General features: G+C 42.6%; 2 protein-coding genes across 3 annotated transcripts in view; one reads left to right on the forward strand and one right to left on the reverse strand.

Annotated features, from left to right (window-relative positions):
* The first annotated feature begins 956 nt into the window (after window positions 1-956).
* Window positions 957-31,689, forward strand: LOC120021221 (scavenger receptor class B member 1-like). Of its 2 annotated transcripts, XM_038964887.1 has the most exons (13): window positions 957-1,358; window positions 6,580-6,740; window positions 8,779-8,920; window positions 9,056-9,259; window positions 10,737-10,832; window positions 11,613-11,728; window positions 12,008-12,174; window positions 14,763-14,881; window positions 26,185-26,258; window positions 26,471-26,522; window positions 26,885-27,031; window positions 29,932-30,031; window positions 30,163-31,689. In XM_038964887.1, the coding sequence occupies exons 1-12, from the start codon at window positions 1,245-1,247 to the stop codon at window positions 30,022-30,024; spliced, it is 1,485 nt and encodes a 494-aa protein (XP_038820815.1). In that variant the 5' UTR covers window positions 957-1,244; the 3' UTR covers window positions 30,025-30,031; window positions 30,163-31,689. The 2 variants fall into 2 exon arrangements, with proteins under 2 accessions (XP_038820815.1, XP_038820814.1); XM_038964886.1 differs by having other exon boundaries at window positions 29,932-31,689.
* A 25,287-nt stretch (window positions 31,690-56,976) lies between these two features.
* LOC120021856 (substance-P receptor-like) overlaps window positions 56,977-72,089 on the reverse strand; it is a 22,606-nt gene continuing 7,493 nt past the window's right edge. Inside the window, exons 3-7 of the mRNA XM_038965702.1 lie at window positions 69,237-69,440; window positions 58,551-58,701; window positions 57,495-57,700; window positions 57,275-57,377; window positions 56,977-57,186 (exon numbers count right to left, since the gene is read on the reverse strand). Coding sequence (XP_038821630.1) covers window positions 56,977-57,186; window positions 57,275-57,377; window positions 57,495-57,700; window positions 58,551-58,701; window positions 69,237-69,440 — 874 coding nt within the window. The remainder of the gene's footprint in view (window positions 57,187-57,274; window positions 57,378-57,494; window positions 57,701-58,550; window positions 58,702-69,236; window positions 69,441-72,089) is intronic.

Here is a 72,089-nt window from a genome sequence, read left to right on the forward strand (position 1 = left end):
CACTACAACATCTACTAAACTGTGTAGACTATTTGACCATTTATTGAGATTGATTGATGTACTGCATTATTGAGGGAGCTACCACATAAGCATTTCACTGCAACTTTTATACTTGCTGTACACTGCGTATGTGACGAATAAAAAGTCATTCAAATTCTGATTTGACATGCGCTGTACGCCACGTGGCGCATGTCTGTTTTCTGCTTTCCCACCACGCACCCCAGCCTCCACCTGTTTGGGCTCGGCTTTTGTTTTCGGTCAGGGGGATTGGTATAGCATATCTTGTTCACTGCCTGTAATTATTATTGTCTTACATGATGTATGCTCTGGCAGTGAGTTGCCCTGGAGTAGCAGAGCTTAATGCCAAGCCTAATGTACAGCAATCTTCTAATACATAAATGGTTAACGCATACGTGGTGTTTTCTGTCTAAACTAAAGGCTTCCCTTTTACTATTCCTTTGAAGGGCTGGAGGGTTCAAAAACTCATCTGAAACTGTCATGTGTATGTCAGTAAGTCAGCCTTGAGTGTACAGATTTGCTGTCTTCCACGGGGCTCTTTCGGTCCAGGAGCGTTTCACCACAATTTACACATGGCATTATTCTTTTCTGTCCGTTGTTTGTCTGTCTGCCTCATAATTCACAACTGCAACACAAAAGGTGACTGGTCAATATGTTGTGCTCCATCTTCCTTTTCCCACCTGGGGCCTCGTTTTTAAAATGTGTTTAGTTTTTAAATGTTAGTGGATGATCAGTTCTTAAAATGTGAGGAAACGCTATTCATACAATATTCATATACATGAATAATGTGTATATCACACTTTCTTAGATTTTGCACGAAACGTTATGACTTATAAATGAAATGCGTCTCTGTTAACGCAAATAAACTACTGCCCCCACCAGCCTCAGCGTGTAGGAAGGCGTGGCTTGTACAATATAAACACTGCTGTTCCGCTCATGATCGCTTACACTCGATTTCAAGACAAGCCTTATTCATGTACCTGTTTTTGGACTTTAAGATCATATTCTCGAGAGTGGCAAGGTCCTTCAACACTTGAGGTGTTGTTGTGAGTTGGTTGACAGTCCGTAATCTTCTTGCCTTGTCTAGATCTGCAACGAACAAGGCAGCGCTCCGAACAAAAGCCAGTGAATTTGACATTGCAGATAGCGTACATGCGTTGTTTTTATCTATACATTTCAGTAGGCCTACAGTTTTATTGGTGAACAGTTAAACTGTGTTCATAACAATGAATAAATCTAAATTAGCAATCGGACTTTTTGTCGCAGGTACGCTCACTGCAGTGTTTGGGTTAGTTATTCTATTCGTTGGACCAATCATCATTGACGACCAAATTGTGAAGGTAAGTGATTGAGATTAAAGCTATATAATGTAGCTTTTTCCTATAGTTTTATACTTCTGTTGTAGGCCAACGTCTAATGGAAAAGGCATCGTTTTATCCTGGTTAGTCATGACTAACGTCTAGCGAAGAATGAACCTGATTTATTACTGGTATTTCTTTTTTATTTTCTACTTGACTTTTTTATTTGTTTTATATTGATATTGATTACTGCATTGTTGGGAAAGCGCAAACAAACGAGGCATTTTACTGTAGGGCTTAACTATGCTTAATACCAACCACGTGGTTACAGTCTGAGATTAATGCCATACATTTGTTTGGAACATTAACTAGTTCTTAACAAGCCAGAACGTACTCCGCTGTTTGCGGTCGATACTTCTGTGGATGTGACTTACAAAAAAAAAAAAAATCAAATCGTTCCTTGTTTTGCTAAATATAAGGAATTTGAAATAGACTTAAAAATAAATTATTTGAGCAATTATTTTTTTACTTTGAGACTTGGGTACAATTATTTGGTTTTATATTTACTTAAGTAACTCGCTAATCTTTAATTTTACTCAAGAATGACAATTGGCTACTTTTTACACCACTGTGTAGACTAAACACCTGCAAGACTTCGCTTGGTGTCGATGACTGTATACCTATATCAGGGTTCCCCAACTGGCTGTGATTTTTGACACCCCCAAGTTCTCTGAGCGATATAATACTTTGATTTCATTTCTGGAAATTACATGAGCAAAAGTATGTGGACGCCTGCTCCTCAAACATCTCATTCTAATATCATGGGCATTAATGTGAAGTTGGTCTCCCCTTTGCTGCTATAACAGCCTCTGCTCTTCTGGGAAGGCTTTCCACTAGATGTTGGAACATTGCTGCGAGGACTTGCTTCCATTCAGCCACGAGCTTTAGTGAGGCCGGGCACTGATGTTGGCCGATTAGGCCTGGCTCACAGTCTGCGTTCCAATTTATTCCAAAGGATAATTGATGGGGTTGAGGGCAGGGCTCTGTGCAGGCCAGTCAAGTTCTTCCACACCGATCTCAACAAACAATTTCTGTATGGACCTCGCTTTGTGCACAGAATCGTAAGAATGTAATTGTGTGCTGTAGCGTTAAGAGTTCCCTTACTGGAACTAAGTGGCCTACCCTGACCCCTGAAAATAACCCTGCCCATTATTCCTCCTTCACTAAACTTTACAGTTGGCAGTGGCATCGTTCTCCTGGCATCTGCCAAACCCAGACTCGTCCATTGGACTGCCAGATGGTGAAGCGTGATTCATCACTTCAGAGAACGCGTTTCCACTTCTCCGGAGTCCAATGGCGGTGTCTTTACACCACTGCAGCTGACGCTTGGCATTGCTCATGGTAATCTTAGGATTGTGTGCGGCTGCACGGCCAACTAACACTGCACTGCTCCCAACTAACAGTTCTTGTGTTGAGGCTGTTTCGAGGAAGTTTAACTCGGTAGTGAGTGTTTCAACCGTGGACAGATGATTTTTACACCCTACAGCACTCGGCGGGCCCGATCTGTGAGCTTGTGTGGCCTTACCACTTCCTGGCTGAACTGTTGTTGCACCGAGACGTTTCCACGTCACAGTAACGGCTCTTACAGTTGACCGGGGCAGCTCTAGCAGGGCAGAAATTTGACGAACTGACTTGTTGGGAAGCTGGCATCCTATGACGGTATCACGTTGAAAGTCATTGAGCTCTTCGGTAAGGCCATTCTACTGCCAATGTTTGTCTCTGGAGATTGCATGGCGGTGTGCTCTATTTTATACACCTGTCGGTCACGAGTGTGACTGAAATAGCCAAATTCTCGTGTGTGACTTTCCTATAGATAATTTGTCCAAAAATTCTACCCACAAAAGGACGAAATCAGTGAATGGGTGGTTTACTCTAGATGGTACAGCCACAGTCAAGAAAGGTTCAGTATAGTAATCTAAACTCTTTATTTGATATGTTCTTTATAGATTGGTTTTGCCCCACAACTTCCTTCAAATGTTAAGCTAGTTCTTTCTTGATCATGTACCTTTTTTATGCAGTGTAATGCATCATTTTCAGCTTTAAGTTCCTGGTTCTTAAAACTAAAATATAGAAGTGTGACCTCTTAAATGATTGATATGAACGTGCATATTTGAACCAGCGATACTGTCAGATGGCATGAAAAATAGAGGTCTTTGGCCACGCAGACCAGTGGTGGGTTTGCCGTGGAAATAAGGATGCATAAGCAGAAAATAACCCCCATATCTACTGTAAAATATGGTGGTGGATCTGATATGGGGCTATTTTGCTTTCACTGGTGACGTGAATATATTAATGTGATGACTGCTATTCATTGAATAATTATCTACTCAACTTAAATTGGGTAATTAAACTATCATGTAACTCATTAGGAATCTGGGGCACCGTGGGAAGAGTTTGTTTAATGAGTTACCGTTTCCCAAATTAACTCAAGAATATCATGAGTCAATAATTAATAATTTCCTCATATCAGTCTCGCATAATCTGCACAAAACCGAGTCTCACTGATCATTCTGTACCACACATTGATTTGATTATTTAATTACTAACAAGCTAAATTATAACATACACATTCACACATCCGGTATTGATTAGAAACTTAATACGATGACAACAGTCCCTAGTGGATCAACACAATATGACACGTGTTACACAAGATGGAGATTTAAAGAGAAGCAACACTTGGATACGTTTGTAAACTACGCTTAGTGTATGCCTAATACCTAGCCCTGAACTGCCACTCTTTTGGGTAAGAAGTGTAATGTATGTATTTACATGTTGAAGGTCTTTGTTGGGCCAAGGACTTTGCGGGCCGAGTTACGCCTCGTGAGGCCTTGTTCTTCGGCTGTTCTCGGGTGTAAACTGTGTAGACAACCGATGATTTGTCTTCAACCTCGTGTTGCGTTTTGTGGTCGTGACTAATCGTAGACCCCTGCTGCAGCACGTGGTCATCCTAGTCTGTTAATTCTTAACTCCAATGCTTTATACCCTCGGGTAGAAAGGTCCGTTTCCGTCTTGCTGACACGCTCTCTGGGTACCCTGGGGCGTAGCTAGTTATGAGGCATGGTATCACAATTTACTATGATCTCGTTAGATAACTAAAATCAGTCTTATTGTCACAAACGCTCTCTTTCATCTGGATATTTTCTACACAATGTAAAGTATGTAAACCTGATACTCATTATAAAAACAAGTTAGTGTTTTTGTCATATCTTTAACTTTTAATGACATCACAAAATAGACATTCATTTTCCACATTCCACCTCTTATCATTACCAGCATTTGGAGGATGATAGAGATATCTCTATCTGTCCTCGTGTCCATTGTTTAATGTTAGTTTTGGGCTGTAAACTCTTCATAAGGCACACAGACTTTCCAATCTCTCCAACTAGAGCAGAAAGGAATCGTCTGCTGCCTTACAATTTCCGATGGGGGTGAGGTGTCGACAACAAAAAAATACCTCAATCCCTCTCCCCCCTCTGCGGGAGTTCTGTAGAGCTGATACACTGTAACCTGATCCTTTGGATCCTCCCAGGAGTCATGACACTGGTCTTGGAGCCCTTGGTAAGGTCAACGGCATCATTAAACCAGTACCAGGACGTTTTAGCCAAAAACCTGGTATCCTCTGCCAGGAGGCTGAGACTTGGTTGCAATCGGATCTAGTAGCAAGACCACAGCCCCAAGCACACACCAACAAAACCCACAAATAAATGGTTCTGACCACACAGATCAACATTTTGAGATGGCCATCAGTCTCTGATTTGAGTTGAAACCCATTAGAAACCTGTGATTTGAATTGAAGCGGGCAGTCCATAATCGCAGACAAAGGAAATCGAGGATCTGGGAAGATTATATATGGACGAATAAGGAATAAGCAAACAAATGTAAGGTTTGAAATTGTTTTAGTCAAATATTATATCCGTTCGGGCTTCTTGCGGCCAATTTCGATTCTACAAATCATTTGTAATTATGTACCAGCCCCCTGACTATCCGCTCAAGAAAATAAATTGTCACTAGCTCCCACAAGATTATATACCCCACCTATTTCTACAATTTATTTTCTTAAATCTAATTTCAAACCTAACCCTAACCACTCTGCCTAAGCTTAACAGAAATATAAATGCTAAAATTTCAAAGATTTTACAGTTCATAGAAGGAAATTAGTCAATTGAAACAAAGAAAGTAGTGTATGGATTTCACGTAACTGGGTAGGGGTGCAGCCATGGGTGGGCCTGGGAGTGCAATCCAAATACGTTTTGCCCCTTAAAGGGCTTTATTAAGAAAGTACTCATCAGTTTCATCAGCTGTCCGGTGGCTGGTCTCAGACAATCCCGCGCGTGAAGAATGTGGATGTCCTGGACTGGCATAGTTACATGTGGTCTGCGGTTGTGAGGCCGGTTGGACTTCCTGTCAAATTCTCTAAAATTATGTTGGAGGCGGGTTATGGTAGAAACATGAACATTCAAAATTCTCTGGCCACAGCTCTGGTGGACATTCCTGCAGTCAGCATGCCAATTGAATGCTCCCTCAACTTGAGAAATCTGTAGCATTGTGTTGTGACAAATGGTGGCCTTTTATTGTCCCCAGCACAAGGTGCACCTGTGTAATGATCATGCTTCTTGATATGTCAGGTGGATGGATTATCTTGGCAAATGCTCACTAACAGGAATGGAAACAAATTTCTGCACAACATTTTAGAGAAATAAGATATGGATATTGTGGATATGGAACATTTCTGGGAATTTGTTTCAGCTCATGAAACATGGCCCTTTACATGTTGCGTTTTTATAATTTAGTTCAGTATATTTTCAATGCACTTTATGCCCTATTACCTAAATGTATTGTTGTACAGCCAGCAGGGAGCATGTTTAACTTCACATAGTGTATAGGCCTACGGTACGTCTTGCTCTCCCAAGATGTTGCTCCTGTTTTTAAGGATGATTCTGCCATAACCAATTCCCACTTGGGGTTAATGTCACTTTATACTGCTACCACTATCCTTTATTGCCAACACTGGTTCCAAAAGCTGGTTGGCGTGAAGTACTGGCAGCCACACAGTTATGGGTTTGGTTCTCCTGTAGATCAGGAACACAGGATATGAGTGTCAACTGCCAGTGATCCCATCCTGCAGAGAGGAACAAGCTGTCATACTGAACACCTTGTATATGTTATGTATAATAATATGCTTTTATCATTAATCTCTCAGAACTTAATAATAGACCCTAAGAATGAGATGTCCTACACCATGTGGAAGGACGTCCCTGTCCCGTTCTTCATGTCTGTCTACTTCTTCAACATCCTCAACCCCACCGAAGTCCTTGCGGGAGAGAAACCCATGGTGGAGCAGAGAGGACCATACGTATACAGGTAGGCTTTCACACCTGACCGGATTCGTAAAGCTTAATAAAGAGCAGTGATACTAGCAGGAGTAGTGTGCGGATGTCTTTTCTCGTCTTATTCAACTGTTACCATGCACCTGCAACAAAGTGCTCAGATTTGCGAGTGCTTTTTGTTTCCCCATTGTCAATTCGTGTGACCCAAAGTTTGGGGAATGCTGCTCTAACCCTTAACTAACATGTTACCTAGCCTTAACCCTTAGCTAGCATGTAACAATTTAACACTCAAACTTAACCTTCACCCCTGAAGAACTCATTTTTGACCCACATTTTAATTGCGTCGACGATCAGTGGAAATCAAGTGCCACACAAACATGAAGATGGTGTGCTCAGGGGGATGTTCATGCAGGAACCAATGGGATGCTCGAGGAGGAGGGGGTGATGCCCTAATGCAGTAACGCCCCGACGTGTGTGATTGTCCTGCAATATTGTACGTTTGTGCCATCAGTTCTTCCCAAACAAGTTTTCTGCTCTGATCCACCAAAAGCCTCTGCGATATACAGTGCATTTGGACAACCAAGACTGTTCCTAGAGCTGGCCGCCCGGCCAAAATGAGCAATTGGGGGAGAAGGGCCTTGGTCAGGGAGGTGACCAAGAATCCGATGGTCACTCTGACAGAGCTCCAGAGTTCCTCTGTGGAGATGGTTGTCCTTCTGAAAGGTTATCCCATCTCTATAGCACTCCACCAATCAGGCCTTTATGGTAGTGGTCAGATGAAGCCACTCAGTAAAAGGCACATGACAGCCCGCTTAGAGTTTGCCAAAAGGCACCTAAAGACTCTCAGACCATGAGAAACAAGAGTCTCTGGTATGATGAAACCAAGATTGAACTCTTGAATGCCAAGAATGCCAAGTGTCAAGTCTGGAGGAAACATGGCACCATCCCTATGGTGACACATGGTGGTGGCAGCATCCTGTGGTGATGTTTTTCAGGGGCAGGGACTGGGAGACTAGTCAGGATTGAGGGAAGATGAATGGAGAAAAGTACAGGCAGATCCTTGATGAAAATCTGCTCAGGACCTCTGACTGGGGCGACGGTTCACCTTCCAACAGAAAATGACCCTAAGCACACAGCCAAGACAACGCAGGAGTGGCTTCGGAACCGGTCTTTGAATGTCCTTGAGTGGCCCAGCCAGAGCCAGGACTTGAACCCGTTCTAACATCTCTGGAGAGACCTGAAAATAACTGTGCAGCGACGCTCCCCATCCAACCTGGCAGAACCTGAGAGGAGCAAAGAATGGGAGAAATTCCCCAAATTGAACCCCTTTCCTTTTGGATCTTGCCTGTTTCACCCTGTAATGTATCCAATTTATCTATCCAGTCTCTGTTCTAGGGTTGCACAATCAATTGAATTCGCATCGAAATTGCAATACTGATGTGCAATATTCATATTGTAAGATCCGTATTGCATGCAATATTTTGAAATGCTCATGTAACCAACTTTTTGATAGTTCATTTTTTTCTGCTCTTGCGGCTGCTTTTCACACACGTTAAGCCCCGCCCCATCACTCAAGCTAAGTTTCCATGCGCTTCGGTTAGGTCAAATGCAGTCAGCCGATTGTTCCAAACAAGAACGATGCTGCTTTCTACTTACAAAAAATCGGCATGGCAAAATTTGGTTAAAAATAAATCACAATTACATTTTGCATATATCGTGCATCCCTACTCTGTTCTCGAACTGACCGTCCTTCTCTCATTACCTTACCTCCCTTTCTCTTTATCCTTGAATAACTTCTGAGAATTTCTACCCTGTTTTAATCTCAGTAAGCGATTTTAGGAAGCCAGTGTCAGTGGAATGCCCTTTTGTGATTTAATAAGAGAACTGACATGCCCTACCCCTGCAAGTTAACTCTCGATCCCCTTTCTCTGCTTCTTTTCTTAATCAGCTATTCAATCAGATCTCCAGTCATCTTAACTATTACGTCTATAATCCCTCTAATGTTGTAAAGTGTCTCCATTTGCATCGGTCAGTTGGGAGGTTGACCTGAGTTTTGTGGTTGTGTGTTTCAGGAAGCGTCTTCAGAAGCAGAACATCACGTTCCATCCCAACGACACAGTGTCGTATCTTGAATACAGGAGCTACTTCTTTGAGCCCAGCATGTCAGTGGGCAACGAGTCGGATGTGGTCACCATCCCCAACATGCTGGTGTTGGTAAGACAGCACTGCTGCACACACACACACACACACAATATGAACTTGACTCCTATCTCTTTTCCCCCCCTCATCTCTCCCCCACTTCATCCCGTTTCTCCCCACCCTCTTTTCCCTCTCCCCTCTGTCTTCCAGGGTGCGGCGGTGATGATGGAGAACATGCCATTCGCAGTGCGTCTGTTGCTCAGCACCACCTTTAAGGGCTTTGAGGAGGGACCCTTCCTAAACAAGTCTGTAGGGGAGCTGATGTGGGGCTACGACAGCAAGCTGGTGGACTTCCTCAATAAATGGTTCCCTGGGATGCTGCCCTCCACTGGCAAGTTTGGCCTCTTCTCTGAGGTGAGCGGGTGGAGGAGATGAGCGCACAATGACCAGAAGTCTACAGGTAAAGTAGCATATGCTAGTGTACCTTTAGACTTCGACATTGTGCTAACGTTAGTTGGCATTGGCTTGCGACACCACCTCGTTCTTCCTTCACACTGCACACGGAGACATACAAATGCTATTCACAAGTTCATCTCTACTCTGAGTAAGTAGAAAAACAATTGCTAGGATCTCAGTATCCCTTTAATGCTTGATCTAATTTAATCGAGGCCTCAGTCAGGCTTTGAAATGATGTAGTGCATGGGCAGTTTCCCTATTATGTAATTCACAGGCAGACCTTAAAGCACTATTTATACCCTGTCAGAAATGTCCAGTTGATCAAGTGTTAGATAGGTAAATTAGGCTAACCAGCTAAATCTTGTAAATTAGCCTAACCAGCTAAATCTTGTAGTTATCCTAGCCAAATGATGTGCCCAGTGGCCTCACACCCCAGGAGGGTAGTTTGGTGTTGGAACGTGGACGGACACTACATGACCACTTCCACACTCCATCCCCAAGGGACAGTTTGAACAGTTTGGGGTTGCATGGGTAGTGAGCAATGACTATGTATGAATGGACAAAGCCATCGATCACTTGGCACCTTTCATTCCTACGTGAAGACTTAACCGGCTTTATTTGGCTTCAATGCGCTGTTAAGATGCTGTTTTCACGGAGACCTAATATGTGCAGTTTGAGTTACTCCTGGAAGTGACTTTGCAGGCTAGCTCAGTGCTGCCCCCTCCATTGAGTAACTCAAGTTCAAGGCTTCAATTGGCATAAAAATAATCCTTTAACTTCTTCTGTGGGGGGGGGGGATCTTTTTAATGTATATAGAAAATAATCTGTTCAAGAACCTTATCTGGTGTATTAGAAGCAATTATTGGTACAATGATTGTCTTCAAAAACGTTTTTATTTAGATTGGCCACGAAGATTGTCATTTTTTCCATTCACTCTAATGGGGGATCCTGTTTTCTGTTAACCATGCCTGCAGTACTGAGGTCAGCCTTAAACCTCTGTGGCTTTTTTACATTTTTGAAAACATTTTAACCTTTATTTAACTAGGCAAGTCAGTTAAGAACAAATTCTTGTTTATATTGACGGACGACGCTCGGCCGATTGTGCGCCATCCTATGGGACTCCCAATCACGGCCGGTTGTGATACAGCCTGGAATCGAACCAGGGTGTCTATAGTGACACCTCTAGCACTGAGATGCAGTGTCTTAGGCCGTTGCATCACTCGGGAGCTTCAATGAGAGGGGGCAGTCGTTCGCCACTGTTACTACGCTGGTAAATGACTATCCATCCGGACTTGTGCCACATAGGAAGTGTGTGTTTGTGACCGGACCTTCTCAAATAATATAGAAGTACCTCTTATCTACAGCCTGTTTAAGTTGGCTGTTTGGTTAAATATCAGTCACTAAAAAAACGCATATTTCTGTGTTCTCCCATCAGTTCAACAACTCCAACACTGGTCTGTTCACCGTCCACACGGGGAAGGATGACATCCGGCTGATTCACAAAGTGAACTCATGGAACGGCTTGACCAAGGTGAGATGTTTGGCGTTTAGGGATCACACAGCCATGACATTTCACCTTTACATTTTGGTTTGAGAGGGGCAATTAGAAGCACAGGTGAGGGGAAACAAATCTGGGCCCTTTGTTTTCATGGAGTCCTTTTACTATGGGGAAAGGGGGATACCTAGTCCGTTGTACAACCTGAATGAATTCAACTGAAATGGGTCCTCCGCATTCAACCCAACCTCTCTGAATCAGGGCGCCGATGACGTGACATCCACGTCTTCGGAGCCCTGGGAACAGTGGGTTAAATGCTTTGCTCAGGGGCAGAATGACAGATTTTTACCTTGTCTGCTCGGGGGTTCGATCCAGCAACCTTTCTGTTACTGGCCCAACGCTCCTACCCACCATGCTATCTGCCGCTACTGTTACGGAGTGGACTTTTTCACTTGGTTCCCACACCCCCTCAATGGTCATGGTGTGCCCCCAATGATAATTCCCCCCCCCCCCACCGCCTCAACAGGCTTCACTCTGCCTCCACCCCAGTGGGCATTATTTATTCATCACTGCCACAGTGGTTATGTGTTTATAGTGCTATTTCTATGGGTTTTATGACCATTTTCATTATTTTATTTCACTGGATCCTGCAATCACACTGACAACCCTGTACATGTGACTATTAAACTCTCTGAATCTGACTATCTCAGCTAAATAAATGAATATAAATATATAAAGTTTGACTTTAGTCAAATCCTGAATGTATTTTTAGAAAGAGCTCAATGTGTAACGGATGTTAACCTTCTGTCTCTCTAGTTGATATATTGGAAGACTCCCCAGTGTAACATGCTCAACGGTACAGCAGGACAAATGTGGCCTCCCTTCATGACCAAGGAGTCCACACTGCCGTTCTACAGTCCTGACGCCTGCAGGTACACACGCTTTCAAACACTCACGTAGCATAGTGGTTAGAGCGTTGGGCCAGTAACCGAAAGGTTGCTGGATTGAATCCCCGAGCTGACAAGGTAAATCTGTCGTTCTGCCCCTGAGCAAGGCAGTTAACCCACTGTTCCCAGGGCTCCGAAGACGTGGATGACGATTACGGCAGCCCCCCGCGCACCTCTGATTCAGAAGGGTTGGGTGAAATGTGGAAGACACATTTCAGTTGAATGTGTTGTGACTAGGTAGTCTCACGCACTCTCTCTCTATAGGTCTTTGGAGCTGGTGTACCAGCGGGAGGGGATAATGAAAGGGATTCCCCTCTATCGCTTTGTGGCTCCTAAGACTATGTTCGCTAATGGCTCCGACTACGCTCCCAATGAGGGCTTCTGTCCCTGCAGACAATCTGGCCTCCTCAACGTCAGCAGCTGCAGATCCAGTGAGTGCAGACACAGATGCATTACACTCCTCTACCTATTTCTTTGGACAGTGGAGCTAAAACTTGTAGTTTGGCTCTGGACTCCAGCATTTTGAATTTGAGATCAAATGTTTCATATTAGGTGACAGTACAGACAGAATGTCACTTATTATTTGAGGGTATTTTCATACATACATTTTACTGTATTAGAAATGAAAGCACTATGTATCAATTCCCATTTTGAGGAAGTGTCAGGAGAATTATGTTCTCAATGTTCATAAACCCAATTAAACTACTCGGTCTGAAACCCAGAATTTGTAAGATACTGGTTGAATGAAACAGACGGAGGCCCCAGCTATGATAGTCAAAATATTTATTCACGAGAGCGCTGGTCCGTTGTACAAAACTATTCATTTTATACTGGCTCCTTACGCACTTACATTCACACACAAACAGTAGATATCATACGCACATACATACACACGAACAGTAGGTATCCTACGCACATACTGTATCAATACCCAGTCGATAAAGATTAGGGACCATGAGAAGCACTCTGTCCTCCCTCAAGATTAGGGAGTACTCACTGCCCTCTCCCAATCTCTCTGAGGCCCCTAGCAAGGTCGGCCCCGAATTTTGCTCAGACAGTCTGTGTTTAAGATACTATAAAGATTCATTGTACAGATGTATTGTTTTACCCTAATTCTGACTAAAACTACACCATTAATTATACTTTTACTGACTAAAACTACACACATTAATAATAATTTTATGATTCTAATCAATTTCATACAATTATATGGTTTCAGGGTGGAATATTCTAATCATTCATTTAAACATAAATTCCATTCACGGGGGGGCGCCAACTAGGTGTTAACCCTCCAACTCTCAAGACACCTGGAGTACTGGGCCAGCCACTCTTAAATATCACATGGGCCAGCGCTGATGAAACACCTTCCACTAACTAAGTTCAAAGTTATGATTCAACCTCTTGTCTCAGTTCAAAAGTTTGGGGTCACATAGAAATGTCCTTGTTTTTGAAAGATAAGCAAAAAAAAAATCCACTTTTAAAATAACATCAAATTGATCAGAAATAGTGTAGACATTTTTAATGTTGTAAATGACTATTGTAGCTGGGAACGGCTGATTTTTAATGGAATATCTACATAGGCGTACAGAGGCCCATCAGCAACCATCACTCCTGTGTTCCAATGGCATGTTGTGTTAGCTAATCCAAGTTTATCATTTTAAAAGGCTAATTAATCATTAGAAACCCATTTGTAATTATGTTAGCACAGCTGAAAACTGTTGTGCTAATTAAAGAAGCAATAAAACTAGCCTTTAGACTGCGTATCTGGAGCATCAGCATTTGCGGGTTCGATTACAGAAACAAAGAACTTTCTTCTGCAACTCGTCAGTCTATTCTTGTTCTGAGAAATTAAGGCTATTCCATGCGAGAAATTGCCAAGAAACTGAAGATATCTTACAATGCTGTGTACTACTCCCTTCACAGAACAGCACAAATTGGCTCTAACCAGAATAGAAAGAAGTGGCAGGCCCCGGTGCACAACTGAGCAAGAGGACAAGTAAATTATAGTGTCTAGTTTGAGAAACAGACGCCTCAAGTCCTCAACTGGCAGCTTCATTAAATAGTACCCGCAAAACAACGTCAACAGTGAAGAGGCGACTCCGGGATGCTGGCCTTCTAGGCAGAGTTGCAAAGAAAAGCCATATCTCAGTCTGGCCAATAAAAATAAAAGATTTAAGATGGGCAAAAGAACACACACTGGACAGAGGAATATTAGAAAAAACGTGTTATGGACAGACAAATTTGAGGTGTTCAGATCACAAAGAACATCTGTGAGACGCAGAAAAAATAAAGATGCTGGAGGAGTGCTTGACGGCATCTGTCAAGCATGGTGGAGGCAATGTGATGGTCTGGGGGTGCTTCGGTGGTGGTAAAGTGGGAGATATGTACAGGGTGAAAGTGAACTTGAAGGTTTTCACTCCATACCATACCCTGTGGACAGTGCTTAATTGGAGCCAATTTCTTCCTAGAAAAGGAGAATGAGCCAAAGCACAGGTCCAAAATATGGAATAACTATTTAGGGAAGAAGCAGTCAGCTGGTATTCTGTCTATAATGGAGTGGCCAGCGTTGTCATCGGATCTCAACCCTATTAAGCTGTTGTGGGAACAGCTTGACCGTGTGGTACGTAAGTGCCCATCCAACTTGTGGGAGGTGCTTCAGAAACCATGGGGCGAAATCTCTTCAGAATATCTCAACAAATTGACAACTAGAATGCCAAGGGTCTGCAAGGCTGTAATTGCTGCAAATTATGGATTCTTTGACGAAAGCAAAGTTTGAAGGTCACAATTATTTAAATAAAAAATAATTATTTATAACCTTGTCAACGTCTTGACTATTTCCTATTCATTTTGCAACTCAATTCATGTATGTTTTCATAGAAATTCTTGTTTTCCAAGTGACCCCAAACTTTTGAACGGTAGTGTACTTGTTACAAAGGAAATGTATGATGGTGAATGACAATGGTGGTATTGATGATGTTAATACAAGTAAAGGTGACGTTGTCTTAATATTGTGTTCTAGATGCCCCAGTGTTCATTTCCCAACCCCACTTCTACAATGCTGACCCTGTGCTGCTGGACTACGTACAGGGACTTCAGCCTACTGAGGACGAACACGGACTATTCATAGACATCCACCCTGTGAGTAACGCATACACGCTGTCCTGAAGTGGAACACTTATAAACTCTGCAAATAAAAGAAATGTCCCTGTTTCAGGACCCTGTCTTTCAAAGATAATTCGTAAAAATCCAAATAACTTCACAGATCTTCATTGTAAAGGGTTTAAACACTGTTTCCCATGCTTGTTCAATGAACCATAAACAATTAATGAACATGCACCTGTGGAACGGTCATTAAGACACTAACCGCTTACAGACGGTAGGCAATTAAGGTCACAGTTATGAACTTAGGGCACTAAAGAGGCCTTTCTACTGACTGTGGGGAAAAACACCAAAAGAAAAATGCCCAGGGTCCCTGCTCATCTGCGTGAACATGCCTTAGGCATGCTGCAAGGAGGCATGAGGACTGCAGATGTGGCCAGGGCAATACATTGCAATGTCCGTACTATGAGACACCTAATACGGCGCTACAGGGAGAAGGGACGGAGAGCTGATCGTCCGCAGGATCGGTACATCCGAACGTCACACCTGCGGGACAGGTACAGGATGGCAACAACTGCCTGAGTTACACCAGGAACGCACAATCCCTCCATCAGTGCTCAGACTGTCCTCAATAGGCTGAGAGAGGCTGGACTGAGGGCATGTAGGCCTGTTGTAAGGCAGGTCCTCCCCAGACATCACCGGCAACAATGTCACCCATGGGCACAAACCCACCGTCGCTGGATCAGACAAGACTGGCAAAAAGTGCTCTTCACTGACGAGTTGCGGTTTTGTCTCACCAGGGGTGATGGTCGGTTTAACGTCGCAGGAATGGGCGTTACACCGAGGCCTGTACTCTGGAGTGGGATCGAGGTGGAGGGTTCGTCATGGTCTGCGGCGGTGTGTCACAGCATCATCGGACTGAGCTTGTTGTTGCAGGAGATCTCAATGCTGTGCGTTACAGCTCCTCCCTAATGTGGTTCACTTCCTGCAGGCTTATCCTGACATGACCCTCCAGCATGACAATGTGGGGTAGAGTGGGGTAACATCTCACAGCAAGAACTGGCAAATCTGGTGCAGTCCATGAGGAGGAGATGTGCTGCTGTACTTCTGGTGTGGCCACCAGCTCTAACTTTTGATTTTGACCCCCCCTGTGTTCAGGGACACATTATTACATTTCTGTTAGTCACATGTCTGTGGAACTTGTTCAGTTTCTCAGTTGTTGAATCTTATGTTACATGTGAGTAACATGTAAAGTTTGCTGAAAATAACCACGGTTGACAGTGAGAGGACGTTTCTTTTTTTGCTGAGTTTAGCACGAGGAAGTTGTGTCCATTGACTGTGGACTCATCCCCTTTGTTCTAATAGGTCTTCGATAAGATGAGATCAGATTAGTGGACGGCGACGCACACAACAAACACACACACACACCTTTATGATCTATTAGGGTCAAAGACCAGTGGGTTTCTGATGGGCTGTCATCCAGAGACAAGACAGCTCCAATGTGGCTCTCCAGTTTCGCAGTCAATCAATTAACCCTTGAACTATACCCTGAGTTTTATTTAGATGAAGAATGTCACTTCTCTGACATGCATTGACTTCCAGTTAGATTTGCGCCGATGGTTTTTAGCCTCACTGGTCTGTATCGGGTGCGTAAGTGTTTCAATACCGTGGTAGGTGGTCTTTGACACAGTCGCCGCTTGGTGTCAAAAAGGTCAAATGAAATGGTGACTTGATTTACGACGCTCCATATATCTGACGGGGTGCGCCACATTGTCTGACAGCCTGAAGCATCTGTGCCAAGTTCTCCCCCATTTATAGACGTGTGTGCTTTTAATGGTGCAAATTGGGCCCATTCACATTCACATTAATGTTATAAACATATAACTCTGGCAGTAAAAGCGAGGCCATTTCCCCTTATCTAAATTGATTGTGTAAACACCTCTGATCTCATAGCCGTAGCGAACGTACACCGTACAGCCTGTCCTTGAGGCAATCACCTGACGCATACAGAGAAGGCTTGGCCATAGCAATTTCTTAGCATTGTCATCTAATTTTAGATAACTTTTATTGTCCCCTGGCTGAGGGTGAAAAACTTGTTGGACATTCATTCTCGTATTTACAAAAGTAATAGTGTGTTTGTGACTCCTATGAGTTCAGAGGCAGGACTCATTCATAGAAAAACGTTCATATCCACTCAATGTTTGATGCAAACGTCGTGATCTTCAACTGTAATCACAGAAAGCTTGATTTTTAAAATACACTTGTGGGACAGCCAACGAGAGCAGATATCATCCAATTCTTTTTTTGTCCAGCTCCTGTGCCAAGTTGGATATGGTGTACAGTCTGTACTATACTCTATTCATAGTACATTTGTCATTTAGCAGACGCTCTTATCCAGAGCGACATACAGGAGCAAAGGGTTAGGAAGTGCATTGCTGAAGAGCACATTGACAGATTTAGAAATATATATATTTTTTTACCTCGTCAACTCACGATGCCTTGCTGTAGAACGTTGACCACAGCATGAGTTGTTCTGTCGGACTGAAGGCCATTAGTGACCGTGGTTGCTGGGGGTCCTTAATTATATACAGGGATTTTCTGTGGCAGCGGTTAGTGTAAATGTCCTCTATAGATTGCACCAAAGAAACATAGAGCTGCCATCTTAACAATCCTGGGGGTGGGGGTCATGTATGTGGTTTAGGTTGCCTGCCATGCAGTAATCCATCCAGTCCGTGGTGAAACTATAAAAGTTCCCAAGTCTCAAAGTGAACTTCTCTGGAACAGACATTAGCAGCTAAATATCTAAAACGTGTGCATGGTAATGTCTGGCACAACAGTGACCTTTTTTTTAGCGATAGCCAAATTGGAATTGCAGCATTTCTGTGTATTACTGTACTAGGAAATGGGTCTTATGATGGTGTCATGATTGCTCCTATAAATAGATTAAGAACAACAGCAGAGTTTGAGCCAGTCACCTTTTTGGGTCCAGGGCTAATGCATATGCGGTGTGCTACCAACTGTGCCAATTAGGGCCAGATCTCTTGGTAGTTTACTTGCATACAAGGAGCCGTCCATTATCTAAGTGAAGACATTACGGTTTGTAACTGCTGCTGTAACGATTGGCAGTGGGATCAGACGTGGACTGTTGAGCAATGCATAGTTCCAGGAGGGAGAGGATATGGAGAGAGGAAAGCTCCCCGATGTGGGATTGACCATCTGGGGTTGGATTGCAGCTTGACACCTGGTGGTCCCATCCACAGCCCCGGGCCACAACTCTCATAGAACTCCTTCCCAGCCAGAACTGTGTATGTCAAATGTTATTTGTCACATGCTTCATAAATAAAAGGTGTTGACTAAAAGTGAAATGTTTACTTATGGGCCCTTCAGAACAATGCAGAGATTATATTTTAGAAATCACACACTGACTAACGATAACTTGGTTATATAAACCGGGTGCCAAGTCGATGTGCAGGGGTACGAGGTAATTGTAACAACATACAGGAACTCAAGTCCTTTTGTTCACTTGACCTAGAATGCCTCACAATCAAATGCCGGCCGTATTATCTCCCAAGAGAATTCTCTTCGGTTATTGTCACAGCCGTGTATATCCCCCCTCAAGCCAACACCACGACGTCCCTCAAGTAACTTCACTGGGCTTTATGAAAACTGGAAACCATATATCCTGAAGCTACATTTAATGTAGCTGGTGATTTTAACAAAGCAAATTTGAGGAAAACGCTGCCGAAGTTCTATTGACTGTAGCACTCGCGCTGGAAAAACACTGGACCATTGTTATGCTAACTTCCACGATGCATACAAGGCCCTCCCCCCGCCCTCCTTTTGGCAAATCTGACCACGGCTCCATTTTGCTCCTTCCTTCCTATAGGCAGAAACTCAAACAGGAAGTACCTATGCTAAGGTCTATTCAACGCTGGTGTGACCAATCGGAAACCACGCTTCAAGATTGTTTTGATCACGTGGACTGGGATATGTTCCGGGTAGCCTCGGAGAATAACATCGACGAATACGCTGATTCGGTGACTGAGTTTATCAGGAAGTGTATAGGAGATGTTGTACCCACTATTAAAACCTACCCTAACCAGAAACCGTGGATAGATGGCAGCATTCACAAAACTGAAAGCGCGAACCACTGCATTTAACCATGGCAAGGCGACTGGGAATATGGCCGAATACAGAGTAGTCATTCCCTCCAAGGCAATCAAACATGCAAAATGTCAGTATAGAGACAAAGTGGAGTCGCAATTCAAGCGGCTCAGACAAGATACAACGTTGTGTACTACATACTTGAGATTTTCTGCTTCTTGGCAATTTCTCGCATGGAATAGCCTTCATTTCTCAGAACAAGAATAGACTGACGAGTTTCAGAAGGAAGGTCTTTGTTTCTGGCCATTTTGAGCCTGTAATCGAACCCATAAATGCTGATGCTCCAGATACTCAACTAGTCTAGAGAAGGCCAGGTTTTATTTTTTTTATTGCCTCTTTAATCAGCACAACAGTTCAACTGTGCTAACATAATTGCAAAAGCTGATAAATTAGCATTTTAAAATGAAAAACTTGGATTAGCTAGCACAACGTGCCATTGGAACACAGGAGTGATGGTTGCTGATAATGGGTCTCTGTAGGCCTATGTAGATATTCCATTAAAAATCAGCCATTTCCAGCTACAACAGTCACAACATTAACAATGTCTACACTGCGTTTCTGATCAATTTGATGTTATTTTAATGGACAATTTTTTTTGCTTTCCTTTCATAAACAAGGACATTTCTTAGTGACCCCCAACTTTTGAATGGTACTGTATTCATATAGTGTAGGTAGGGATAAAGTAACTAGGCAACATGATAGACAATAGACAGTAACAGCAGTGTGAGTGAAGAGTTGGTGCAAAAAGGGCCAATTCATATAGTCCGGGTAGCTATTGGTTAACTATGTAACTGTCTTATGGCTTGGGGGTAGAAGGTGGGTGGATCGGGCGGTTGTGTGTTACTGTAAGGTCTGTCACGATCTAAACTCGGGTTTAGATAATGACAGATCAATGACCTCCAGTCTGTTTTCAGTCATCTATTGATTTATCTGTTAATGTTCACATGTGTAACATTGCATATGAATGTAACCTATAGATATACTGATGTTAGTTAGTGGACTCAGTCGATACATTTGATTTAGTGGTCTGTTTTATGGCTATAGGCAGTAAAATTTGAATATGACAATGGTGGGGAGATTGCTCTTATTGACAAGTCTCATGTTATCCAGTCATATTAGGGCTGGGACTTGCCAGAGACCTCACGATACTTAGTTGCTGAGATATCTAGTGATTTTTGAAGTTTCAAACGTGTTGCTCACAAGCATAGAGCCAAATGAAGGGGGAAAAACGTATTACTCGTCAGAAATACTTGTAATAAGCCTCTTACAAATTTCAAAGTCATTTTTATAAGACAATCTGCTGGAACTGTTGCAAAAATGCAATTTTGGGGTTCAATGGTAAAAAACATTTAAAATAACAGATTTATATTAAAATCACATAAATGGCTCAAAAGCATATACATGCGATGGAAAATGGTGTATACATTTGAAATGAAGTCATATGGAATCTGAAATAGCCAAATTGATACATTTGACCAATCTAAATCTTAGAATAAAAATACTATAAAAAAAAATAAAAGTACTATTAAAGTAACTATTTTGTGTGTTCTATGTATGGAGAACATCTTACACATTTTTAGTAATATTTGGTCGGCTTTTCTGGCTTAATTTGAAGAGAACCTTACTACTTACCATAAAATGGTCTCATAAACCACAATTATTTCAAAGATAGATACCTATGACATTTTATTTTAATGTGAAAAGTTACAGAAGTATTTGGTTGTCCGTATTTGGAAGGGAAACAATCTCCAACTTGTCTATCAATATATGATCTTGACCCAATGTCTGTTTGGGCTTACAGGGTTGCCAATGTAGTGTTTTTGCCACACTTACAAAACTAACTCTGGCTCAATGTTTGTTTCTGGAGTTTTTCATTTATTTTTAACATAAAGAAGGAACACACATTTTCAAGTCATGTACTTGCGTGGATGACTTACTACATGAGCTTGTGTAGGTGATCAGTGTGGTGTCAGATGCGTGGACAGTTTTCTAATGTTTGAGGCTGCAGATGCCACAATAATCATACTGACACACAACAAATACTACTAAGAGATACGTGGGCCTAATGAGCTGCACTTTGTAGTGTTAGACTTTTAGTTTAGGACCTGTACAGGATGCAAATTAGAGAATGCATTTTTTTGCAAAGTTGGGTCTCACAGGGTTTAAAAAGAAGCTGCAGAACAAGCTATATGATGAAAAATACTGGAGTTTTGGTTCAGGTACAACTAACTTGCGCTAGCTAACGCTACCTACAGTAAACAAAATTGAGTCATAGTAATATTTTTTTTAGATATTGATATGTAACTTTTTGGGTATTTTGTTAGCTAAGTCATATGGTGTGATATAGGCAGGTATTGATGTTTCAGATGGGATGAAAAACGACTCATGACTTAAGTTGTGAAAGTAGGCAGAGTTAGGTGTCTGCTTGGACAACAATGTCTTCTTCACAATCAAACTGCAGGCCTTTTTGCTCAAATCAGGGTTGGAATATTGACTGTCCGAACAGCAAGTTACAAGTGACCAAATCGGAGCTGTTTGTGGGTTCAGACAGCAGTCATTTGCTGACGTGGCTATTCTAGACTGAGTGCGCAGTGGTGTAGGCTGATTGGCGCTCATGTTTCCTGCCACTCAGAAGTTATGTAGCAAGCGAAAGGTATTTTTGGTATGTAAAAAAATTAGGATCCCAATTAGCTGTTGCAAAAGCAGTAGCTACTCCTCCTGGGGTCCACATGAAACAGAATACAGAACATGAGCAGCTCAAGGACAGAACATACCTTTATTTTAAGGCACACGTAGCCTACATATCAATGCATATACACAAACTATCTTGGTCAAATAGGGGAGAGGAGTTGTGCTGCGAGGTGTCGCTTTGGGGACTGTGGATAGACCCCTGGTGGCATGTCTGGTGGGATAAGTATGTGTGTGTCAGAGCTGTGTGTAAGTTGAAAATCCCAAATTGTTTGGATAGTCAATACAATGTTTCTTATGAAAAGAAGTGATGCCTGAAGTTTCAGTATTTAAAACAGCCCTCTGATTACAATTTAGAGCAAAAAGTGTCGCTCTGTTCTGGACCAGCTGCAGCTTAACTAGGTCTTTCCTTGCGGCACTGGACCACACAACTTGACAGTAATCAAGATTAGACAAAACTAGAGGCTGCAGAACTTGCTTTTTCGGAGTGTGGTGTCAAAAAAGCAGAGCATCTCTTTATTACAGCTAGACCTCTCCCCGTCTTTGACACCATTGAATCATATATGTTTTGACCATGACAATTTACAATCTAAGGTAACGCCAAGTATTTTAGTCTCTTCAACTTGTTCAACAGCCACACCATTCATTACCAGATTCAGCTGAGGTCTAGCACTTAAGGAATGATTTGTACCACATACAATGCTCTTAGTTTGAGATGTGTCTCACAGGGTGACAACGATGCCTGCCATGGACTTTTCCCAGAAAGGAAGAGTATGTTCTTAAAACAACTTATTGAATTTACATATCTGGAGCTGGTTAACAATCCACTCAACAGTGCAGAGTCCACCCACATTTCCATGTTATTTCATGAACTTTGGAAGTTTCTTTCAAGTGCTGTTGCAAAAAACCGTCAAGCGCTATGATGAAACTGGCTCTCATGAGGACCGCCACAGGAATGGAAGACCCAGAGTTACCTCTGCTGCAGAGGATATGTTCATTAGTCACCAGCCTTAAATTGCAGCCCAAATAAATGCTTCACCGAGTTCAAGTAACAGACATCTCAACATCAACTGTTCAGAGGAGACTGCATGAATCAGGCCTTCATGGTCGAATTGCTGCAAAGAAACCACTACTAAAGGACACCAATACGAAGAGACTTGCTTGGGCCAAGAAACGCAAGCAATGGACATTAGACCGGTGGGAAATCTGTCCTTTGGTCTGGAGTCCAAATTGGAGATTTTTGGTTCCAACCGCCATGTCTGTGTGGTGTGGGTGAACGGATGATCTCTGCGTATGTATTTCCCACTGTAAAGCATGGAGGAGGTGCGGTGGTGCTTTGCTAGGTACACTATCAGTAATTTATTTAGAATTCAAGGCACACTTAGCCTGCATTGCTACCACAGCATTCTGCACCGGTACGCCATCCCATCTGGTTTGCGCTTAGTGTGCTCATTTGTTTTTCAACAGGACAGTGACCCAAAACACACCTCCAGCCTGTTTAAGGGCTATTTGTCCAAGGAGAGTGATGGAGTGCTTTCATCAGAGGACCTAGGCTCCACAATCCCCCGACCTTAACCAAACAGATGGTTTGGGATGAGTTGGACCATAGAGTGAAGGAAAGGCAGCCAACAAGTGCTCAGCATATGTGGGAACTCCTTCAAGACTGTTGGAAAAGCATTCCAGGTGAAACTGGTTGAGAGAATGCCAAGCATGTGCAAAGCTGTCAAGGCAAAGGGTGGCGATTTGAAGAATCTCAAATATAAAGTATTTGTTTTTAACACTTTATTGTTTGGTTACTACATGATTCCATATGTTCATAGTTTTGATGTGTTGACTATTCTACAATGTAGAAAATAGTTTATTAAAAATAGACAAAAATAAGAAATTGTTGAATGAGTAGGTGTTCTAAAACTTTTGACTGGTAGTGTATTCTGGCTGCATAGAGTTTTCTATCACTTACAGTAGATTGTGGGGAAATATTTCCGGTACAAAGTGCAGCCCAATGGACAACAGGGCAAGGAGTAAAGTAGGTCACTTTTTCCACATGTTACGTTACAGCCTTATTCTAAAATGGATTACATCAATCTACACACAATACTCCATAATGATGAAGTGAAAACAGGTTATTACAAATAAACTGATACCTTATGTAAATAAGTATTCAGACCCTTTGCTCAGACTCGAATGAGCTCAGATGCATCCTGTTTCCATTGATCGTCCTTCAAGTTTCTACAACTTGATTGGAGTCCACCTGTGGTAAATTCAGTTGATTTGGGCTATATAAGGTCCCACAGTTGACAGTGCATGTCAGAGCAAAAACGAAGCAATGAGGTCGAAGGAATTGTCCGTTGAGCGCCGAGATGGGACTGTCAAGGCACAAATCTGGGGAAGGGTACCAAAGATTCTGCAGCATTGAAGGTCCCCAAGAACACAGTGGCCTCCATCATTCTTAAATGGAAGAAGTTTGGAACCACAAACTCCTAGAGCTGGCGGCCTGGCCAAACTGAGCAATTGGGGGAGAAGGGCCTTGGTCAGGGAGGTGACAGAGTGCAGAGTTCCTCTGTGGAGATGAGAACCTTCCAGAAGGACAACCATCTCTGCAGCTCTCCAATCAGCCCTTTATGGTGGAGTGGCCAGACGGAAGCCACTCCTCAGTAAGGCACATGACAACCCGCTTGGAGTTTGTCAAAAGGCACCCAAAGGACTCTCTGACAATGAGAAACAAGATTCTCTGATTTGATGAAACCAAGATTGAACTCTTTGGCCTCAATGCCAAGTATCACATCTAGAGGAAACCTGGCACCTACAGTGGCAGGCACCTACAGTGAAGCATGGTGGTAGCAGCATCATGCTGTATGTATGTTTTTCAACGGTATGGACTGGGAGACTAGTCAGGATCAAGGCAAAGATGAACAGAGTGAAGTACCGGCAGATCTTTGATGAAAATCACTTTCCAACAGGACAACAACCCAAAGCACACAGCCAAGACAACGCAGGAGTGGCTTCGGAACAAGACTCTGAATGTCCTTGAGTGGCCGAGCCAGGACTTGAACAAAAATCTAACAGCTCTGGAGAGTCCTGAAAATAGCTGTGCAGCAATGCTCTCCATCCAACCTGACAGCGCTTCACGATCTGCGGAGAAGAATGGGAGAAACTCCCCAAATACAAGTGTGCCAAGCTTGTAGCGTCATGCCCAAGAAGACTCGAGGCTGTAATCGCTGCCAATGGTGCTTCAACAAAGTACTGAGTAAAGGGTCTGAATACTTGTGAGATTTTAACGTTTTTTTTTATTTTTATCAATTAGCAATTTCTAAAAACCTGTTTTTGCTTTGTCATTTATGGGCTATTGTGAGTAGATTGAGGGGGACAATTTAATCAATTTTAGATTAAGGCTGGAATGTGAGAAGTGGAACAAGTCAAGGGGTCTGAATACTTTCTGAAGATGCTGTATATTTGAGTTCAGGACTTTATCTTAATCACAGTTGGTGTTTTTTACATGTTTTTCATTGTCATTTTAAAAATGTATAAGCCAGTGAACTGAACAGTTTGTGAGGTTGGACTGATGCTCATTCTCCGTTTGAGTTCACAGTGGAGTGGTTGTGTCCGTATGCGTCTGCACGTGTATGCCCCTTGTGTTCATTTAGCTAGGCGTGTTTTTTTTTTCTTTTTTTTTTCTGTTTTGACAAAGTGCAGACTTTAAGCTAGCTGGGGATGGCTTGGTGTCTAAAGTAGACTGCCTATCAAGTTATGAGGGGATGCGCACTATCGTTTGTGGCACAAAAATGTGTTTGGAAACAAGGGAGTGTAATGAAATTATCCTGGTAAAAGAAGGCGAGACTGGATGTATGGTTCTAGCTCTCTCCCTAAGTGTAACGACTGTCTCTCCAACTAAGAGGGCAGAGAGCCTTTGTCCAAATACTAAATATTTTTCCATTGATCACCGCAGTATTTCGAGGACGCGCACTGTAGGTATCTGCTTTCTTATTAGATGTGCATTTCCTCTCCTTCAACGGAGCATTTGTTGACTTGCTTACTATAGCAAGTCTTTTTGCATTGACACTCTCTCTCCTCTGTTCTTATCCTCTTCCTTTTTCTCTTTTCTATCCTTTCGCTCCCTCTCTTTTCGTGGATTGTTTGTGTGCCATTCAGAGGGTGAATGGGCAAGACAAAAGATTGCAGTACTTTTGAACAGGGTATGGTAGTAGTTGCCAGGTGCACCGGAGTGTGTGTCAAGAACCGCAACGCTGCAAAGTTTTTCCCATGTGTATCAAGAATGGTCCACCACACAAAGGACATCCAGCCAACTTGACACAGCTGTGGGAAGCATTGGAGTCAACATGGGCCAGCATCCCTGTGGAATGCTCTCGACACCTTGAAGTCCATGCCCTGATGAATTGAGGCTGTTCAGAGGGGTGCAACTCAATATTAGGCCGTCTTAATGGTTTGGACTCTCAGTTTCTGTATAGATATATCCCTCTCTCTCTCTGCAGGAGACTGGTGTGCCTCTGAATGTGTCTATCCGTCTGCAGCTCAACCTGTACATGAAGAAGGTGTCGGGTATCACGTAAGGATAACCCCTAACCCTCAACCCCTCTTATTTATAACCCCTATTTCCCCCCCCCCAACCCAGCACTCCTCTCATGATGACAACTCCTTATCCCTGACCTTTAACCCCAAAGGCCAAAAAGCTGAAGGATCCCATTCAATCTGTGCGTTACAGTTCTTTATCTAGAATGTATTTGTGTGCATCTCTGTGAGTGACTGTTTCTGTTGCAGGGAAACAGGGAAGATCTCAGAGGTTGTGATGCCCATGATCTGGTTTGAGGAGGTGAGTGGTGATTAGACTATTATTGGGTTCGCTTACCCCCCTAACCTGCTCTATACCTCTATTTCCCCCCCCCCCCCCCCCCCATCACTCTCCAAACCTAACCAACACACTCTCTCTCACCCATACCCCTAGATCAGTGTTGCTTAATCCTGGTCCTGGGGACCCAAAGGGGTGCACCTTTTTTGTTTTTGCAATAGCACTACCAACCTGATTCCACTAATCAACTCACCAAAGCCCAGGATTAAGCAACACCGCCCTAACGTGTGTGTATATAACCTTAACCCTTTTAACACCCTCATAACTCTGTCCGCTCATCAGATTTGTGTTCCCTGTCTTTCTCTACATCTCTCTCTCTCGTGTAGAATGGGTATATGGACGGTGCCATCGTGAAAACGTTCCACACCAACCTGGTGGTATTGCCAATGGTGATGGTGTACATGCAGTACTGTTTCCTAGGCCTGGGCCTGGCCACCGCACTGGGAGCTGTACTACTACACTACAGCGGGAAGGTAAGGCCTCTACAGCACATGGTCACCGCTCGCTGCCTGTGTGGATGGGAACGTTTTGTATGGGCGGGAGAGTATGCGTGTTCACAAACTGAATGTGCTGCAAGTAGTTGTGAGAGAGGAGAGAAATAAGAGTCATTATTTGGTTTGCATGGGTACTAGGTACTATGACTCTTGCGCAGCCCTCTGTTACCCACCAGAGAAGAGGCTCTTCCCACAGCCTCGGCTAACAAACCAACACACTGGCGCTCCCCTTTCTAACCACCAGTAAGGGTGCTGTGAGGTCTCCCCCATCTCCCTCTGAGTAGCTGTAGACTGTGATTTATACTGTACAGTGGTGCCACTTGGACACACAGTGCCACCCCCGCCGCCTTACTCTCGTTAGACTAATCACGGGAGAGGTTTCCTTAACACACACTCATCCAAAGGCATATGTTGTATTTTACATAGCTAACTCTATACATAAGCCAGTTAATTTGATAAACACATGAACATAACTCTCAAGCCAATGCTAGCTAGAGTTGGTGCAACGACTGGAACTCTATGGGTGAATGCTAGATTAGCGCAATGACGAAGTCTATGGGTGTATATACTAGCGGATACCCTCAGACTTCCAGTCATTGTGCTAACGCTAGTTAGCATTGGATCACGAAAGTACCTTATCTAACTTCATACTGGACACAGAGACACAAAAATGGTATCCACGAGTTCATCTGACTCTGGGGAAGTAGATGAAGGGCCTCATTGCCAATGTTCTTAAAAGGATACTTCAGGATTAAGTATGGCGTTATTTGGCATATCAAGTCGGTTCTATGCACATTTTCAAGGTTATTTTAGTTTTGGAACGCAATGTTCCCCAGGGACCGTGAAGACTACCCATACATACAGTATATGGTTATGACATGCGCACACACACACACACGTACACAGGCATTTCAGGTCATGTGGTTATGACTAGTGTGGTGTGAACGGTTTTCTTTCTTGCAGGTGTTGTTGAAAAAAGATCTGCCCACAGTGATAGAGAACCATGGGGTTGGTCTACACATTACTGTTCCCAATCACTCCAGAAAAGATGCCTGAATGTGACGGCAATATGAATATAAAATGATATACCCTGACAGCTTCTGATCGGCTTTGATTATAAGGGGAAGGGAAGGCCAATTCTGGGCCTTGGGGGGCTGCTCCCCCGTGTGCAGGCTTTTGCTCCAGCCAAGCGCTTACACACTACAGTGTTCATGGTCTCAGATTTTTAGTCAAGTTCTGTTGGTCATGTTGATGGAGATTGAAGACCGTGCGTACTGTTGTGTTTGCTGAACCAGGTGTGTGGAAGCTGGGTTGTCGCTAAAGGGCTGCACACACTGGCCTTCCCGGACCGGAGTTTTCCTGATCACGGGGGAGAACGATGCGTATAACGTGTCAGTTTCAGCCTGATTGTGTTACTGTACGAAGTTGATTTGATCAGAGGAATATGGAATCTGATCATCCCTTCTCAACTGGGTCAGGTGTCAATCGATCCAAATGTCACAATTGATTGGTCAAGACTGTCTGAGGTGCGTCATTAACCAATCGCATGAACCCTGCATGCTCCACCTTCAATCTATTGTCTTTCTCAGTTTTGAATCTGCGTGAACACACACACAACAATTAAAACACACACTGCATGAACACGCACATTCAGCCCATGATTAAAGGACCCAATGGCTGGGTGACTAAATACTGCACTTCCTGTCTGTCAAATCAACCACCTGACAGCCAATCAGGTTGGTCAATGATTTCCTGTAGCTGCTTCTGACTGGCTCGTTAGTAAAGGTCTGGCTATCTTTTAGGCAACGGTTAAAGACCCAGTAAACGGCTCAGATGCCCACAAACAGATGGACACATTTATCATGAATGACACAGGTAGGTTTCAGGCCGACATACACACTCACCCTTTTCCTGTATATTGTGTGTACACCTTTTTTTCTACAGGTCCCACACGAACACAAACTGAGGCCTCACACGAGGCATCACGCTCACCCATATTTAATTTACAAACATCACTATCATTTAAAATCAACAGTTTTCTTATCCACTGCTGTTGTGCCATGTTTCATACGACGCAGTGGTCTGCCCATGTTTGTGTGTGTTTTTAAGTGTCCATCTGAGCATGGTTTGAGCGAGAACTCCGACAGGCCATAGTTAACACATTCTCTTGCAGCAGACCCTCTGGTTGAAGACTGCTGTTATACGATTAGGATCAATGTTTTGGGAGTTCAAATGATGTTAACAGAATGTGGATTACAGGTGACGCTCTGTAGTCAAATGGGTGTATTCATTACGGAAACAGTTTGCTTCCATTTGGTTCTTAAAAGGTAAACTACTCAAGAGTTTCTATTGAACATATTCGGGTAGGTTCCTCCATTTTTGTTCCGGTTGCTTCAGTTTATGAAACTGTTTACATCAGAATCAGCCGAATGAGTACACCCAATGTGAAATGAACTGAAAGAAGTGTCTGAAAATGTCTGTTTGGGACGAGGCATTATGTTTATGGGCCTTTTGTAGTGAAAAGGTGTTGGTGCGGGAGTTTGATAGATCATTAAAAAGTTTAATCTATGCCCACTACGGGAGGCTGGTGAGGGGAGGACGGCTCATAATGGGATGAAGTGAATGAAATTGTATCAAATACAAGGAAACCATGTCTACCATTCCAGCCATTTACTATGAGCCTGTTCCTCCAAATTGAAGGTGCCACCTGTGATGCACACATTAACTGAATGAAATGACAGTGGTGTCAGCTGCCTGGTTCGGCTCCAAAACAGACTTGATCCTCACTACGTTGAGTGTTGTTGTGCTTCTAACATTCGTTCTCTTATACCCTCGCTCTCCTCTGACTTCTCCCATCCCGTTTCTCTTTCTCCTGACAGATCATAAAATGTGAGAGGACTGTCATACCGGACGCCAGCGTCAGCACTTCATCCAGCGAGCAAACCCCTCTAATACAGGACCACGTGGACTAACACGCATGTAGGGGAGAGCTGCCTAGCCCAGTTCTGCAGGACTCTGTCTGCATGTGTTTTATTGAGACTGATGATCACTGGAACTCCAAAAACCACTGACTCTCTCCTGCTATCTATCTCTCTCTCTCTCTCTCTCAGCTATAAACTCTCTCACCTGGTCCAGTTCTCACCTGGTCCTGCATCTGCTCTGGGAGACCTTCATTCTGTTCAGGACTCACGGATCAACAGGGAAGGGCAGGACCACCCCGGTTGGTTCTGCTCTCTGGTGGTGTCCCATCCAACCCTCCAATGAGGATCCACTCTCGGAATACATCATGGAACATCACCGCATCCTCAGTCGCTGTTATGTGAATCTTTCCTCGTCTGTTTGTCCTTCCATTTCTTCAGATGTTTTAACAACTTAGTATCATGTGTTTTTACTATTCCTGAAATGCCATAGAAAACCACTCCACTAGATCTGTATTGTCCTGCTTTCCTTTCCTCTGGTCTGTGTAGAAGTTGCCTGTATGCATGGACCTAGGATCAGAAAATCCTACCCTTAGCCTTTAGGGGAAGAAATGGAAAAGTGACCCCAAATCTGCACCTAAAAGCAACTTCATTCTACAATATCTCACCAGACCAACGAATCAAAAAGTGAACTTGTTTCTGGGGTGACTTCCAGTCAACTCAGGAAGTAGAGAGAAATTCCAACTATCTTCCATGCTTTTCAATTAGGGAAACTGGAATTTGGTTTACTTTCTGAATTGACTGTAATTTAGATGGGATTTACCCCCAACCCAGGGGCAAAGGCCCACCCACTCAGGTTGCGCCAAAAACGCATAACTTGTCTGTGTTCCAAATGGGATATTATTTGTCTTTTTTACCTACGCACAGTACTTGACTTGGGCAGGAGCTCACTGGAACTGAGTACTGGCAACTCCAGTATTCTTCTGCTTGAATTCCTGCACCTTCTATTGAATACTAACTCCAAAGTATTAAGGAGTTCTGGCACTTAAATATAAACTGTACCGGCACCCAAAATGAGTACTGGCAAGTCAAACACTGGCCTAAACATGTCTATGCAAACAGAAGGAAGGGTGTGTGTGAAAATGAAAGGGATAAATATTTACAATACATTTTATTTGGCAGATACCTTTCAGGGCATCTTACATAAAATCTGGTGCTGTACATAAAATCCATTTAATTGAGGCCTATGTGAATTATTTACCGGGAAGTAAAAAACTGTCAGCTTACCAATTTCAAAATAATGGGAGGGTTCTTGCACGTGTCACTTCACACTGATACCATGTGCAGTAAACCGTAGCAATAGCTGTGTAGGCTAGGCTAGACTGTGTAGGATACTCACCGTGAGCCAGAAAAGAGTCACTAGCCAACAAAGCTCAGTTTACATTTTTTTAAAGATGCCATTTCTAGAAGAGGATGTTGGAGCATATGCCGTGTTATTTGATATTCGTGATTTCACCATGAAGGGCCTCCAGTCCCCCTCTATATTACTATCTAATTTAAGGGCCTTTAAGACATTTTCAGTAAATTCAATCAGCGCTTACAATGCTGTTATCATTCAACACTTTTTTTCTTTTTTCTTTTGAAATCATGAAACGCTCTTCTCCACTTCGACTCATGGACATCAGTCCAGTGAAATAAAGTTATTTAAATGTATGCTCCGATGTGCCTCGCAAATAATAGGCTCTTGTCTTACCCGTGTTAATAGCCTAGCTTGAGACTCATTTTGAAATAGAAGGGATTCTACGTTATTTATAAGGGTAGGCCTACATGGATGAAACTGGGTCTGTTATTTATATAGGAAAATAGGCAAATGCATGAAACAGTCAAACAGTATTTCCAGTCAATGATTTTTAGGAATTGAATTGGAAATAGAACTGTGCCCTGTGTTTCTCTGCCCATGCATTATAGTTAGGCCCTATAGGCTATTGACCATTTAGTTGTTCATCAGATTCTTCATATGCAATTAATAATATTCTCACCCATTACATTATTGTCAATTTAATCTAGTCTTTATGCTAACTGTGTGTAAAATTACTTTTGATATAGTTTAGGTGTAGTTTCGTCGGGCCATCAGCTGCACAGACCTGATGGGGGAAAAAATGACATCCTCTTAATATCAACCAGAATTTAGGTTATAAGCATTATGATTGTAACAACGATCACGTGTTGGACTTATTTAGGACAAGTCAAGGACAGGGGTGACAGCTTTAAAAAATGGCAGAGTAATTGAAAAAGTGAATTTCCAGTCAAAATGACTCTCTCGGCTCTCCTAGTGTTAAAGTTAAGAGTTTTTCTCTTTTTTTCCCCACCTAAATTTTAGTGGGCCCTGCCATGAATGGATTTCTGCCTAATGCCACTGCCTCAACCCATGATTTTTTTTTTGTTGTTGTTGCAATGTTAGGAATAACGCCTCATTCAGAGTAAATTAGTTGATCTAGAAATGTCCCTCTGCTGATGGCATAGGCACCAATAATGACTGACGTTTTACTACACCAATGTGCCTTTTCAATTGGGAACTTCTCCTTTGCCCAAGCCCAAATTGACTCCTAAACCCTTGCCACTCCATGTAGATGTGAGAGGATTGGATAGCTCTGGTAGCTCCACCTTGCCCTCTGGATTTTCACCATGCAGCAAATGCTCATGGGCGTCCAAGGCTAGGGGCCAGGGGTCCATTTGGAATTGGGCCGTTGTTTATGGTGTGTCCTGTGTCTATTGTGGCCATAGACCAGGGCTGCTCAAACTTTTGGGCTTGGTGGGCCAAAATATAATCTAAGTGGTGGGCCACGGGCTGAACATATAAGTATTTATAAAAATAAAATAAAAAGTAAACAATAGCTTCTTAGTAAGCAAACATAAAATCACACTCCCAGTTGGTCATTTGGTGGTGATTAGCCTACTACAAGGTTTAGATAGCTGGCTAGACTACCTTACCTAGCAATAAAAACATATGTTACCCGACATGGGCTACATTACCATGAGAGGCCAAACCAAATGTTGTCGGCCCTGCCATAGACCATACTGTACACAGTAATAATTCTGTGATTGAATGTAAAGAGCATAGTACATAAAATGCTTGTGTCCAAACTATGGCTGTGTCTCAAATGGCACCCTATATAATACACTACCTTTGGCCAGAGTGCACTATTTAGGGATTAGGGTGTCTTTTGGGACGCATACAAGGGTCTGGATGCGTTTCATTGTGTGCTTTTTGACAACACAGGATCTTTGAATGAGATGGCTGATGTGAGATTTGTGAATTTGCGCCGTCGTACTCCTTTTAAGTGGCGAGAATAACTTTGTAAATAAATGTGCCATGAATTGGAGTACATTACTTCCACTGCTGGGTTGGTCTCCTGTGTAATATTTTACATCAGGTGTGTGCGCCTGTGTGATGACGGTAAACACACTTTTATTGATTTATAACACAAAGACCTGTTCATACTTAAAGTGTAATATAACCCATGATGTTTCAGATATGTGTGTGTTTCCTCTGTACGCATGTTTGTATGCATTCATTATAGAACTGTATGCATGATTGTGTGTGCACTTTTTTATTTATAATGCATACAAAGACATTGCATTACACACACACACACACACACACAGTGTGAATGTTAGTGTGTGCATGCGTGTGTCTCAGGGTGGTGTGGGAGGTGTGACATTCATGGGAATGACTCCAGTGGTCAACAGAATGAAGATGATGACGATCACAACGGTTACTATGCCAACAATCAGGAACGAGACACCTTTTCACTCTTTTTCCTCAGAGCTTTGACTGTAAACACACAACAGAGAAAAAGAGGGGAGAGAAGGGTAAAACATGCACTGTAGTCTATGGCATGTGCTGAACTGCCAAGATCCCACTGTTTGGATAGTCCCTATAGATGCTCAGACTATCAAAAACAACTTGATATGCAACAACTTGGAAAAGAAAGAGAGAGAGGTGGGAGGAAGAAGGAGCATAGAGCGTAAGAGAGAGTTGGTTTGGAATATTTAGACATCTTCCTGATTCTTCAGTCCTCTCTTATAGTCCCAGGCCCACCCATAGAAATAGAATGAATAGAAAGGATGTCTCCAAGATGATAATGTCATATTGGGTGGACTGGCAGCCATTGTGAGTGTAACCATGCCAGGAAGTAAAAGCAGGAAGTGTACCCTTCAATATGTGCTGTGATTTATTGACCTAATGACATTACAAAAAGCACTTTCCATTGCATGAGCCAAATCAGTTGGCATAATTTGAATGAACATTCTACATTACCATGACAATCCAGCATCAGTTGATAGAACGAAACACCATGGAAATTATTGCATCACAATACCAGGCAGCCATTGCGAGTTTACCAGTCAAATTGCCAGGGTTAGAGCTTCCAAGCCCATTCTCTTCATTCTATTTCTATGTTGCCACCAACCAAACGTGTTGTTCAGTGACCCTGGAAACAAAACTGTAACATGTCAACAACGTTATGTAAATAATGTTATGAATATGAACATCTGAGTGGTTCAACTACACTATATATACAAACGTATGTGGACACCCCTTCAAATAAGTGGATTCGGTGACGATTAGCCACACCTGTAAAATCAAGCACACCGCCTTGCAATCTCCATACACAAACATTGGCAGTAGAACGGCCTTACTGAAGAGCTCAATGACTTTCAACGTGGCACCGTCATAGGATGCCACCTTTCCAGTCAGTTCGTCAAATTTCTGCCCTACTAGAGCCGCCCCGGTCAACTGTAAGTGCTGTTATTGTGAAGTAGAAACATCTAGGAGCAAAAAGGCTCAGCTGCGAAGTGGTAGGCCACACAAGCTCACAGAACTGGACTGCCTAGTGCTAAAAATTGTTTGTCCTTGGTTGCTACACTCACTACCGAGTTCCAAACTCCCCCTGGAAGCAACGTCAGCACAATAACTGTTCGTAGGGAGCTTCATGAAATGGCTTTCCATGGCCGAGCAGCCGCAAACAAGCCTAAGATCACCATGCGCAATGCCAAGGGTCGGCTAGAATGGTGTGAAGCTCACCGCCATTGGACTCTAGAGCAATGGAAAAGTGTTCTCTGTGTGTGATGAATCACACGTCACCATCTGGCAATCCGACGGATAAATCTGGGTTTGGCGGATGCCAGGAGAACGCAACCTGCCTGAATGGATAGTGCCAACTGTGAAGTTTGGTGGAGGAGGAATAATGGTCTGAGGCTGCAGTTTTAGTCTGGTCAACTAGATGGCACCAGAGTGAAACAGATGCTTGCTGTTGAGGGACAGAACCAGTCCTCATCCCCCTCTGCCTCCTCTCAGATGGATGTGAGCCAGAGGGCAGAGATGGCCTTAAACAAAAGAGGGCGGGGGGGGGGGGGGGGGGGGGTAAAGAGAAGGAGAGAGAAAGTGAGAGAGACACCTGGAGGAGTGTATGTCAGTGAACAAGAGATGAGCAAGTCTAAGAGGAGATGACATAAGAGGTCAAAAGAAAGAGGGACAGGGGGAACAAGATAAGCAGAGAGGGAAATGAAACAAGACAGCAGGCAGGTAAACAAGCGAGGGAGGAATCTATTAAAGCTGAGAGATCAAAAGAGAGAGGGAGGGAGAGAAACAGAGAGCGGAGTTATGGAAGAAAAAGGGGATGAATTAACTGTCTGGTGACCTTTAGAGCAGCTAAACTTTGTTTGGCTGTTACCATGACAATGTATGTCTTACTTTGGCTTTGTGTGTCTGCGTGTGTGTCTGTTTGTTAGTCTATCGGTGTACATGCAGGTGTTTCTTTGTATGCAGGTGTGTGTTATTTTAACTTGCCCTCTCTCTGAACCCTTTCTCCATCCCTTCATCCTTCTCTCCATTCTTCCCTCCATTCCTCTCCTCTGAGGTTTGGAGTCAGGCAGGGATGACAGTTCTATGTGGGACATCAAACAGAGCATATAACCCAGGTCTCCCCGCAGGCTTTAGAAGTCTGAACACTGGTTCAGAACAGAACAGACTCTCACACACACCTTGATGTGGATGTCCAGGTGCCTCAGTGATGTAGTAACTGTCTGAAACAAACAAGAAAATAAAACTATTCAAATCAAATCAAATTGTATTGGTCACATACACGTGTTTAGCAGATGCTATTGCGGGTGTGACGAAACGCTTGTGTTTCTAGCTCCGACAGTGCAGTAATGTCTAACGAGTAATATCTAACAATTTCACAACATATACCCAATACACACAAATCTAAGTAAAGAATTAAGAATATATAAATATATGGACGAGCAATGTCAGAGCGGCATAGACTAAGATACAGTAGAATAGTATAGAATACAGTATATCAACTCAGTAAAAAAAGAAACGTCCCTTTTTCAGGACCCTGTCTTCCAAAGATCATTCGTAAAAATCCAAATAACTTCACAGATCTTCATTGTAAAGGGTTTGAACACTGTTTCCATGCTTGTTCAATGAACCATAAACAATTAATGAACATGCACCTGTGGAACGGTCGTTAAGACACTAACGGCTTACAGACGGTAGGCAATTAAGGTCACAGTTATAAAACTTTAGGACACTAAAAAGTTTTTTTTACTGACTCTGAAAAACACCAAAGAAAAATGCCCAGGGTCCCTGCTCATCTGCGTGAACGTGCCTTAGGTATGCTGCAAGGAGGCATGAGGACTGCAGATGTGGCCAGGGCAATACATTGCAATGTCCACATTGTGAGACGCCTAAGACAGAGCTACAGGGATACAGGACGGACAGCTGATCGTCCTCGCAGTGGCAGACCACGTGCAACAACACCTGCACAGTATGGGTACATCCGAACATCAAACCTGCGGGACAGGTACAGGATGGCAACAACAACTGCCCGAGTTACACCAGGAACGCACAATCCATCCATCAGTGCTCAGACTGTCCGCAATAGGCTGAGAGAGGCTGGACTGAGGGCTTGTAGGCCTGTTGTAAGGCAGGTCCTCACCAGACATCACCGGCAACAACGTCGCTTATTTTTTGCTGAGTTTACATATGAGATGAGTAATGCAAGATATGTAAACATTATTAAAGTGACATTATTAAAGTTACTAGCGTTCCATTTATTAAAGTGGCCAGTGATTTCAAGTCTGTGTATATAGGCAGCAGCCTCTCTGTGCTAGTGATGGCTATTTAACAGTCTGATGGCTTTGAGATAGGAGCTGTTTTTCAGTCTCTCGGTACCAGCTTTGATGCACCTGTACTGACCTCGCCTTCTAGATGATAGCGGGGTGAACAGGCAGTGGCTCGGGTGGTTGTTGTCCTTGATGATCTTTTTTGGCCTTCCTGTGACATCGGGTGCTGTAGGTGTCCTGGAGGGCAGGTAGTTTGCCCCCGGTCATGCGTTGGGCAGACCACACCACCCTCTGGTGAGCCCTGCGGTTGTCGGAGGTGCAGTTGCCATACCAGGCGGTAATACAGCCCGACAGGATGCTCTCAATTGTGCGTCTGTAAAAGTTTGTGAGGGTTTTAGGTGACAAGCAACATTTCTTCAGCCTCCTGAGGTTCACTACACTGTCTGTGTGGGTGGACCATTTCAGTTTGTCAGTGATGTGTATGCCGAGGAACTGGAAACTTTCCACCTTCTCCACTGTGGTCCCGTCGATGTAGATAGGGGGGTGCACCCTCTGCTGTTTCCTGAAGTCCACGATCATCTCCTTTGTTTTGTTGATGTTGGGTGAGGTTGTTTTCCTGGCACCACACTCCCAGAGCCCTAACCTCCTCCCTGTAGGCTGTCTCGTCGTTGTTGGTAATCAAGCCTACTACTGTTGTGTCGTCTGTAAACTTGATGATTGAGTTGGAGGTGTGCTTGGCCACGCAGTCAAGGGTGAACAGGGAGTACAGGAGGGTGCTGAGTATGCACCCTTGTGGGGTTCCAGTGTTGAGGATCAGCGAAGTGGAGGTGTTGTTTCCTACCTTCACCACCTGGGGGTGGCCCGTCGGGAAGTCCAGGACCCAGTTGCACAACAACGAGACCCAGGGCCTCGAGCTTAATGATGATGGTGTTGAAAATCTGAGCTATAGTCAATGAACAGCATTCTTACATAGGTATTTCTCTTTTCCAGATGGGATAGGACAGTGTGCAGTGTGATGACGATTGCATCATCTGTGAACCTATTGGGGCAGTAAGCAACTTGTAGTGGGTCTAGGGTGACAGGTAAGGTAGAGGTGATATGATCCTTGACTAGTCTCTCAAAGCACTTCATGATAACAGAAGTGAGTGCTACGGGGCAATAGTCATTTAGTTCAGTTACCTTTGCATTGTTGGGTACAGGAACAATGGTGGCCATCTTGAAGCATGTGGGGACAGCAGACTGGGATAGGGAGAGATTGAATATGTCCGTAAACACACCAGTGTTCCAAAACCTTGTAGCATGACTAAGAGATAGGGTATAGACTCCACAGGCCTTGAGATATATAGAAGAACATCATCTGCATATAAGGACATCTTGTGAGTTATTTCGCCCCTTAGTATTCCCTTAATCCTCTCCTCTGCCCGCAGAGCGATAGCAAGACGCTCAATAGCCATATCAAATAGGAAAGGGGGGAAACAGCAACCCTGCCTGGCCCCCCTGTGGAGAGGGAAGTAGCTGGAGGTAACATTGTTGGTGCAAATAGAAGTCACTGGGGATAAGTACAAAATATTAATCCAGGAAAGAAATGACGGGCCAAACCCAAATCTCTCTAGTACTGTAAATAGATATTCCCAGTCAACCCGGTCAAAATCCTTCTCAGCATCAAGAGAGATGACAACCTCTGGCTGTAGAGTTGAGTGGGGAGAATAAAGAACATTAAATAGCAGCTTTATATTATAGAAAGATTGCCTACCTGAGATAAAGCCAGTTTGGTGAGAGTTAATTATGCTAGGAATCACTGTCTGTAAAATGTGCGAGAGGACCTGCTCTTTACTCAGACGAGTAAAGAGAAGAGTAGAATTGCTTAAATTGATTGTTGATTTCTTTGGGATTGGTAGAAGTTAAATCAGCTGCAACTGTAACGCTTGTCGTGGTTGGAAGAAGAGGAGGACCAAAGCGCAGCGTGGTAAGTGTCCATATTCAATTTAATAACTGAACACTAAGAATACAAAAATAACAACGTGAAAGACAGAAACGAAAACGAAACAGTCCTGTATGGTGAAAACACAGACACAGGAAAACAACCACCCACAAAACACAAAGGAAAACAGGCTACCTAAATATGGCTCCCAATCAGAGACAACGACTGACACCTGCCTCTGATTGAGAACCATACTAGGCCAAACACATAGAAAAGGACAATAGAACAAAACATAGAAAAAACAACATAGAATGCCCGCCCCAACTCACGCCCTGACCAAACTAAAATAAAGACATAACAAAGGAACTAAGGTCAGAACGTGACTGCAACACAGATTTCAGGTATGGTGCTGCAACCAGCGGATTGTGGAAGCTGGTGAGATAACTTTCCAGCTTTCTCTCCGTGTTCATAAAATATCTGCCTCGACATTAACAGAAGCTGCTCGGCTTGTTTTGTGGGAAAAATGGTTAAATTCCGATTGAAGTAGCAGTCTCTCTTTGTAGAGTTCCGGAGTTGGAGAAGAGGCATATCTGTTGTCCACATCTATAATGTGTTTAGATAGCTTCGATATGCACTTAGTGCACTTTTTGTGGTCATGCGCTGTGTATGAAAAAATGTGGCCCCTTAGATACGCTTTTAACGACTCCTACACAGTAGAATGAGAAATGTCAGGGGTGCAGTTGACCTGTAAATAAAATCTATGTGAGTTGATATATATATATCTTTAAAGGCACTACATGATAGTAGTAATACTGTCTGGAAAGCGGATATCTAGCTGGACAGGGCTATGGTCTGAGATAAAGATGCTGTGATATTGGCTAATAGTTACAAAAGGAAGAATTCTATTGTTCAGCAGGAAAAAGTCAATCTTAGAGTATGAGCGATGGACTGGAGAAGAAAACGAGTACTGTTTAGCAGTGGGATTGCTCCTCCTCCATGGATTAGACAAATTATGGGATTCTAGAAATGAGTTGATTACTGCGCTCAATTTTGAAGTTACATTGTTGGGCTTCGGTCTGGATCTGTCTAGACTTGGATGTAGTACACAATTGAAATCTCTGCCCAATATCAAATGATGAGTTGAGGTCGGAAAGTGTTGCAATGAACTCAGGAAAAATGTTTGCGTCATCCCAATTAGGACCAGAGAGGTTAGCCAGAACAACCTGTGTGTTAAACAATTTCCCCATCACTATAACATATCTACCATTAGTATCTGAATTGACTTTGGAGGAGACAAACGGGGTGGCTTTTCTGATAAGGATGGCTGTCCCTCTGGCCTTAGCACTACAGTTGAAGTGAAATATTTGGTCCACCCATCCTCTCTTTAGTTTATCATGGTCGCTGGACCGGAGATGTGTCTCCTGGAGAAAAACGATGTCCAGACTTAAGATGAGCACACACTTGGCTATGCTTGACCACATGATTCATTCCTTTTAATTAAGCTCCAGCTGATAAAGCTAGTGGAGCCTAGAGTACGTGAATTAGGCATAGTCATAGTAATTACACTGAACAAAAATATAAACGCAACATGTAAAGTGTTGGTCCCATGTTTCATGAGCTGAAATAAAGATCCCAGAAATGTTCCATACGCACAAAAATCGTACTTATCAAAATGTTGAGCACAAATTTGTTCACATCCCTGTTAGTGAGCATTTCTCCTTTGCCAAGATATTCAATCCACCTGACAGGTGTGGCATATCAATAAACTGATTAAACAGCATGAACATTGCACAGGTGCACCTTGTGCTGGGGACAATAAAAGGCCACTCTAAAATGTGCAGTTTTGTCACACAACACAATGCCACAGACGTCTCAAGTTTTGAGGGAGAGTGGAATTTGCATGCTGACTGCAGGAATGTCCACCAGAGCTGTTGCCAGATAATTGAATGTTAATTTCTCTACCATAAGCTGCCTGCAATGTCGTTTTAGAGAATTTAGCAGTATGTCCAACCGGTTTCACAACCGCAGACCATGTGTATGGCTACATGTGGGCGAGCGGTTTGATGATGTCAACATTATGAACAGAGTGCCTCATGGTGGTGGTGGGGTTATGGTATGGGCAGGCATAAGCTACAAACAACGAACACAATTGCATATTAACGATAGCAATTTCAATGCACAGAGATACCCTACGGCGAGATCCTTGATGAAAACCTGCTCCAGAGCTTTCAGGACCTCAGATTGGGTTGAAGGTTTACTTTCTAACAGGACAATGACCCTAAGCACACAGTCAAGACAACGCAGGAGTCCTTGAGTGGCCCAGCCAGAACCCGGACTTGAACATCTCTGGAGAGACCTGAAAATAGCTGTGCAACGACGCTCCCCATCCAACCTGACAAAGCTTGAGAGGATCTGCAGAGAAGTTTTTATTATGTAGTTTATCTATATGTAGTTTCTTTTTTATATAGTTTATTTATAGATTTTAAGATATGAGAACAGAAACAAAACAGTACAACAACCCATCCATCCACACCAATAATAGAAACAAAAACAAAACAAAAACAATGGGGGAAAAAAATCGGTATCATAATTATAGTGAATCTAATAAGCACTATATATGGCCACTAGAACAGACATGACTGCTTACTAAAATATACAAGTTAAGGGCTCTCCACGTATTGTATGAATGGGGACCAGGTTAAGTCTAACTTTTGTCTGGACCCATGCAAATTGTACCTAACCTTTTCCAGAGGCAGAGATGATATCACCTCCTCAACCCAAAGCATAAATGAAGGCGGCTTTGCAGACTTCCAGTGAAAGAGGACAAGACGGTGAGCTAGCTGCGAGGCAAATTCTGTCGCATTCGCCTGATGTATGATAACATTCTGATCTAGGGGAAGTACTACAGAAATAGCAGTGAACAGGTTGGGGCTAATAGTTTTAATACAAATACAGTACCAGTCAAAAGTTTGGACACACCTACTCATTCAAAGGTTTCTTTATTTTTACTATTTTCTACATTGTAGAATAATAGTGGAGACAACAACCCAAAAAGTGTTAAACAAATCAAAATATGTTTTATATTTGAGATTCTTCAAAGTAGCCACCCTTTGCCTTGATGACAGCTTTGCAAAATCTTGGCATTATCTCAACCAGCATCACCTGGAATGTTTTTCCAACAGTCTTGAAGGAGTTCCCACATATGCTTAGCACTTGTTGGCTGTTTTTCCTTCACTCTGCGGTCCAACTCATCCCAAACCATCTCAATTGGGTAGAGATCGGGTGATTGCGGAGGCCAGGTCATCTGATGCAGCACTCCATCACTCTCCTTCTTGGTCAAATAGCCCTTACACATCCTGGAGGTGGGTTGGGTCATTGTCCTATTGAAAAATAAATGATAGTCCCATTAAGCGCAAACCAGATGGGATGGCATATTGCTACAGAATGCTGTGGTAGCCATGCTGGTTAAATGTGCCTTGAATTCTAAATAGATCACTACCTAGCAAAGCACCCCCACACCGTCACACCTCCTCCTCCATGCTTCACTGTGGGAACCTCACATGTGGAGATCATCCGTTCACCTACTCTGCATTTCACAAAGACTCGGTAGTTGGAACGAAAAATCTCAAATTTGGACATATCAGACCAAAGGACAGATTTCCACCGGTCTAATGTCCATTGCTCGTGTTTCTTGACCTATGAAAGTCTCTTCTTCTTATTGGTGTCCTTTAGTAGTGGTTTCTTAGCAGCAATTCGACCATGAAGGCATGATATACGCAGTCTCCTCTGAACAGTTAATGTTGAAATGTGTCTATTACTTGAACTCTGTGAAGCATTTATTTGGGCTGCAATCTGAGGTGCAGTTGACTCTGATGAACTCTGGGTCTTGCTTTCCTGTGGCGGTCCTCATGAGAGCCAGTTTCATCATAGCACTTGACGGTTTTTGCAACTGCACTTGAAATTTTCCGCATTGACTGACCTTCATGTCTTAAAGTAATGATGGACTGTCGTTTCTCTTTGCTTATTTGAGCTGTTCTTGTCATAATATGGACTTGGTCTTTTACCAAATAGGGCTATCTTCTGTATACCACCCCTACCTTGTCACAAGACAACTGATTGGCTCAAACTCATTAAGAAGGAAGGAAATTCCACAAGTTAACTTTTAACAAGGCACACCTGTTCATTGAAATGCCTTCCAGGGAACGGATTGACAAAACCTTCTTCTTAGAAGAAATGTCTTTCTTAACTATAGACTTATGAAGAAAGACGAGCAAAGTTGCTTTTCCTCAATAAAGTTATTGGAAAAGTTTTTTTCCTATGTTGCTTCCTAAGAAGAAAGTTAAGAAGAAATGGGATTCTTGAAAATAACGTTTTAGGATTTCTTCTTGGAAATATACTTAACTTTAGGACAGCTAAAACCTTGTCTTGAGACGAATGGATACTTTTGTAAACATTAACGTTTTGTTGCGCCACAGACACAGTTGGCTACCGGACATTTAAATACAGCAAGAAAACAAATTAAACATGCATTATCTAGATAGCTAGTAATAAACAATATATTGCAATATTCTAGAAGTGTTAAATAGCTAGCGCTATATCGTAGATTTGCAAAGAAGAACTTGGCTAACTTAGCTAACGCTAACGTCGTTAGCTATGTTGTTGGCTATAATGTTGCTTTTTCACGGCGTCACTGTCCCTTGCCATACCCCCAACGGCAGAGACAGACTCGGCCACTCTCGCCCATCCTCTCTTTTTGGTCTCTGCAGCGACCCCGCAGCTATCAAGTCTCCCCAACAGCAACTTTTTCCTGGCTGCTATTTCCTCCACCATCACTTCAAGCTCCTGTTTTCTGAAGTTTTTATTGTGCGTTCCTTGGTTATCCATTTCTGATTTTGATGTAGCTAGTTTGAAGGCTATAATGTGTGAAAAATAACGAAATAACCAAATCCTGTCACATAAGCTTATTTATTGATTTCAAGCACGTCACTAATGTCAATAACACAGAAGAAGATATTTACGAAGTTCCTAAGAAAACTACGAATTCCTAAGATCATTTTGAGGAATTGCGTTTACGAACTATCTTATGAACTTCTTATTTTTTTCCTTAACCTGTTTGGGCTGCAAGCCCGACGTCGGTACACTTATGACAACAGCCAGCTCAAAGTGCAGGGCGCGAAATTCAAAAGATATTTTTTTTAAATATTTAACTTTCACACATTAACAAGTCCAATACAGCATATGAAAGGTACACATCTTGTGAATCAAGCCAACATGTCCGATTTTTAAAATGTTTTACAGGGAAGACAAAATATGTAAATCTATTAGCTAACCACGTTAGCAAAAGACACCACTTTTCTTACTCCATCAGTTTCTTACTCCATCAGTAGCTATCACAAATTCGACCAAATAAAGAAATAAATAGCCACTAACCAAGAAAAAACTTCATCAGATGACAGTCTGATAACATATTTATTGTATAGCATATGTTTTGTTCGAAAAATTTGCATATTTCAGGTATAAATCATAGTTTACATTTCAGCTACAATCAGAAATTGCACCGAAAGCAGCCATAATATTTACAGACACCAACGTCAAATACCTAATTACTCATCATAAAACATTTCTGAAAAATACATAGTGTACAGCAATTGAAAGACAGGCATCTTGTGATTCCAGACAATATTTCCGATTTATTAAATGTTTTACAGCGAAAACAAAATGTAGCGCTATATTAGCGTAGCCACAATAGCCAGAAACACTTGGGCGCCCACGACCAGTTCACATGCACGACAGATATTAGAAATAGCATCATAAAATGTTTCTTACTTTTGGTGATCTTCCGTCAGAATGTTGGACAAGGTGTCCTTTGTCCAGAACAGTCGTTGTTTTGATCTGGAACGGCAAATATCCCTCTTCATTTAGTATGCGCACTAGCCGAGTGGCACGGATCTCTCCAACGACAACAAAGTCAGAGAACGGAACACGGCAAAACTCCCGAAAAAATTTCAATAATCTGATTAAACTATATTGAAAAAACATACGTTACGATGATATGGTCACATGTATCAAATAAAATCCGAGCCGGAGATAGTTGTCGTCCATAACGGCAGCAAAACAGAAGGCAATCCCACTGTCCAAGTCGCGCGCTTCAGAGTACTGGAAATGAGGGACACGTCATACAAAGAGCTTGTATTCCAATTCAGATGAAGATAAACACAACATTTCTTCTCTCACAGCCTCTTGACACCCAGAGGAAGGCGTATGAAGTGTACGTAGACTCTTACGTATCATGACCATGTATAGGCAGGAAGTTGAACAGAGCATATATTTCTGACATTCCACTTCCTGGTCAGGAAAAGTGCTACAGAATGAGTTCTGTTTCACTCAGAGAAATAATTCAAACGGTTTTAGAAACTAGAGAGTGTTTTCTATCCAATAGTAATAATAATATGCATATTGTATGAGCAAGAATTGAGTACGAGGCCGTTTGAAATGGGCACTATTTAACTGGCTACTCAATACTGCCCCTTGCAGCCATAAGATTAAGAAACTTCTTACGTTTTTTGGTAGTAATGTTTTGTGAATCCGGCCCCAGGTGACTACCTCATGTAGCTGGTTTAGAGAATGCCAAGAGTGTGCAAAGCTGTCATCAAGGCAAATGGTGGCTACTTTGAAGAATCTCAAATATATTTTGATTTGTTTAACACTTTTTTGGTTATTACATGACTCCACATGTGTTATATCATAGTGTTGATGTCTTCCCTATTATTCTACAATGTAGAAAATAGTAAAAATAAAGAAAAACCCTTGAATGAGTAGGTGTCTAAACTTTTGACTGGTACTATATGTGTAATAAAACTATTAGCGCCAACACGTTCAATGCTATTTTTGGAGTACTTCCCCTAGACCAGAATGTTATCACATATCAGGCGAATGCGACAGAATTTGCCTCGCAGCTAGCTCATCGTCTTGTCCTCTTTCACTGGAAGTCTGCAAAGCCGCCTTCCTTTATGCAGTGGGTTAAGGAGGTGATGTCATCTCTGCCTCCAGAAAAGGTTAGGTACAATTTGCATGGGTCCAGACAAAAGTTAGACTTAACCTGGTCCCCATTCATACAATACGTGGAGCATCTTTTACTTAGTATAACTTGTATATTTGGATGGAGGGATGGGATTGGTGTCACGACTTCCGCCAAAGTCGGTTCCTCTCCTTGTTCGGGCGGCGTTCGGCGGTCGACGTCACCGGTCTTCTAGCCATCGCCGATCCACTTTTCATTTTCCATTTGTTTTGTCTTGTTTTCCACACACCTGGTTTACATTGCCCTCATTAATTGTCGTGTATTTAACCCTCTGTTCCCCCCATGTCTGTGTGTGTAATTGTTTATTGTCAGGTTGGCACTCTTCCGGCTGGTTTGCGCCGGGTTATATTTTACACCTGTGCTTTTTGACAGCCTGTACTTTGTTATTTTGTACTTAGTGCTGCCTCACTTGTTCTGAGGGCATTTGTTTGTGACGCGGTTGCGTTCTATTCATATATTGCCTCAGTAAAGTGCCTTGTCCACTCATCTCTGCTCTCCTGCGCCTGACTTCCAAAGCACCAGCTACACCCACACCTTGACAATTGGTGGGTGAATGAGGGGTTGTTGTACTGTTTTTCCTTCTGTTCTCATATCTGAAAATCTATAAATAAACTACATAAAAAAATAATTACATATAAATAAACTACATAACAGAAACTTCCTTCAACTGAACAGCAGGAAAACCGAGGCCCTACTTGTTGGCACCCCCCACCAGGTCCAGCACGCACCAAAGACACACCTCACCAATGCAGGACAAGACAATCTCTCTTTCCCCCTGAGTTTCCAATCTGGGTGTAAAGGCCGATTCCTCCCTGACCTTTGACAGCCACGTCAAACAACTGTGTAAAGCGTCATTCTATCACTTCGAGAACATTGACAAACGTCGTCCCACCCTCACTCACTCGCATGCAGATAAGCTTGTCCATGCCTTTATGTCCTCAATGCTGGATGACTGCAATGCACTGTTCATCGGGATCCCTGGCAGAAGTCTCCAGAAGCTCCAATACAGTGCTGCCAGTATCCTGATGAGAGTACGGAAACACCATCCTAGCACCTCTGGGCTGGCTCCCCGTCTAATTCCTGATTGAATTCAAAACCCTCCTGCTGACTTTCCAGGATATTCATGGCAATGCCCCTCGGCCCAATCCTTATCGCAAATAACTGCTCTCCCTCCATAACCCCACCTTCAGGTCAAGCGATAGCCTGCTTCGCCACGCCCCCAGGACCAAGCACCGAGGTCCCTCCCGGACCACCGAAAGGCACCCCAGACTCTGGGCTCCTTTAAAACTGACCTTTCTCTTTAGTAAGTATCAAGGCTCAGGCTAAGACCCCGATGCAGACACAGGAGGCAGATAGTATGAGTCTCAGAGTTTATTAAATAACAAGGAGCAGGCAAAAGGTAAGTCAAGGCAGGCAAAGAGTCGCAATCCGAATCAGATTCAGGCAGGTACAGGACGGCAGGCAGGATCAGGTCGGACAGGCAGACAGGTCAGTCAACTGGGAAGACTAGGAAAAACAAAAACTAGAGCACAGGAAACACTGTAACACGCTGGTGGGACTTGACGGGAAACAAGACAAACTGGCAACAGACCATCCGAAAACGCAGGTATAAATACACAGGGGATAATGGGGGAGATGGGAGACACCTGGTGGGGGGTGGAGACAAGCACAAAGACAGGTGAAACAGATCAGGGTGTGACAGGAAGGCTGTCTGTTGATAGCTGTCATCCTTGGTGTACTTGTCATTTGTAGTGTCAGCTGTGTTCTTTGTGTCCGTTGTTATGTCTAGTTGCCGTGTCAAATTTGTTATTTTATGCACTTTGTTCTGTAAATTGAAAAGCACTTTACAAATGTAATAAATTATTTGCATTATTATTTGCTGTAACGTCCGTGTGTGTCTGTGTGTGTGTCTGTGTGTCTGTAATATTTGGCACATTGATATGAGATCAATATTCAGCTATCTGCAGCTTTCTCTCTCCTCTCACTCTGGATAGGAAATGACCTGCAATTTTCTCGCCAGTACGTGTGTGTGTGTGTGTGAACACGTAATGGCGAGAAAATTGCAGGTCATTTCCTATAGGCCCTAATGGCATCCAGAGTGAGAGGAGAAGAGAGACAGAAAGCTGCTAATATTGATCAATTTGATCAACATCAATTTGCCACATATTACAGGCACACACACACACACACACACACACACACACACACACACACACACACACACACACACACACACACACACACACACACACACACACACACACACACACACACTCTCTCTCTCTCTCTCTCTCTCTCTCTCTCTCTCTCTCTCTCTCTCTCTCTCTCTCTCTCTCTCTCTCTCTCTCTCTCTCTCTCTCTCTCTCTCTCTCTCTCTCTCTCTCTCTCTCTCTCTCTCTCTCTCACACACAGACAAACACTCATGCTAAAGGAGATGGGTTCACGTAGTGGAGCTGTAACCATAACAACCTGGCCAACCAGAACAACCTCTCTCTGTGTCTATATCTCTATGACCTGTTTCTGTCTCTCCTCCCCTCTCTCAGTCCCTTTTTCTCTCTGTCTCGGGCTGTCTCTTTCTTTGTCTACCTTGCTTTTGCTCCCACTGCATCTCTCTCTTCCTCTCTTCCCTCCCTCTCTTTTGTTAATACCAGCACTGTCAAACACTGGTTTGAACAGAGAGGAGCAATAAAAATGATCTGTCATTATTGGATAGGAACACAAAGGAGTTATGTGTCAGTTATGTTTCTCTCTCTGATACACACACACACACACACACAGTAAACACACAGTAAAAGCACAGTAAACACACAGTCAACACACTCAACACACACACTCATCATTGCAGAACATGCAGTCACAGGTGGCTGATGAGGGCTTACAATATCCTTATTTACTATCAATTGAATTTAAATTAAAATGTGTGTTCACTCAGACTGTTAACACTCAATCAGATGTGTTAACTGCCATATTATCAGCTGCACGGTTTAGATTAATTAGCAACTGATTTAATTTTCGCAGACCTATTATGAGATCAGACTGAAGTTGTTGTTCCTGTGGAGTTCCTCCAGACACCAGAGCCTGTTGTGGAAAATATTGAATCAAACACTTCTCTGATACCGGAGCTTGTGAATTCAAATAGACTTTATTACAGAGAGTAACAAAGCCGAGCAAATCCATGGAAGAACTGAATCTTCCTTCTTAGTGCTTGGTTTTCATACAGTCTTGCCCTTACATAATGTCGTCACTTCACTTTATGAATCTTGTTGTCTTACTTAGTTTCCATTCTCTTATTGGCTCAGACATTGGGGCATAGATTCTATTGGTGGCCTGACATGCATACTCCTACTGTTGCCTATCCCTGATTAGCTAATGTTCCTGTCCAAAGGTCTTCACAAGTTCAGATCGATGTTGTCTATGTATGATTAACCCAAGTGTGTGTCCAGTAGCCTTCACAAGATCAGACATGGCCCAGACCAGACACGTCTTGTTAGTGTACCTTGCCTAATCCACACAGATTCTGCTTACGTTCTGTTTTTTACATGTCTAATGGTCAATTCAATGTTGATCCAGCTTTGTACACTCACATGGCCTCAGCCTTCATTCTGTTTACACATGTCTAATATTTAAACTTATATCGATTATTCTTTCTACTTCAAAGAGAACAGTATAGATTACTGAAAATCAACAATAGTCATGAATTTTCACCTACAAGCCCCATTTATATCTGGTGCTAATGTTCATCCTTTGTCCTGATCTTGTACACATTCATGACGTTCTCTAAAATCATTGACAGGTAGCACCATTGACTTATGGCGTCAGTAATTGTCTTAAAATACGTCCATGTTAGTTTGAAAGAATATCTCTCAAATAATATGCAAACAGGGAGGCACCATCTAATCTGGTCACAACGCAAACACAGTGAACAGATAAGCGACACATTTTATTACAATGTGTAGACGCAACAAACCTTGATCAGATAGTGATTGGATCATGTTGTTTAGATCATGAAACTCACGTTTGCTCAAGGTGTTAAAGAAGCTCTGGTGGCATCTGTTGACAGTCAGAGCTCATCTCAAGCCTTGTTTATACCTGGTTCTAACATGTGTCCTTTGTCTTGAATTTTTTTTGACAGGTGTAGACGATTAAAAGAGGGATTGTGATCTGATTGTGATCAGATCTTCCTGACGACCTCTAGAGGTAGCCAGGGACCCATTGTATCTGGATATCAATAAAGTGTCAACAGATCTGGAATAAACCATTGAAATCATCACTATACCGGCCTATTAAACCATTGACAGGTACCACCATTGACTCATGGCATCAATTATCTTAAAAATAAATACATTCATATTCATTTAAAATAATAGAAAAAAATAATTTGCACCGCGAAATCTGGTCACAATGCAGACACAGTTAGAGCACTGGGCCAGTAACTGAAAGGTCGCTGATTCGAATCCCCAAGCTGACAATGTACTCTTGAGCAACCCTAATTGCTCCTGTAAGTTGCTCTGGATAAGAGCATCTGCTAAATGACTAAAATGTCAATATTGATCAGATCACAAAACCCACATATTAGCGCAAGGTGTAAATTTGACTTAAGTTAACTTTCCTCAGGTTACTCAGGTACCGTATTCCCTATATAGTGCTCTAATTTTGAAGTTAAAGTGTTCTCGTCAGACTGATCAACAGGCTGTTTACAGCATCTCCCCAGGCAGGCAGCGGGTCCTCCTGTTGAATTTATTATCCTGCAGGCTGTCTGCCGAGACAAACACTTAGAGAAAGTGAACTTCCCATTTAGACATTTCCAAGTTAACTTTCCTGATGTTGTCCAACATATAATACACAACTTTCGAAGTAATTTAGTAGTTTTGTAGTTTTCTGTATCATAAATGCGTACATTTTGTGTGTATCAGCAGCATTCTTGAGATAGTTCACAACTTTGACAGAAGGAAGTCTGGCTACTGTTTGATGCAGTAAATAATGTGTATTCATACTACAGTCAGGGAGCTGAATATAATGGTCACAATTTAATTCAATACATCACAAATATGAACACCGTAAGCTCTAGGCAACATCTTCTGATGCACGACAAAACCAAACATGGACACAGCTGTATATTCAGTACAGAGTCACGATAACAGAACATGACATGACTCATAAAACAGTTCAACTTTTCATGTTCATTTATGTAAACACACTCAATAAGAATAAATAACCGTGACTATGATTTATAAAACGTTGTGTGAAATGGCAATCATGGAGAACAGAATGTTCTCAGTTCTTCAGGTATTTAAAATGGTTTGATTACCTTCTAAATGAAATAGTGACAACCATGCATCAATCGCACTATGCTACTTATCGTCATGTACTCAACACACACAGATAGCTGAACCAGTAGGCATAGAATGTGGTCAGTGTGTGTGTGTGTGTTTGTGCACCCATGTTCTGCCAGACACACACGGTGTAGGGAAGGAGCAGTTGCAGCTACTGGATGCTCAGTCAGGTGTTCAAAGCAAATCACAGACACACACACACACACACACACACACACACAGACATGAGCATTGGGTGACACTGGCTTGTCATACGTGGCTGTGATAGATGTCTTCCACCAACACACAGAGGGACAACAGTCCCTACCCTCACAGCTGTGGCAGAGACTTCCAGTGCCACTGTTTGTGTCAACCAAGCATGTATATACAGCACATACATACTGTACATGACACATACACACATGAAAGCATAGACACATACTAAGTCACATACTACCATGTGTTTCTCCATTTTACCTCTGCACATTTAGGGTAAGCGTACCTATTAAGCCCACATACCCATTAAGCCCACTCAAAACTAAGATTTTCTCCTGTTTAATGTTCCAACTTATTCATCTGGTTGTTATATCCATAACTTGTTATATTCTAAGTTATTGACAGTTATGTGTAAGTTCTCACTAGTGGCCAATTTCAAAGACGAAAAAAAAAACTTTGTGTTGAGGCTACCCTCAGATAAACACATTTTACAGATATTTTTTGTACCTTCTCAGATAAGTGATTATACTTTATGTACAATTAAGAGATGCCTGTGCTGATATATGCACATGATAGATTATTATTATTTCTTGCCAATTGAAAATATGGGTTTTTCATGCTATCAGTCGTGCCTGCTGGTCACAGTCACACAGTAGCAACATAACTTAGTGAACTACAAGATATTAGATTTCAGGCATTCGCAGCTTACAATTTTAAATACATTTTCTCATATTTTACTGTTAAATTAACCTTGCATTGTTATGCATAGACGGCATTTTAAAAAAATATGACATTTATCTTAGGTGGGCTTAAAGGATTAGGTAGCACAGAAATCACTCCCTCTATACAGAATGTAAATGACAATAAATAAATATTGTTCAATATGATCAATACTAACTTTGCAGAATATTGTCGTGTATAGTGTATATGAATGCCCCAAACCATTGGTTTCCAAATATTTAATGAGTAGACTTTGCTATTGCGTCTTTTTCCTCATCAATTACTGTTATTCCAATTAAACTCAGTACGGCTCCTATACAGCCCGGTTTTCATTGAAACACATGGCGATGGGGTGTTGAGCTCTCTAATATTCAATGAACATGAGCATAAATATGTTTTGTGTTAAGATTTAAGTTGATTAAAACACACAAAAACTACAATTATGCATATTCTTCATCTAGCCACGGTGTCTTTACCAAGATTAGAAACCATTTAGAAAATTGTTAAACCTCTGTACTCTCTCTAAGATGTTTGGAGTGGACAATTAGTCACTGATGCAGAGACAGAAGAATAAGATCAGGGTTGAGGGATATCGGGGGGGGGACAATAAGTGAGGGAAACAATAAGTGAGGGAAACAAATGAGGGGCAATAAGATGACTATTGAGTGACTACTCATTCACGTTTGGGTGGGGGCTTTGTCATATTGATGTCTTTCATTCATCTAGGTGATTCTGTTTTTTGGTCCACCACCTGTACCTTTTTTATACACAGCAGAGGGAGATTTGGAACTGTCTTCAGACAGACAGGCTTAAGGAAGACAAGTTGAACTAATTAACAAGTTTAGCAGTACATGAAATGTTATTCAGCTTTCAGATAATTCGTTGACAATTGTGAGTTTTATGGTCGTTGAGCGTTGCTTCTTATACACAGAGAGGCCGGTGTGAGTGCAGGTTTGTGTTCCAACCAAGCAGTAACACACCTGATTCAACTAATCGTGTCTTGATTGAAGTCTATGATTAGTTGATTAGTTGAATCAGGTGTGTACTGGTTGCAAAGAACAAAAGCTTAAGTCCACATTGATCTCTGTGGATAAGATTGGACTACCCCCCTGTTATAAGTGCTACTTTCATAATGAATAGCAATGATTAATTTATTTTAATAACTTCAGGGGAGTTAAATATATTCAAATTTTACACATAAGTTTTGAACATTTGTTAATTTAAAAAATATATATATTTTAGAGGTGGGCTTATTTGGAACCCCCGTACACTCGGTACCCATTAAGCCCAGTCCAGACTTTTCACATCTTTTATCAAATATTTGTATGCAAATTCATAAAGCCTCACATAAGAGATTCACCTTTCATTTTATCTCCACTTTTCTTACAAAAATTAGGGCAGTATATGTTAGAAATGTCTAAACTTAGATTTTGGTGGGCTTAATAAGTACACCTACCCACATTTTTCAGTGTACTATCAAAAAACAAAATGTGCATAGGTAAAATCATGGGTGTGGGAGTTGATAATATTGTTTTTTACAACATAGACGTATACTCACACATCTGTTTAATTGCTGTCTACTATCACTGACTCGGGTCAGGCCCTTAATTGTTTTATTTCCCTGTTTAAATCTAATCCTTGGTTCATGCATGAATTGACTGAGAAATGACAGGAAAGAAATGTAGCGTTGGGCTAAGGCTAGACTGACTGATTCTATGTCTGATTGGCAGTCCTTCAGACATTTGAGAAATAGATGTCGATCTCTGGTTAGAAAAGCTAAATCAACATATTTCTTGAATTGAGTATCAGAAATTGGTGGTAATCCAGCAATTTTCTGGAAAGTGGTCAAATCTTTGACACAAAACTCCATCTCCTCATTGCCTCAGCAGGTTTTGACAGCCTCTGGTCCCATACTAGACAAAATTCAAATGTGTAGTGCGTTTAATAACCGTTTTTGATTCAGCTGCCCACTTGTTTGAAAGGATAGTCTCTGAAAATGAATCTCCTCCCACTAAAAGGAGTCCTTTAAGTCACCTCAGAACAGATTGTAGAGAACGATGCTCTAACAGACTCTCGTACTTTATTTTAATTTCAACCATTTGATGTCTAAGAAGTATTTTTTTATTTTTTTATCCACAGGGGCTGATTCACTTGACCCCTTCTTACTACAGCTCTCTGCCCCACTCGTTGTTGAACCTTTAACCTGTATTTTTAACTTGGCATTTGCTACTGATGTTCTCCCTAAAATTTGGAAAGTGGCACGTCCTCCCCCTACATAAAGGGGGAGATCCTTCTGACTTAGATAATTACCGGCCAAATCTCCAAGTTTTCTTGCTCAGCCAAGGTAATAGAATCTCTTACCAACTCCCAGCTAAGGACCTTCTTTCTATTTTATTTTTTTTTTACTTCTAACTCTATTCTAAATATGCACCAGTCTGGTTTTAGTGGAACACAGCACTGTTTCAGCCACTATGCTTGTTTTAGATTTATATTTTATTTATATTTTATTAGGATCTCTTTTAGTCCTCATTTGCACTAATCTTCCAAGAGTCCTTAAATATTAAAATACAATTTATAATACGATCACATTTTCACATATAACACACTGTTACAAACAGACATAATACACGGACATATTGACCAGATAAATACTCTTAACAGTCTAAAAGATAGTCCAGCACAACTTTCCTATGTATTATATTTAAATGGTTTTAAAGTATTATTTTAATTTATATATTGAAAGGTTTCTGGTTTGCTCAGTCAAATGATTCAATTTCTTTATTGATCTAAATCTAAATGTTATTTAACCTATTTCTCTTTTCTGTCTGGATAACAGATGGTGGACAATCTATTCCTAGTATTTACTGAATGACTGTCTCTTACCAACTGAATACCGTTGTGAATAGAGTTTGGCCGTTTTAAATGGTGTATATTATGAAATAAAATAAGCATGTTTTTTTCAATTATCTTGTTGATTGATGACCAACCAAGAGCATTGTGCATGACTACAACAGAAGAACCACATCTCCACCTTAATACAATCCTTGCTGCTTTGTTCTGTGCATTCTGCAGCCTCCTAATGTCACTTGCTGTTGCATTTCCCCAGACCACAGAACAGTAGTTCACCTGACTCTCAATTAATGCTTGTTTTAGATGATGTGTTAAATTGCCTAGATCAGGGGTGTCAAACTCATTCCACGGAGGGCCTAGTGTCTGCAGGTTTTTGGTTTTTCCTTTCAATAAAGCCCTAGACAACCAGGTGTGGGGAGTTCCTATCTAATTAGTGATGTTAATTCATCAATCAAGTACAAGGGAGGAGCGAAAACCCGCAGACACTCGGCCCCCCGTGGAATGAGTTTGACACCTGTGGCCTAGATCATAAAAAACATTGTGCTTCCCTATTTGTAAACCTTTCCAAGGCATTCACCATTGTTGACCATTACCTACTCATTCAAAAACAGTCTTAAATGGTCCTGGACAAGGAGTCTTTCATGTGGCGGTCTTACGGACAAATCCATAGTGCCAACTGTAAAGTTTGGTGGATGAGGAATTATGGTCTGGGGCTGTTTTTCATGGTTCAGGCTAGGCCCCTTAGTTCCAGTGATGTGAAATCGTAACGCTACAGCATACAATGACATTCTAGATGATTCTGTGCTTCCAGCTTTGTGGCAACAGTTTGGGAAAGGCCCATTCCTGTTTCAGCATGACAATGCTCCCATGCAGAAGGTGAGGGTCCATACAGAAATGTTTGTCGAGATCGGTGTGAAAGAACTTGACTGGTATGCACAGAGCCCTGACCTCAACCCCACCGAACACCTTTGGGATGAATCGGAGCTCCGACTGCGAGCCCAACATCAGTGCCCGTCCTCACTAATGCTCTTGTGGCTGAATGGAAGCAAGTCCCCACAGCAATGTTCCAACATCTAGTGGAAAGCCTTCCCAGAAGAGCGGAGGCTGTTATAGCAGCAAAGGGGGACCAACTCCATATTAATGCCCATGATTTTAGAATGAGATGTTCGACGAGTGTCCACATACATTTGGTCATGTAGTGTATCTGGCCTGTGCTCTGACCAGACAGACAGAGTACTGCTCCTCACATTGTCGGCTTTGAGCAGCAATCCCTGACAACAAGTGCTGGGCCAGCACACATCACCTCGCAGAAATCCACACACACACACGCTTGCACAAATGAACCAACGCACACACACACGCGCGCCTGCACGAAGAAACAAATGCAGGCACGCACACACCCTGCCTGACACTGTTCACACACACAATCATCAGTGTTTTCTTAGCGAGAGACCTGTGGCTGCTGTTGTTGCTAGGGGAAGTGGTGGTCTTCCAAACACAGCCCTATGGTTCTGGAATGCAGGGGGGTAAGGCAGGGGGTACACAGGGACGGTGTGGTGAATGATGGAAAGAATCCTTATGTGCTCCCCACTTGGCCTGGTCAGGTATACTAGACAAGGATAATAGAACTACAGGTTGTAGTCCACCAAACCATGTCTGCCTACAGAAGCGCTCTAGACGCTAGTCCTGTTTAATACTTCTTAGTGAACTAGTTGGTACTGTACTAATGCACATATACCTACAGAAATGTTTCGGACACTAGTCCAGTTCGGTGTTTATTAAGCTACTAATCCATGTTGCGTCTGCCGCAAAAAAACAGGGCTGTCGGGGGTGTTTGGGGCAGATTGTGAGTCCATGGAGGTGAGCTCCAGAGTTGTCTGGCTGATAGGGGGGCTAGCTGGCAACTCGGCCCCACAGCACTCCTCCTCAGTGGGCTGCAGAACCGTCGACACACTGGTCTCCGTCCGGCTGGCTCGGTACACACTCACCTGGAAACCGAGATAAAAGAGACAAAGTTTATACACACATTCATGCATATACAAAGTAGACAGAATTGAAACACACACACACACACACCTGAGTTTGTAGGTAGCTGGTGGACTTGAGTTCCAGTCCCTCGTAGGAGCCTGCAGGAACACACGGACACCAACAGAACACCTGCTGAAAGCCTGCTCTGAACCTAGAGAGAGATACATATACGTATAGAGACAGACAGAGGAACAAAGAGACAAATGGGACCAGCTCATTGCCACCCACAGAATGGTGTGTGCATGTCTGTGTATGTACGTAGACCCACCTGTCGTTGAGACAGCAGTAGATGATAGGGTTGTACATGGTGGAGCTCATGGCCAACCACATGACAGCCAGGTAGACCTGTTGAATGTAGCGCCACTCAAACAGCTGCATGGGGTCAGGGTGGAACTGCTGGAGCAGGAAGTAGATGTGGTACGGCAGCCAGCACACTGCAAACGTACACACCACCACGATCATCATCTTCACGACCTGAGAGAGGGAGGTAGAGAGTTGAAGGAAAGGCGTACGTCAATCAAACCACGATCATCATCTTCACGACCTGAGAGAGGGGAGGGGGATGGAGGGAGAGAGAGAAAGGGAGGGAGAAATAGAGAGAGAGAGAAAGGGAGGGAGAAATACAGAGAGAGAGAGAGAGAAAGGGAGGGAGAAATAGAGAGAGAGAAAGGGAGGGAGAAAAAGAGAGAGAGAGAAAGGGAGGGAGAAATAGAGAGAGAGAGAAAGGGAGGGAGAAATAGCAAGAGAGAGAAAGGGAGGGAGAAATAGAGAGAGAGAGAAAGGGAGGGAGGGAGAAATAGAGAGAGAGAAAGGGAGGGAGAAATAGCGAGAGAGAGAAAGGGAGGGAGAAATAGAGAGAGAGAAAGGGAGGGAGAAATAGAGAGAGAGAAAGGGAGGGAGAAATAGAGAGAAAGAGAGAGAAAGGGAGGGAGGGAGAAATAGAGAGAGAGAGAGAGAGAGAGAAAGGGAGGGAGAGAGAGAGAGAGAGAGAGAGAGAGAGAGAGAGAGAGAGAGAGAGAGAGAGAGAGAGAGAGAGAGAGAGAGAGAGGGAGGGAGGGAGAAATAGAGAGAGAGAGAGAGAAAGGGAGTGGGAGATGAAAGCAATTTAGTAATTTACCTAAGAATATCTACTTAAGAGGTTCCCTGCTGTGTCATGCTTACTTGTGTGTGTGTGTGTGTGTGTGTGTGTGTGTGTGTGTGTGCGTGCGTGCGTGCGTGCGTGCGTGCGTGCGTGCGTGCGTGCGTGCGTGCGTGTGTGTGTATGGCTACATGAGTGTGTGTGTACATAAGTGTGTTATGTCTGTGTGGTTGATTGTGTGTGTACCTTGCGTTTGGCGATGAGCTGTTCTCGGTAGCGGTGGGTGGAGTCTCCAGGGATAGTCCCCGCCCACAGGGACAAGCCCACCGCCAGGTAGGCACATCCCATAATGCACAGCGGCAGGAAATAGTACAGCAACACCACAGACAAATAGTACCTACACACATAGAAAGTTAGTTAGACACACACAAATCTGTCAAATTTCCCTTGAGCAAGGGCACTTAACCCTAATTTCTCCTGTGTCGCCATTGATATTGGCAGACCCTAGCCATGACCACAATCTCCGATGGTGTCTCAGGGAGAGTGGAATATGCAAAAACTTTTCCAATTCACACATGCGTAATAATGCACACTTATACAAATACAGGGACCCACCAAATTATTACACACACAAACAAATGAGATTGTCGGACAGGAATGTCACTCAGATAGTAGTCTAGTAGAACACAGAGTTCTGAATTGCTTCCTTATCTCTGCGTCCGCCTGTCCACACATACACACACACACAACACACACACACACACACACACACACACTGTCTGCTGATTGATTATCAGTCTCGCTACAGGGAGCAGCGAGACTCACTAAAAGATGCATGAAATCAATTAACTGAGAGCAGGAGAGGAGAGGGGGAGGGAAGAGGAAGAGGAAGGAGGCAAGGTAATGAGGAAGAGGAAGGAGGAAAGGTCACGAGGAAGAGGAAGGAGGAAAGAAAAAGAGAATGTATCATCTCCTAGCCCCTAATATTACCATCAGACTAACTACAGGGAGTCAGCTGCTTATGGAAATGACTTCAATCCCTTCAACACCTGAGACTAATGGAGATACTAAATGACACATACACACACACACACACACACACACACACACTCATGAGAGAGAGAGGGAGAGGGAGGGCAGGTGGAGGGCAAGAACAAGTGAGAGAGAGAGGCAAAAAAAAGTGGGGACAGAGGGAGAGAGAGAACTGTGAAAAGAGTGAGGCCGGGATTCGATCCGATCGTGGGTTACAGGCATTGCGGCTTTTAAAGCCAATTTCCGATTGAGCCGACATAAGCAGCGTTTACCGTGAATGGGATGTCCGAACGCCGGAACATTTCCTTTAGAAGTGGAAATGCCTATAACCCGCAATTGAACTATAAAATCAATAACGTCAGGTAATTATTAGAGTAAATTCTGTATGAAGAATTTATTAATAGCTAAACAGACCACTTTCTGGTTCTTGGGCAATTGAGAAATAAGTTTTTTCGAGTGACAAAATGTAAAGTTAATGAATTAACATTTAAATACATTGTTATATTCACACAAGTGTTGTCTATGAACTAATGGTAGCCTAGTGGTTGAGAGTGTTGGACCAGTAATTGAAAGGTTGCTGGTTTGAATCCCCTAATTGCTCCTGTAAGTCACTCTGGATAAGAGTGTGTGTTACATGACTAAAACCCTCCAACTCTCCTGCCTGCTCAGCTCATCGCTTTCATTCTGTCTTGCTTCAGCATGTTGGTTCAGCATCAAAATCTGTGGGAAGCTTAAAAGTTGGAAATGGAGAGGGAGGGGTGTTTTGCCTGGCCACATTGTTGACAAAAAGGCCTCCAAAAAGGTCAATGAATCCATACAGACAAATAATAATTCATAATAGATCAATAATTTATTTCCATACATACATACAGTCGTGGCCAAAAGTTTTGAGAATTACACAAATATACATTTTCACAAAGTCTGCTGCCTCAGTTTGTATGATGGCAATTTGCATATACTCCAGAATGTTATGAAGAGTGATCAGGTGAATTGCAATGAATTGCAAAGACCCTCTTTGCCATGCAAATGAACTGAATCCCCCCCCAAAAAATTCACTGCATTTCAGCCCTGCCACAAAAGGACCAGCTGACATCATGTCAGTGATTCTCTCGTTAACTCAGGTGTGAGTGTTGACGAGGACAAGGCTGGAGATCACTCTGTCATGCTGATTTAGTTCGAATAACAGACTGGAAGCTTCAAAAGGAGGGTGGTGCTTGGAATCCTTGTTCTTTCTCTGTCAACTATGGTTACTTGCAAGGAAACACGTGCCGTCATCATTGCTTTGCACAAAAAAGGCTTCACAGGCAAAAATATTGCTGCCAATGAGATTGCACCTAAATCAACCATTTATCGGATCATCAAGAACTTCAAGGAGAGCGGTTCAATTGTTGTGAAGAAGGCTTCAAGGCGCCCAAGAAAGTCCAGCAAGCGCCAGGACCGTCTCCTAAAGTTGATTCAGCTGCGGGATTGGGGCACCACCACAGAGCTTGCTCAGGAATGGCAGCAGGCAGGTGTGAGTGCATCTGCACGCACAGTGAGGCGAAGACTTTTGGAGGATGGCCTGGTGTCAAGAAGGGCAGCAAAGAAACCACTTCTCTCCAGGAAAAACATCAGGGACAGACTGATATTCTGCAAAAGGTACAGGAATTGGACTGCTGAGGACTGGGGTAAAGTGAATGAATCTGATGAATCTCCTTTCCGATTGTTTGGGGCATCCGGAAAAGCTTGTCCGGAGAAGACAAGGCGAGCGCTACCATCAGTCCTGTGTCATGCCAACAGTAAAGCATCCTGAGACCATTCATGTGTGGGTTTGCTTCTCAGCCAAGGGAGTGGGCTCACTCACAATTTGCCTAAGAACACAGCCATGAATAAAGAATGGTACCAACACATCCTCCGAGAGCAACTTCTCTCAACCATTCAGAAACAGTTTGGTGACGAGCAATGCCTTTTCCAGCATGATGGAGCACCTTGCCATAAGGCAAAAGTGAGAACTAAGTGGCTCGGGGAACGAAGCATCAATATTTTGGGTCCATGGCCAGGAAACTCCCCAGACCTTAATCCCATTGAGAACTTGTGGTCAATCCTCAAGAGGCGGGTGGACAAACATAAACCCACAAATTCTGACAGACTCCAAGCATTGATTATGCAGGATTGGGCTGCCATCAGTCAGGATGTGGCCCAGAAGTGAATTGACAGCATGCCAGGGTGGATTGCAGAGGTCTTGAAAAAGAAGGGTCAACACTGCAAATATTGACTCTTTGCATCAACTTCATGTAATTGTTCAATAAAAGCCTTTGACACTTATGAAATGCTTGTAATTATACTTCAGTATTCCATAGTAACATCTGACAAAAATATCTAAAGACACTGAAGCAGCAAACTTTGTGGAAATTAATATTTGTGTCATTCTCAAAACTTTTTTTTTCTTCTCAAAACACGAGTGTACATATTTTTCATGTTAATAATAATGTAATCAAAGTTTTTCTTTTGATAGTATAAACAATTGCAAATGTGATTGCAAAAAAGGTCTTTCATAGAAATGAAGCTGCAGCAATTAGTCTCTTTCAAAGCGGGGCAGAGAAAATAAAAAGAAAGTAGATTAAAAACAGAAAATGTTTGTAAAAGATAGGTGCTGCTGATAATACTGACATCGTCATCAAGGCAGAGGCATTGGACATGTACATACACTATATATACAAAAGTATGTGGAGACACCTTCAAATTAGTGGATTTGGCTATTTCAGCCACAACTTTTGCTGACAGGTGTATAAAACCAAGCACGCAGCCATGCAATCTCCACAGACAAACATTGGCAGTAGAATGGCCTTACTGAAGAGCTCAGAGACTTTCAACGTCCAATACTTTCAATGTCCAACAAGTCAGTTTGTTAAATTTCTGCCCTGCTAGAGCTGCCCCGGTCAACTGTAAGTGCTGCTATTGTGAAATGGAAACATCTAGGAGCAACTATGGCTCAGCCCCGAAGTGGTAGGCCACCACAAGGCAAAGGGTGGCTATTTGAAGAATCTAAAATGTAAAATATATTTTGATTTGTTGAACACTTTTTTGGTTACTACATGATTCCATACGTGTTATTTCATAGTTTTGATGTCTTCACTATTATTCTACAATGTAAAAAATAGTAAAAAATAAAGAAACATTTTTGACCAGTAGTGTATATATAAACTCCTCTCACTGTCATCTGCGTTTTTTTCAGAAAACTTAACGTGTAAATATTTATATGAACATAACAAGATTCAACAACTGAGACATAAACTGAACAAGTTCCACAGACTTTGTGGCCTGCTGGAGGTCATTTTGCAGGGCTCTGGCAGTGCTACTCCTTGCACAAAGGCGGAGGTAGCGGTCCTGCTGCTGGGTTGTTGCCCTCCTACGGCCTCCTCCACGTCTCCTGATGTACTGGCCTGTCTCCTGGTAGCGCCTCCATGCTCTGGACACTACGCTGACAGACACAGCAAACCTTCTTGCCACAGCTCGCATTGATGTGCCATCCTGGATGAGCTGCACTACCTGAGCCACTTGTGTGGGTTGTAGACTCCGTCTCATGCTACCACTAGAGTGAGAGCACCGCCAGCATTCAAAAGTGACCAAAACATCAGCCAGGAAGCATAGGAACTGAGAAGTGGTCTGTGGTCACCACCTGCAGAATCACTCCTTTATTGGGGGTGTCTTGCTAATTGCCTATAATTTCCACCTTTTGTCTATTCCATTTGCACAACAGCATGTGAAATTTATTGTCAATCAGTGTTGCTTCCTAAGTGGACAGTTTGATTTCACAGAAGTGTGATTTACTTGGAGTTACATTGTGTTGTTTAAGTGTTCCCTTTATTTTTTTGAGCAGTGTATATACTTATATATTTTTTTATGAATGAATAGCTTGCATACAGGGAGGAACGAGGACATTTGGTCTGTTGATATCCCTTTAGTGTTGTGTGGGCTGTGCTTTGTCAAAGTGGGTGGGGTTATATCCTGCCTGGTGGTCCCTGTCCGGGGAACCTTTGGACGAGCCACAGTGTCCCCTGACTCCTCCCTGTCTATGTGCCGGGGGGCTAGGGTCAGTCTGCTATATCTGGTGTAATTCTCCTGTCTTATCTGGTGTACTGTGTGATCTTAGATATGCTCCCACCAATTCTCCCATCTCTCTCTTGCTCTCTCTCTCTCTCCCCCTTCCCAGAGGACCTGAGCCCTAGGACCATGCCTCAGGACTACCAGGCATGACTATTCCTGACTGTTCTCCCCCTGCACATGCTGTCTCAACCTCTAAATGCTCAGCTATAACCACTGTGATTATTATTTGACCCTGCTGGTCTTCTATGAATGTTTAAACATCTTGAAGAACGGTCTGGCCTAAATGGCCATGACCTCTTATAATCTCCACCCGGCACAGCAAGAAGAGAACTGGCCACCCCTCAGAGCCTGGTTCCTCTCTAGGTTTCTTCCTAGGTTCCTGCCTTTCTGGGGAGTTTTTCCTAGCCACCGTGCCTTTGCATTGCTTGCTCTCTGGGGTTTTAGGATCTGTTTCTGTATAGGTACTTTGTGACAACTGCTGTTTAAAAAAGGGCTCTATAAATACATTTGATAGATTGATACACACAGGAAACTGTTGAGCATGAAAAACTCAGCAGCGTTGTAGTTCTTGACACAAACCAGTGCGCCTATCACCTACACCATACCCCCGGTCAACGGCACTTAAATCTTTTGTCTTGCCTATTCACCCTCTGAATGACACACGTACACAATTCATGTCTCAATTGTCTCAAGGCTTAGAAACCAGGGGGTGAAATCAGGGTCATACAGAGTGGTAGTCTTAAACAAATCTACTATAAAACAGAAATATCCACCTCACACACATGGTTATGGGCTTAATATTGCATCCCAATATTACACATTATATACACATCACAGAAGACTGAAATATAACAAAACTGTTTGACATAGAAACACCGGATTTTAGGAAGGTTTTTAAAAATAATGTTTATTAATTATGAAAAATATGAATAACATTCCACCCATGTGGCCACTAGAGGGCGATTTAGTCATTTGACAGTAGGAAAGGGATACGCTGTCTCCTTCATTTAGAAACCTTATTTAAATACAGGTAAATGCATAATATTGTTGTTGAAACATTTTGTTGCAGATTACCCTACACTCTTGACTAACATATGTCATCAGCTCCTCTGACACTGGCCTCCTCGCCATCCCTCGCGTCAGGCTCCGCTCCATGGGAGACCGGGCTTTTAGCTGTGCAGCTCCTCAGATCTGGACCTCTCTATCCCTCTCCATGTCAGAACCTCACAATCCATACGCATATTCAGTGTCCACACTACACACACCGGTTCACACGGACTTACCCGGATTCTCTGTTGTCTTAGCTTTTATCCTCTGTCTAGTTCACTTCCCTGGTTAGTCTGTCCTTATGTTCTGTGGACTTTTATATACTTGCTTATTTTAATATGTGATTGTGTTGCTTTTTATCCTGCTGATTTTCTGGTGTATGTAAAGCTACTTTGGGTGTTGTGAAAAGCACTTCAAATAAAATGTATTATTATTATCTAGCAGCTGATCCTACATGAACTGGCTAGGGATAGAGGCTATTGCATGCATTTTCCCATTTGTTTGTAGCCCCAAGCACAGAGGAGATAGGAGCACTGAGGTTTCTGGCCAACTTCCACCCCTGAGCATAGCTTGCTAGAAAGCTATTTAGCAAACCAGCTACAAAACATTATCCAATAAGCAAGCAGGAAGACCCCTTTCCTGCAGTTAAATGACCAAATCGCTCTCCAATTGTCTCATGGGTGGAATGTTATAAATATTTTTCATAATTTCATTAAAAATATATATATATAATTAAACAGCTATCGAAGTTGATAATGTGTCATGTAAATTATCCTAAACTCTCAGTAAGCCTGTCACTGCAAGTGATCTTGTCCCCTCATCTGTTTACCTGGCTATGCAAATTAATTGACATAGGGGTGTTCATGAATTCACTCTGGAGTGCCAGAGTGCGCTCAGAGTGCGCTCTGGGTGTTTGTAAAGTCAGAGCATTGTCAGATTGTCTTTTCGTAAATTCTGAGCGTTTCACTCTCGGAACGTTCAGCTCTGGCCGAGGAGTAGGGTTGATCCGAGCGTTCTGACCTCACAACGGCAGTCAAACACCCAATATAAGTTGGCTAACTTGCTAGCTACTTCCTGACACAAATGAGAGAACACCTTTCTCTGACCATTTTACTCACACTAGCAAAGCTGGTTAGGCTGTTTTCATGTTATCTAGAGAGCTGGTGACTGTAACTGTGCTACTGGCAACAATTTATCAACGTTTTTTTGCAGACGTTTACTGACACCAGTCATATTCAAAGGGTGTTGCTCGTTTGTAAATTAACCAGCTATTCTGATTTCTGGCACACGTAGACGAGAGTGCGCTGAAATCGGAGTAGATAGCCAGAGTGAATTTACGACTGCAACCATAAAGTCTCGGTGGCCTAGTGGCTGAAAACAGGCATAATTGAAACAAAGTGGCTTTTAACTCTCCGTTCAAAGGTTGTCATGTAATTTTTATGCACCTTTATTTGAAAGAACAAATACATGTTTTTATTATATACCATTTTATATTAGTGGTTGTGCCATATGTAGGCCCCTGTGTTTTGGTTAATCGTGTCACATAACCTGGATTTGAACCTTTAATTAAAGCTTTTTCATCAAACTGTCCCCTTTTCTTTTTATATCAGATGGTCCAGCAACATCCTCAGACAATTGCTTACATTTTTTATCTAATTCTCATTTGGAAAAGGCTTAAAATAAAGGTTAAACTCCAAGTCATGTGACATGATTAACCAAAGGCTGTGGCTGCGGATCCGACTTCTTTTGAAAAAACGCAGAAGGTCCCAAAGCTTCTGTGCACATGGGGATCACGTTCTGCACATGTGTTTCTTAATACCTGTACTTTACACTCACATTTTGTTGGTCTCCTTCCCTTCACATTTCTCACTGTCAATCATGAATGATAATTCTTCAAGTTTTACCGGTGAAACGGCCTTGCAGCATCAACCATTTGATCTCAATCAGTTTAACAGGGATCTGCATACAGATCTTATTGAGCTATATGGCCTACAGTGTTGTTGTGAATGATGTACAGTGAGAGAGTTTTATAGCATAGGGTGTTCTGGGGTGTTTATAGCACAGGGTCAAACTGTAGCATAGCCCACCTGTGTCTTTTGCCTAGTGGCACGCAGTTGAGTTTTGGCCATACGAGAGAAAAATGTGGTGGTGTTTTTGTCTTCCCGTAACGTTATACTATGCTTTTATATTCTGTTCGGTAGAATACTATCATGATGTGATCGTGCAGACATTGATTCAACTTTGATCTGACTTTATTAAACGAGAACCATTTGCCGGAGTAGCCTGTTCTCTACGATCATAGCAGAGTGTCCATAGTATAGAATTAAGACATGCACAGAAGCTTCGGGACCTTTAGCGCTATGAAAAAAATCGGATCCAGAGCCACACAGGGCCCTAACCATATGACAGTGAAAATCATCCTCTGTCATGACAGAGGACAGAGATGTGAAATTTGTTAACATTTGTGGGAGATTTGATTTTCTTTCTGCTGAATTGGAGGGTCCACTACAGTGTAGGCTTAGATGTCATATCATGACACATGGACAGAAATTATGTTATGTAGTTAAAAAATCGCCTTCTACGGTTGGTGGTACTATATGATACAAGTTTTATATCGTTAGTCAATGATGCAGCATTTAAGAGGGCAATTGACATGATGTATTATTTTTCTTTCAGAGGATAATATTTATATGACAAAACAGTACATTTCTACACGTTATCCTTCGTTTGGCACCGCATCAATTTATCACAAAGCATGATCATTTTTAATCGTTTTGGCATGTCAAACGGTTATAATGTCATGCGGTGCAATTGTCTGATGTTGACTTTGAACAACAAAAGTGTTGTGAATTTGGTGTAACTCATAAGAAAACTGCAAATATTTAACTTTGGCATACACATGTGATAATATAATGAAATATTGTCCAAATATTTGACGAGGATGGAATTATTTTCTTTGAAATACTTGAATCATTTTATTTGAAAATCACTAATATCATTTATAGAGAAGAACTTACAGTATATTGTCCCGGTTTGAAACATGGCTGTCTAGGGAGCCTAGGCTGTTAATTAACGAGGAATATTCAGATCCTTAATATACTTGATTTGAATTTGCTTATTTTAAAAACAGAAAAACAACAACAGCAATGCAATTAATTAAAGTCCTTGACGTCCTACGACTTCTGCCTAACGATGGTTCATCGTAACACAACACCCAGAGGCTGTGCATCTACTATGTGTCTGGTTCTTCATCAATCTGTTGACTAATCGAGGTTGGATAGATTGATGAATCTATTCCACTAGACTAGGATGTTTACAAAGCAAAAAAGATGGGCTTATTCATCCAGACGTTTGAAGGTGATTCCATTCCAGTATGGAAAATATTTTGGGGTATCTCAGATTGTTCTGGCAAATTCTCACATAGAAACTGCATTAGGAGGAAGGATGTTTGATATGGTTTTTACCAGAAAATCATGATGAAAGTGGCAATTTTAGGCCTTTCTTTGACCTTTACAAGCCCCCTGTAAGACCCAATGATCTGTGAAAAGTGCATGATACAGACAACACCTTGGTGTCATTATACTTCTAATAGTGTGCTCTAAAATATAGAGCATGTATTGATACAAATAAAAATAAATAAACACATGAATATTAATATCTCAAAAGTACCTTTTTGATTTTGTTCATTTTTAGATATATTGTTTTAAACAATATACTCTAAAGCACACCACCAACACAGTGAATGGGAAAATTGATTCAAAGGGAACTCCATCTGCTGGTGATTTGCCGAATTTGCAATCCTACAGGAGGGCTGTGATTGGTTAATGACCTAATAATGCCAATTTGTATGTATAAAATGTATATTTCTTCAAAAGTAGCAAAGAGGGCCTCCCGGGTGGCGCAGTGGTCTAGAGCACTGCATCGCAGTGCTAGCTGCGCCACCAGAGTCTCTGGGTTCGCGCCCAGGCTCTGTCGCAGCCGGCCGCGACCGGGAGGACCGTGGGGCGAAGCACAATTGGCCTAGCGTAGTCTGGGTTAGGGAGGGTTTGGCCGGTAGGGATATCCTTGTCTCATCGCGCTCCAGCGACTCCTGTGGCGGGCCGGGCGCAGTGCGCGCTAACCAAGGGAGCCAGGTACACGGTGTTTCCTCCGACACATTGGTGCGGCTGGCTTCCGGGTTGGAGGCGCGCTGTGTTAAGAAGCAGTGTGGCTTGGTTGGGTTGTGCTTCGGAGGACGCATGGCTTTCGACCTTCGTCTCTCCCGAGCCCGTACGGGAGTTGTAGCGATGAGACAAGATAGTAATTACTAGCGATTGGATACCACGAAAATTGGGGAGAAAAGGGGATAGAATTTAAATTTTAAAAATATATATATTTTTTAAAGTAGCAAAGAGACCACTCTGGAAAGGTGATGTGTTTGAAGGGTAGATTTTTCGAAACAATGTCTAAGAATGAGCTAAATCAAAAGGGGTACTTTTGATATACTGTATTAATAATACTTGTTTTATGTTGAATAAATGAATGTGAGTAGTTGTATCTCAGAATATACTTCCTTCACCCTGAAGTTTTTATGTGAGAATTGCCAGAACAATCTGTGATACAAAAACTATTTTGGGGCTATCATGGTGTGGGATCACCCTTAGCTCAAAGACAGAAAACGGAGGTGAGTACTAAATCAGATTTTACAGACAGAAAATGATGCAGTTTATTCTTTAATGTCTAATGCTTCCATTAAACAAACTCCTTTGTGTGTGTGTCAGTACTCACATCTTCTTGAAGTCCATGGTTGTGTTGTTGGTGTAGTCGGGCCATTGGATGTAGCAGACAGTCCTACCAGGCAGCTGTTCTGTAGCTGAGTAGTAGTACTGGGGGAAGGCCAACAGTAGAGCTAACACCCAGATCACTCCGATCACTACACGGGTCTCTGTCGAAGACAACCTCTGCCTCAAGGGGTGGATGATAGCCATGTATCTGGAACAAACACACACACACACACACACACACACACACACACACACACACACACACACACACACACACACACACAGTGATCAGTAACACACACACACACATGCAGACCCTTCCTCTCCTTCATCCTTTCCACCTTCATCCTTCCATCCTTCCCACCCCTTCTCCCTCTCCTCCCATCCGCTCCTCTTCTCCTCCCCTCCTCTTCTCCTCCCCTCTCCGCTCCTCTTCTCCTCCCCTCCCCGCTAGGCGCTTGATTATTGTGCCTTCCCATTTCATTCTCATTTTCTCCCTGCCTTTCTCTATCCCTACCTCCCTCTCTATCCTCCTCTCCCTCCTTCCCTCTGCCTGTTGAGGTAAAATCGATCATCCTCAGACACACCTCTTGTAAATACCCAGCAAAACAAATTTGGTTCTGTTAAAGTTCCCAGAACATTTGCACGGTTGCGGCAAATCAAATCAAAGTGTATTGGTCGCGTGCACAGACTTACAGATGTTATCACAGGTGCAGCAAAATGCTTGTGTTTCTAGCTCCAACAGTGCAGTCATACCTAGCAAACATTTTATAAAACAATATACACATAAAACAGAAAAATAAAATAAATTAATATCAGAACATGCAATGTCAGAGACAGGAATATAAATATATATACATACACTACCGTCAAAAGTTTTAGAACACCTACTCATTCAAGGGTTTTTCTTTATTTTTACTATTTTCTACATTGTAGAATAATAGTGAAGACATCAAAACTATGAAATAACACATATGGAATCATTTATTAACTAAAAAAAGTGTTAACAAATCCAAATATGTTTTATATTTGAGATTCTTCAAATAGCCACCCTTTGCCTTGATGACAGCTTTGCACAATATTGGCATTCTCTCAACCAGCATCACCTGGAATGCTTTTCCAACAGTCTTGAAGGAGTTCCCACATATGCTGTTTACTTGTTGGCTGCATTTTCCTTCACTCTGCGGTCCGACTCATCCCAAACCATCTCAATTTGGTTGAGGTTGGGGGATTTTGGAGCCCAGGTCATCTGATGAAAGCACTCAATCACTCTCCTTCTTGGTAAAATAGCCGTTACACAGCCTGGTGGTGTTTTGGGTCATTGTTCTGTTGAAAAACAAATGATAAGCCAAACCAGATGGGATGGCGTATTGCTGCAGAATGCTGTGGTAGCCATGCTGGCTAAGTGTGCCTTGAATTCTAAATAAATCACAGATAGTGTCACAAGCAAAGCACCCCCACACCATAACACCTCCTCCTCCATGCTTTACGGTGGGAAATACACATGCGGGGATCATCCATTCACCCACACCAGGACCCGCAAAACACCAGTCTCAATGTCAATGGTGAAGAGGTGACTCCGGGATGCTGGCCTTCAAGGCAGAGTGTCTGTGTTCTTTTCTAAATGACCCCAAACTTTTGAACGGTAGTGTATATATACATATAATGTTATGTATAGAGAGTATGGACAGTATTTTAATAAAAAAGGTGTGTACAGCAGTAGTTATATAGGATGAGCCATGACTAGAATACAGTATATACATAGAAAGTGGGTAAAACAACATGTAAACATTATTAAAGTGACCAGTGTTCAATTAATGACTCTATGTACATAGGGCAGCAGTCTCTAAGGTGCAGGGTCGAGTACCGGGTGAGAGCCGGCTAGTAACAGTGACTAAGGCTAGTGGTGACTGTTTAACCAGTCTGATGGCCTCTCAGTCTCTCGGTTCCAGCTTTGATGTACCTATACTGTCTCCGCCTTCTAGATGGTAGTGGGGTGAACAGGTCGTGGCTCGGTTGGCTGAGGTCCTTGGTGATCTTCTTGGCTTTCCTGTGTTACCGGGTGCTGTAGATGTCCTGGAGGGCAGGCAGTGTGCACCCCGGTGATGCTTTGGGCTGACTGCACCACCCTCTGTGAACCACAGTCCAACTGTGGTTCTCATAACACAAAAACTGTCCAGGTGCGCTGATGATTATACAATGTTTGTATAAAATATTTGCCTGACGTTGTAAGAAAGTTCCCAGAACACATTTTGTCTGTTCTTTCAAGGTTCCCAGAATGTTTAATTAGGTTGTACGAACAGTCTGGTGGGAACATTGTGGGGATATCACTAAATATATGTTCCCAAAACACTAAAACTGTCCAGTTTGGGGGATGATTATACAATGTTTCTTTTAGTGTGCAAAGAAACACTCACGTGATGTCAAAAGAATGTTCCCAGAGCACTTTTTTTTAATGTTCTTTAAAAAGTTCCTAAAACATTTCTTTAGGTTGTGGGAACATTGTGGGGATATGACAAGAGATAGTGTTTTGGGAAACCTAAAACTGTCCAGTTCTGCTGACATTCAGCCGATGTTTCAACCAGGGTGCACAAAACATTCCCTTGATGTCGCAAGAATGTCGACAGAACAGCTGTCCTGACTTCTTTAAAGATTCCCAGGAACATTTCATTAGGTTGTGCGAACAGTGTGGGTACATTACAAGAAATATACGGTAGGTTCCCAAAACCCAAAATCTGTCCGGTTGTGATGACATTCTTACAACGTTTGCATCAGGGTGCACAAAACATTCCCTCAATGTTCTTAGAATGTTATTCCTATGCTTTCCAGAACGATAACGTTACATTTTGAACAGGCC

This window comes from Salvelinus namaycush, chromosome 26 (genome assembly GCF_016432855.1).
Source record: "Salvelinus namaycush isolate Seneca chromosome 26, SaNama_1.0, whole genome shotgun sequence".
Taxonomy (NCBI): domain Eukaryota; kingdom Metazoa; phylum Chordata; class Actinopteri; order Salmoniformes; family Salmonidae; genus Salvelinus; species Salvelinus namaycush.

Excerpts from the sequence above, each read along its gene's own strand:
- LOC120021221 (XM_038964886.1), top strand. The coding sequence starts at position 1,245 with ATGAATAAATCTAAATTAGCAATCGGACTTTTTGTCGCAGGTACGCTC. Across the intron at positions 9,260-10,736 it reads AGTTTGGCCTCTTCTCTGAG|TTCAACAACTCCAACACTGG; the intron begins GTGAGCGGGTGG and ends TTCTCCCATCAG. Across the intron at positions 14,882-26,184 it reads TATTCATAGACATCCACCCT|GAGACTGGTGTGCCTCTGAA; the intron begins GTGAGTAACGCA and ends CTCTCTCTGCAG.